Below are 72,089 nucleotides of genomic sequence, written 5' to 3'. Positions count from 1 at the left end.
TCCGATAGATAACAAGTCGAGAAAGGACGCGAATCTGCTGCGCCTCTTTCTTGAGGAGCGCGATTCATCTGCGCCTCTTCGTGAGGCCGCCGCATTCTTCGCTTCCTTTCTTCTTCGTTCGTCCTCTGTTGTTCGTCAAAGTTCTTTTATTTGTTTCGTTTGTTTGTTAATTCTTCATCATGATAGCATATAATTCACATGTATATTTATTATTCATCTTTAATATGTTTTAATCATCACAAATCCGACTTAAATCCCAAATAATCCAATATTTGCGGGTTTTCGTCATTAAATTCAATTCCGGGTTATAGGGATTCAATTCATCAATATTGGGTTTCTGGAATTCGTCTTTGATATAGTTTTCATCTGTCCTTTCACATATTCATCATTAATCCGTCATATCTAACTTAATTAATTGATTTAATTTGTTTAGTTTGTTAATATTTTTCACTCCTGTAATTAATCCATCTTATGTTAATTCGTTTAATTCCGTCTTATTCATGTTTTATCGTTTTCACGACCCATTCATATGTAAATAACCTACTCACTACTACAGATACAGGCTATAACAACGGTCAAAAACCGTTGTTATATAAAAAAGCGGACGTTGTTAAAGCGTCCGTTGTAGAAGGTTTTAACAACGGTTAGTTTTCTTAAGGAAACCGTTGTTAAAACTATTAACAACGGTTTTATGTATAAAAACCCGTTGTGGAAAGTGTGACTCAATTTTGGGGGGAAAGTTATAACAACGGGTTTTAATATACAAAACCGTTGTTATAACTAAAGACAACGGGTTGTTTTAAAATAACCGTTGTTGTTTGTTCTTAAAAAATAAAAAAAAAAAATTAAATATTACTAGATGCATGCATAATTACGGCCTGTTAGAATTCCGATGCATGCATTATTACTGACATCACTGTACATATGAACGGATAATATGGAATGAGAAGGGTTAGTAATAAGATTTGAAGCAGCATTATTGAGAGATATGATGATGATTATGGCACAACTTCCTAACATATATATTAATTAAAAAGCAACTCAACCCACACATTGCTTAGTATAAATACATTGCATATCTCAACTAACATTTCCATTATCTCAATATATTCATCTCCAAACCCTAACTGCTAAAACAAACTCTACTTAATCTTTCAAAACAAACTCAAAAAACTCCAACAAAATGAATGATTTCATCCTTAAGACTCTTACCATGATCGAGAACAACAACAACTTCATCCGCCGGTTCCTCCATATTGAGGAAAGTTTCAGAGCTACCTTGCGGATGCTCGATCCGCACAAGCACGCCAAAGAAGATGGCTTGACGGAGCGGCGCGATTGCGGCTATATGACGATATAGCAATCTGCTGAACGGAACCTCAAATAGCCAAGGAGGAGAGGACGGATACGATAGAAGCGAGAATAAGATCCTCTATGAAAATATAAGAATTGCATTTTTACATATGTAATTTTTTTTTAATTTATGTATTTATAAATATATATATATATATATATATATATATATATATATATATATATATATATATATATATATATATTAATTATGTTTATCTTACTTCTTCATCTTGCTTCTTCATTGTTTTACTAACTAATTATGCGAACAATACTTAAACAAATAACATAATGGTCGATACAAACACATACATGCAAAAGAAATAAATAGAAAAAGAAAATAATGACGATGAAACTAACGGTGACGGCGAGATTTACGATAAATACGAACGTAATAGACGATGAAATCAAAAGTGACGGCGAGAAGATAAAGCGACGATGAGAAAGAGAGAAAGAGAGAAAGAGAGAAAGAGAGAAAGAGAGTGTGTATGTGTTTTGTGTTTGTTTGTCTGCTGTGTTTGTGTTTGTGTTTGTGTATTAATAAGGGTTGTGTTTTGTGGTCACAGCAGACTTACTTGTTTGTGTGGTTTATAGTATGGAAGGTATTGACACGGTTATTAAACAACAACCGTTGTCAAATATGTTTTAACAACGGTTGTAAAAAACACCCGTTGTTAAATAAGTTTTAACAACGGGTTTCAAAAATAACCGTTGTTATTACTTTTCACTAACTTTGCGCCAATTTTGCGCCAAATTATTAACAACGGTTGTGCATGTGTGACCCGTTGTTAGAACTAATAACAACGGTTTTTATAACCATACCCGTTGTAATTTATTTTAGTAAAATTCGCGCCATACATTCTACAACGTCTATTGTGATTTTCGTGAATAATCGTTGTTAAAGGGGCGTTGTAGTTGCCTGGATTTGTAGTAGTGACTAATCACTTTCATCCGAGTAAATAAATTGATCAATCATTAAATTCACCAATTGATATTAACAACACGCAATTCCGGCTTCACGGCCGAATTCGGTCGAAACGCAGGCATTGCGTCTTTGTTATTCAAAAGACGCACTCTCTGCGCTATTCGGTTGAATTCTGTCCCTGAACTCCGTTTCTGCCTTGACTTAATTATTTAGTCTACGTATTAATTGACTATTATCCGTATTATCACCTTCTGATTTGCTCGTACTTCATTCCTTTATTCTTTTTCTCAAATTATCCGTTTTAAAGGTATTTTCGACATAAATCGCCTATTCCAATGTAATTATTGTAATTCTTTTATTGTAATTTTCTTTTGTTGTACTTATCATTATTTCTTTTATCATTTGTATGTTCTCACATGCAATTGAGCATTAAATCCTACTTCGACCTTAATTGTATGCTAAATTGATTGTTCACCGACTTAGTATTAATTTTCACATGTTAGGATTAAAACTTGGATGTTGCATTGCATGCATATAGCCGACGATATATCGAGTATAGACAACTTCCCTAATCATTAGTAGAGGCCGCTATCGAGGCGGGCGGGATTAGGTGTTCGATCAAAAGAGCTTCCTAATACGTACCCTCACCCCTTACTCCAGATATCTGTGAACACCCGTGTTCATTGGCATCCACGAGAGTCATTCTAGACATAGAATGCTAAGGGTAACGATTGCTTAGTGTTCATGTCTCTACTTTGTGTCTTGACATGACACGAGGTATTCGAACGGTTCCAATTTCCCATAAAAATTGGTGGCGACTCCATACAAAAATGCAATCGCTTGTTTCTCTTTCTCTCCCAAGCGCCCCCGTGGGCCCCCGCTGTCCACAGTTTGGCGACTCCGCTGGGGACATACACTTACGTGTAGCAAGGGTGAAACTTGAACAAAGTTAGGGAATAATTTGTACAAGACAATCGTCGGTTTTCATAACTCGGTCTTCCTAGACCGTTTTATTCGGCCTTCCTAGGCCCAACCCAACCCATTCGACCAATCGTCCCGTCTAAACGGTCCTAATTCTTATTTGGGCCTAAGGATGGATAGCGATTGACGTCATCCATACCATGATGCTTACTCTTGTTTGTATCAAGGGCCTTCACTACTTGAGGAAATGGACTAGGAATCGGCCTTACTCTTGTTTGGTACGAGCCTCTCCACAGACTTCGGGTTTGATGGTTCGGTATGGCAACCCACCCTTTAAACCAAAACCCTTTTAAATGCACTCAGCATCCCGTTATAATGCTTGTATAAATGTTTGTACCTTACGTGATCACCACTTCTAAACAAAACCATGACGATTTTTTCAAATCAAAACCCATTTTCAAACAAAATTTCGAAATAGGCTTTCAATTAGCGCAAAATCCGGTCAAAACTCTGTCCGTTTGTCGTGTCAAAATTCGGGCCACAAGCCCATTTCAAAACCTCACTTCGAGTCCACTCCTACAACTACACTATAGTTGACTAGGACACACATTTTCAAAAACCTTGTCTTCCTTCAAAGCTCACTCAACACAAGTGGCACACACCCACTTCACGAGTCAAAACATTTCTTCTTTTAGCAAGTGTGTTAGAATGGTCGATCGTGTTTTGATTCGTCGCCGATCTCTTGTCCAGTTTTCAAGATGCCTGGGTCCAGCGAAACAAACCTCCACCAACTTCAAGATGGTAATGATCGAATCCTAGCCGCGCTAGCCCAAATGCAAGTCACCCAAGACCAAGTCTACGACCGCCTTGAACTCATTGAAGGCCGTATCTATGCCGTAGAGGGAAGGTTGCCCCCTCATGAAAGTGAAGTAATAGGTGACTCTGATAATGAATCCAAGGATGAAAATCCTCTCATGGGGATGACTGTAGGTGAGAAAAGACTCCAATACTTAGAGGAGCAATTGATGTACCTTAAGGGGGATGACATTTATAGGGAGAACAATCGCAAGTATGAGGCCGTCAATTCCAAATTGCCAACTAACTTCAATATGACGGATATCCCTAAGTTCAAGGGACACGAGAACCCTTTGAACCACATCCGTGCCTTCAAGGATTACATGTCTATCAAAGGCATCAAACCCGAGATGTTCTTAAGGATCTTTCCTTCATCTCTTGACACTATCCCAAAGCAATGGTTCTACTCCTTAGATCACAAGAAGGTCGCTACTTGGGAAGACGCCGCAATCGAGTTCTCTAAACAATATGCGGATAATGCCGAGATCCAAGTCAACATGCGTACTCTAGAGGTTCTTACCCAAAATGACAAAGAAGGATTCACCGACTTCCTAAGTAGGTGGAGGAAGACTAGCACCCAACTAGTTGAACGCCCGAATGAGGCTACCCTTGTGGAAAAGTTTGTGGATAATCTCAAACCCATCTATGCCAATCATTTGAGATACCAAAACATCAAAACTTTCAAGGACTTAACCGTACTAGGGACAAGGATTGAAGATGACATCCGTAAAGGACTCTTGTCCAAAACGGTAGGTCGAGGATATCAAGGGTCCACAAGTCGTTCATACGGCTCTACTAGCAAGACCGATGAAGTTAACCTTCTCGAGCCATCCAAGAAAAACACCCCACCAAGGAAATTCACAAATCTTGGGGACACTTACTCCAACGCTCTAAAAAGGTTAATGAAGCAAGGTAAACTCCAACCCATCGGACCTACTCCCGAACCCGAAAAAAAATCCAAATTCTGGGACGAGAACTCGTACTGTGAATACCATAGGGGCAAGGGACACGACACAGAAAAATGCTACAAGTTGAAAAACGTGCTTCAAGACATGATTGAGGACGGTCGACTACCAATACCACCGGGAGGTAAGCCCAACAACACTGAGAATCCTCTTGGAGTTCTAGTGATCACAAGTGATGAATCTACCTTAGATTGCTCACACCTCATTTCTCCATGCGAAAATGAAATTTATGCAATCGAGAATGAAGGGCTCTACTCTACTATCTCCCCTACCATTTCCGACTTCATCACATGGGCAAGAAGTGTGGATAGACAAGTTTGGGAATTAGAAAACATAGTGACAACCCTACATGATCCCAACGCAACACCCGAAGAACATGTGTCACTAATCTTCTCTCAAGATGCTACTATGCAAGAAGTAATCACCGCGGTTGATAAACTAGTTGACCAAATCATACGACTAGAAGGTGATATCGTGAGAATGAGGGAACTAACTGCAATCAATGGAGTTTGGGCCGACGATGACGAGGACGAGTATCTCACTGAAAACTCCCTAGTCAAAGAAATAGTCCAAAATGGTGAAGACCAAGATGTGGACCACCTAACTCGTTCGGGTCGCCCATATCAAAGCACTACTCAAAATGGTCCAACCAACGTCATCACAGCAATTAACAACGAAGATGACTCCACTGATCATTTGCTCAAGCAATTACAGAAGACAAAGGCTGATCTTTCAGTCTGGCAATTAATAGCAAGCTCATTCCCACATCGCCAAGCCTTACTGCAAGCTTTGGCCAAACTAAATGTAGCACATAACTCCACTCCTGAAGATGTAGTCAACTTGGTCTTCCAAGAATCACCGAAGCTAAGTAATCCTATTACTTTCTCGGACAAAGATTTGCCACCTTTTGGCGCTAGTCACAACCTTGCTCTATACATCACTGTCATTTTTCTAAAGAAGAATGTGCCAATGACCTTGGTGGACGATGGTTCTGCAGTCAACGTCATACCCCTCAAAACGGCATACAAGCTAGGCATGAAAGAGTCGGATTGGACGCCTACCAATCAGGGTGTGCGTGCATATGACGGTACACGACGAAAGGTGGTAGGACTTGTTAACCTAACCATAGCCACAGGGCCAATCGAACGAAAGGTTAACTTCCAAATAGTGGACATCGAAGCTTCCTTCAACATACTTCTGGGAAGGCCGTGGATTCACGCTTCCAAAGCGGTAACATCCACTCTTCATCAAAAGATCAAGATCCCACTAAATGGCAAAGTAGTGACGATCACTTCGTCACCCATCAAGGCAATAATCGAAAAACAGTCAAACAATCAAGTCCTTGCGGATCCCGTGTACGAACTTGGGGGCTTCCAAATTGTAAGTGTCATAGAAAGCGAGTTGGCACCCTTATACTATAATCCCTACTCCAACTTGGTGGTCAACCACATACTCAAAACCCAGGGATACTTCCCTGGAATGCCTTTAAACCCTACTCGAAGAAACACCTTCGCACCATACAAGGAAGGCAACTCAAAGAGGATACCACTTGGATTAGGGTACAAACCCACAAAAGAGGAGGTTCTCGAAATGCTTGCCCAAGTCCAAAACCGTAAGCACGTAGGAGTCCAAATGCGACCCTATCTCCCTACTTTAAATGGGTACTTTGTTCAAGAAGGAAGTCTAGAACTCTTTCACGGATTTCCCGAACCTTGGCATTATCTCGAGAGGAAGCTAGCCGGAATCGAGATCTTTCACGATTGCTACTTTATCCCTCCAGAAACGGTTCCTACCGTCAAAATCCGTCAAGCACCTTGCTTAGACGAACAAGCTATTAGCCTATTGTTTGGAGAACATCGATTCGTTAGGGCCGCACAGGATGAGATCATTACCATGATACCTCAAGACGATCGCTTCAACCCCACCGCGTTAATCACAGAAACAAACGCAAGACAGCAGAAAGGATGGAGAAAATCAATCAAATGGACCAACAATCAAGGAAGACTCTTCAAGCTCACCACTGGAGAAGGAGAGATGTTCAAAGGAGATCCGAAGACGATGAGTTCGAGTCGGAGTCGGAGTCGAGTCGGAGTCTAGAGCGATCATTAGAGAGTCTACTCCTGTCGTCATCCCCACTCCCTTTGTTTCTCCTAGCTTAGCCTCGAGTAGTCACGGTAGTTTGGGAAATGCCCCAACCATCGTCCTTTGCCGCCACCGACCATGGATCAGTTGGCTTCTTTGTTTCAACTTTACTCAAATTTTAATATGAATAAATCGGGTTAACGCTTACTCTTTGTGTTATCTTGAGTGCAATTGCATTTACGATGATACGAGGATGACCAAGACCCGGACTCGATCGAAATACCTCCCTACGTAGCCAAAGAAATACTACGAAAAGGGGAAGGGGGACCAAGAATAGAGGACACCGAACCCATCAATGTAGGAACCAAACTAGAACCCCAAGAACTTAGGATAGGGACTACCTTGAGCTCTACCGAAAGGGCCGATTTCATAGACCTCCTAAATGAATTCAAAGACGTTTTCGCTTGGTCCTACAAAGACATGCCAGGGATCGACAGGGATATCGCCGAACATAGGATTCCGATTAAGCCAGGTTTCAAACCTGTAAAATAGAAGCTTCGACGAATGAGAACAGAATGGGCTCTAAAGATTAAGGAAGAAGTTGACAAACAATTCAAAGCCGGGTTCATCAAAGTTTCCGAGTATTCTGACTGGGTAGCTAACATAGTACCCGTACCCAAAAAGGATGGGAGAATCCGTGTTTGTGTTGACTTTAGGGACTTAAACAAAGCAAGTCCAAAAGATGACTTCCCTCTACCTCACATCGACATATTGGTGGACAATACTACAGACCACGCATTACTATCCTTCATGGATGGGTATGCGGGATATAATAAAATCAAGATGGCCATGGAAGATATGCATAAGACCGCCTTTGTCACCCAATGGGGAACCTATTGTTATACGGTAATGCCGTTTGGATTGATCAACGCCGGAGCTACATATCAACGCACCGCAACTACACTCCTACATGACATGATGCACAAAGAAGTTGAGGTATACGTAGATGACATGATTGTCAAATCCAAGGAAAGAGCGGGACATATTGCGAACCTTCGCAAGTTCTTCGCAAGGCTACGAAAGTACAACATGAGGCTCAATCCTCAGAAATGCACATTCGGGGTAACATCTGGCAAACTCCTGGGATACGTTGTTAGCCAACGAGGTATAGAAATAGATCCTTCCAAAATCAAAGCTCTGATCGAAATGCCACAACCTCAAACAGAAAAAGAAGTCAGAGGATTCCTGGGAAAAGTACAATATATAAGTCGATTCATATCGAAACTTACGATGATTTGTGAGCCTATCTTCAAGAAACTCAAGAAAACGGACCACGCCATGTGGGATGATGATTGTCAGAAGGCATTCGACCGGATCAAGGAGATATTGGCTAAACCACCAGTGCTCATGCCACCACAACAAGATCAACCTCTTGGTTTATATCTCACAGTAACCGAAACGGCCATGGGTGCCATGCTGGCTCAAACTGTAGGAAGTGAAGAAAAAGCTATCTACTATCTTAGTAAGAAGTTCTTGGAGTACGAGTGCAAATACTCACAACTCGAAAAGACATGCCTCGCTCTTGTGTGGGCAACGAAGAAGCTACGCCATTACATGCTTAGCTACTCCGTCAAAATATACTCCAAAATAGATCCAATCAAATACCTCTTCGAGAAACCCGTCCTCAACGGACGCCTAGCAAGATGGACCCTGATGCTCTCAGAATTCGACCTCAAATACGTGCCATTGAAAGTTATAAAAGGTCGCGCCGTCGCCGAATTTTTCGCATAAAATCCTATCAATGACACACAAACAATAGATACTTGGTCATTTCCAGACGAGGATATACTCCAAACTGATGTAGACTCCTGGGACCTGTACTTTGATGGAGCATCGAACTTAAGAGGATTCGGAATAGGAGTGTTGCTCATTTCTCCTGAAGGCGAGCATACGCCAATTGCTGTCAAACTCGACTTCGAGATGACAAACAATGCTGCAGAATACGAAGCTTGTCTCATTAGACTACAAGCGGCAGTGAGCTTAGGCATTAAAAACCTCCGAGTATATGGGGATTCATCACTGATCATCAACCAAGTTACGGGATCTTGGAAAATCCGAAGCGAAAGCCTCGCACCTTATCAGGCTAGAATAGACCAAGTCGCTCAATTCTTTGATCACGTAACCTACCTACACCTACCTCGGGAAGAAAATCAATTTGCAGACGCTCTTGCGAAACTTGCATCTCTGATAAATATGCCGGATCACATGATGGAAATGCCTTTGTGCATCGAACGACGGTCGGAGCCGGCTTATGTCCACCAAATCACCGATGAAGAAGAAATCGCGCAGGAACCCTGGTTCCAAGCAATCCTGAATTTTAAGCTTAATGGTACCTATCCACCGGATATGGAAAAGAGGGGACAACGTGCTATACGCCTACTAGCTTCCCAATACGTTCTCTTGCAAGGATAATTGTACAAAAGAACACCTCTTGGTGTAGTCCTACGTTGCCTTGATCATTCACAGGCACGAAAGGTGATGGAAGAAGTCCACGACGGAGAATGCGGTCCTCACATGAGTGGGCCTATGATGGCAAAGAAAATCACACGTCTAGGGTATTATTGGACCACAATGGAATCCGATTGCATCAAATACGTAAGACATTGCCACAATTGCCAAATCTTCGGGAATGTACAACATGTCCCTCCTTCATTACTCTATACAATGACATCTCCTTGGCCATTTTCTGCATGGGGAATTTTCATAATCGGGAAGATAACCCCAGCCGGAACAGAAGGTCACTGTTTCATTCTAGTAGCAATTGACTATTTTACCAAATGGGTAGAAGCAGCTTCCTACACTAGTCTTACAGCTAAAAATGTGGCAAAGTTCATACAAAACAACATCATCTGTCGATATGGTTGCCCACATGAAATCATTAGTGATAATGGATCGCACTTCCAAGATGACACCGAGCAATTGCTAGCCAAATACAAGATTAAGCATCACCACTCTTCGCCATATAGACCACAGACTAACGGCGCGGTAGAGGCGGCAAACAAGAATGTTGTCACGATTCTCAAGAAAATGATTGACAACTATAGAGATTGGCCAAGCAAGATATCCTTTGCTTTGTGGGGGTATCGTACATCTGTTAGGACGCCCACTGAGGCCACTCCTTTCTATTTGATATACGGCATGGAAGCTGTACAACCAGTCGAGCTAGAAATACCATCCTTGTGTATTTTACTAGAAAGTCAAATCCCGGAAGCCGATTGGAAGAAGGATAGATATGAAGAACTCATCCTCCTGGATGAACATAGGCTACGCGCCTTACATAATGTCCAAACATATCAAGCACGTATCAAACGAGCTTTCAACAAAAGGGTTAGGCCAAGAAACATCAAAGAGGGAGACTTAGTGCTCAAATCGGTTAGAGCTCTTTTACCTGTTGACCCACGAGGAAAATTCAAACATAATTGGGCCGGACCATTTCTAGTCAAATCCATACTCCCAGGGGGTGCAGTTAGAATCACAGACCTAGACGGGAATGAGTTTTCAAACCCAACAAACCTTGACCAACTAAAACGATACTATGCCTAGAATAGGAACGAAAACGCGCCTCGCGTAACCCCACATGTCGCTCTTGTGGCACTAAATAAACGGCCCCTGGCCAAGCTGAAATAAGCTAATGTCACTGTGCTCTTGCATTTTGACAAATCTGTCATCCTCGTATCATCAAATAAACTAAATTCGCACCTTCAGAGTAAGCAAAAGCTCATGCTTATTTTCTACGTTCATTACAAGCTCTTGCTTAGAACAATTATTCTTTTACATTTACTCGAACTACGCGCAAGGGTTTGATTTCACTTTTTTAAGTGAATACGTAGGCAATCCTTCACAGGATTCAACCCGTTATATCTAAAATGTAAATAGAAGGACATTTGCATTGCATTTGAAATTCGACAAGAATAATAAATAGAGAATCACAACGGTTTCATAACCATTCAACCTTTTTTTATTTCATTCATTTTCTGATAATAATAGTACGCTACATAATAAAAAGAATAGAATAGGCTAGGATTCTAAAAACCCCACCTTTTTTATTACAACAACAATAAATAATAATAATCAAATAATAAATAAAGACTCGGGCTATTCCTCCATCTTCCCCTTCCCCTTGTCATTTATCATATTTCTTGTCACGACCTCGAGCCGGACGCTCTTGCGCCACTTCAGGCCTAATCACCAACGGTCTTTCTCGAGGCCTAGCCTTTCCATTCTTGCCAATCACCATTTCCGCGACAGGAGTAGTCTTTGGTTTCTTTGAAGGACGAACAACTTGAAACCCGGCTTCTTCTTCTCTCTCTATCAGGTGCTTCTCTTTATCTTTCTCTCCCTCGCGCACCTTGTAGTCAACAGGCTCGCGTTTCCTCAGTCTCTCGCGCTCTTCCGAAGTAGTAGCCTTTCTCCATCTCAGATAAGAATCCGACACCCACAAGGCATTGGCAGAGAAATTCAAGAACCACATGTTTCTTTGGGCCCATTTAATGGCCCACTCTCTTCGACTCTCTGTAGTAAGCGCCATAGCATCTGCGGGACAGTATCAAGCCTCGGGATCGTCTGTTTCAGCCCAACTTGTCTCATCAGTCTTTCCGGGAAGATACATACCATAAACTCCAATCCAGGAATGTGCACGGACCTAGTGGGATCCAAAGAAGACACTCCAGTGACGGATTTGAGGTGCCACGACGGTACGACCCACCTAATCAACGGGCCATCGTCGCTCTTCAGCTTGTTCTTCCAGTAATCACAGACCCGAGTGAAGTCCACCATGTACAACCTCGTCCTCATTGCAATCGAGCGGGCATGATAGGAAAGCACATGAACTGGGGGCTCGATCAATCGGAGCCGTTCCATAAGCCAAACCTACCAAAAAGCAGGTATTAGACATAAAAAAAAAAAAAAAAAAAAAAAAAAAAAAAAAAAAAAAAAAAAAAAAAAAAAAAAAAAAACGTCTTTTACCTGCAGAAGGACGGGGCTTCCCAAATACGGTAGATCGCGTCCAAGCCCAAAATAATCTCCCCTAAGTATAAGCAAGCTGGGCTCCTGCGCAGCTCCATCTGCTCAACAAGGCCCAAAAGACGGGGATCACCTCTCAAGTCTTCATCAACATGCCCTTGGAAGACATACACATGCAACAAGCAAAAGCCAAATGCCCTCCGCCTAACAACGTGGGAAACGGTGGGGTCGGCTCTGTTGATGAATCGATCTATGAAGTCCAACATTCTCACGCTTTTCGAGGTAACTAGACGGTCCACCTCAAGTATAGTCAATCCAAGCAAGTCTCTAAATTTGCTCTTATACCCTTGCGAAGTAGAAGGAATGGCAGGCAAATGTTCGGGATCCCATCCACCAATAGCAGCAATTTCTTCAGGAAATGGGCAAATATCACCTCCAGGGAACGCAAAAACATAGTAATTCGGGTCCCAATAGTCAAGGCAAGCATCCAAGAACGGTTTAGCAACCTTGATGAGTTTTAAACTCAACAAAGACCCAAAATTATAAGCACCCATATCATGCTTCTCCATATTCGAAAATTCGTTGGTCCATTCCTTCAAGCGGATCTCCAAAGTATTCATGATGAAAAATTTCTTTTGACAATTTTATGTAAATAGACGAAGAAGAGACGGAAGAATTATGTGAATAAAAGCTCCACCCGCGCTTCTATTTATACTAATTTCTGCTTCCAAAAATCCGTCAGAACAGGATAGCTTGGGAACAGGCGCAGCACCTGCTGCGCCTTTTCAAAGGGACGCAGCTCATGCTGCGCCTCTTCCTCAGCTTTACTTTTGTGATTTCCGCGTTGGATCTTTCCTAATTCCATGACGAATAATTTCCTATTCCTACGGGTTATTATTTTGGTAAATACGGGAAGATTACCATGTTTCAGGTTTCCTAATTTCGCGGGCACGCATTTCGAGGCGACATCGACATTTTTGCCATTTTATCACACTTGTATATTTTCATTTTAAGAAGCAATTTTCATTTTAATTCATCACTTTAGAGAATAATTTTCGTTTTTAATATTTCTCATTTAATTCATTTCTTTTACCAAATCTCCACATTTCTATATTAATTTCAATTTCTTAATTTCATTTCTACATTTCTAACTTATAGATTTTTTTTTTCTTTTTTTAGGGGGTAACCCTCCCTACCGTCCGGTCATTTCCGGCAAAATTTTTGCATTTTCATTTTTGCATTCTTTTGAGTCACTCGTTTTGCGCTAATTAAGGTCATATGTATATATAAATGTATGCTTTGCGTGTTTTCTATGTAAATTTCGGCAGCATGACGGCGTAAACCGTCATCTACCAAACCTGTTCAAAACTAACCTGCAGATACACGCAACACAACCCAGCAGCAAAGGCACTCAGGCCGTCGTATATACATCAAACAAAGGAAATGTGCAACAAACTGGGGGCTCGAGCCCCAAACAAAGTCCAAAAATGTTCAAAATGATGGTCCAAATGTACAAATGTACAAAATACAGCCAACAAACAAAAAAAAAAAGCTACACAAAACTACTGTTGGGCGCCCTCCAACTCTGCAACTCTCGCCGCAAGAACGGCGATCTCGGCGTCCCGAACCTCGAGCTCCCTCAACAAGCGAGCTGTCTCCTTCCGAGACTGGGTCAACTCTCGCTCCAGCTCGCGGTCACCCTGTAAGCAATAAATTGGCCCATGTCAATCGATTCAAGCAAAATCGGAAAATCAAAAATCAAAAATGAAATAGGCGTAAGGTTCATACCTAACGACCTCGACCGCCAACAAGTGCCTCGACGGCAGTAGCTCGCAGCCGGTTGGCCACCCTCCACAACGCCACAAACCGAGACGGCGCAACCTGCATTTTCAAAAGAAATTCTCAACAATTGAACAAACTCAATCAAATGTGTTCTTACGCAAAAGTTATACAAGTTAGAGGCTCACCCTCCGAATCAGATGCTGCCAATCGTCCAGGCCAGCATCCGTCACAGCAACGTCAAAGTCACGCAGCTCGGAGATCGTTGTCCTCCCGGTCGCGTCAGTATACTCGAGGGTCTCAGGGTACTCTGGGGGCTCGATGCCCGCCGCCTCGACCTCCTACAAAGATAAATGGTTCTCACTAATCGATGATCTTTCATCATAAATCTCAAAATCAAACCAAGAGGAAAAATAAAAGGTGCTCACCACTACCGGCCAGTACGCCAACCTCCCGTAAAGGAACGCCGAGTAGTCCTCGTCAGGCAGAAGGAGGGCGTCACCACTGGCACCAGCTAAGTCCGCCTCCCTCTCAGCCTCAGAAGGCTCCCTAAACATCGTCCTGAGAGGATCGACGGGGAACCGTCAACACGTCCCGAAAACACTGACGAGCCAGCGCTCGCCCAAGTACCACACAGGACCCATCGACGCCCTCAACAGCAGTCGACTCGGGCTCCTAGGCCGAAGGACCTCAGCCACGAAAGGAGGCGCTCCCGTGTACTCCGCCCAAGGTCTGGGCACCCACTGTGACAAGATAAAAAGGATCATTCTTATGATCAATTAAAAGCAAATATAAGAAGCACGAGTGAATATAAGTGAGATACTCACGCAGTCCAGCTGAAGAGCGTTCACGTCCCGCCGATAGACGTTGTGAGAAGAACGCTTGCTCTTCGTCCGGCACATCACTCAATCCCTCACCACGGGATAGGCCTTCTCCAGCGGCTCCGCCCTCTTGGGCGCGAGGCTTGGGAAGTAGGAGTACACCCACGCCTGTAAAGCAGAATAATCAATGACGATCTTTCGTGATTTGATAAAGAAAGGGAATTTACTTTGGTCTAAAGGAAGGTTCATACCTCCAACAGTAGTCCAGGTCCGATAGCACCAGGAGAAGTCCCCTTCTCCATCAACTCCGGACGAACCATGGCCCTCATGAAGCGGATGAGGACCGCAAACCAATGATGACCCGGTCCCAACGCCCTAGGGAACTCGGTCGAAAAGGAAGGAAGAAGCTTCGTCGACTGACCTCTCGCCCTTGTCTCCGAGGTAAATCGAAGACAGAAACCACCAGAGCCACAAACGAGCCCTCTGCTCAGCTGTACAGGGAGGAGGAGCCGTCTCCCTCCCGTCAATCGTCACCAGCGCCGGGGTCTTTCCCGCAAAGTAGTCTCGAACGCAGAAACTGGGTATCAAACCCGGCATTGTAGTAGCCTTTGACGACAAGTTCCAGCCGATCAATCTCCTCGCCTCGGCCGAGTCCACCCTCATGGCAGTCTCTGGCCACTCCACCTCCTCGGTCCCGCACGGCAGACCAGAAATCATGCCGTAATCCTCCAGAGTGACTCCCATCTCACCGAAAGGCATGTGAAACGTGGAAGTCGTATCCCAGAATCGGCCCAAGAAAGCGCGGACTAGGCTAAGCTTAGCCCGCAGCTTCCTCTTCGCGATGTCCCTCCAGACCTGCACCAAAGGACCAAACGCTCCACGCTCGATCATGGCCCGCTCCTCCGCCGACAGCCGCTCGTAGTAGCTCCATCGTTGTCGTGTAACCCGAGAACGACCTGATGTTCCCGGCCTCCTATTGTGATTTGAAACAAAAGCTATCTTTAGTTTTGAATAAAATTTGAAAGGAATTTGAACAAATGAACGAAAGAGGATGAGTAATGAGTAGTGAATTCTTATTTACCAAACTCTTCACCGTCCTGTAGGACAGGTGACCCTCTGCAGCCCACAGCAGGTGCCTGCTCTCCCAAGTCTCAGCCCACACAGGAACTCCTCTAAGCTGACGACCTCCTCGTCCGTTGGCCCGTCTCGGGGCCTCCTCCTCCTCAACAGCCTCCTCCTCGTGGATCTCGTCCCCAGCAGCCATCACCGCGGCGGTGAAGGCCTGCTCCAAAGCCTCCTCGACAGTAGCAACGTCTATCTCCATGGGAGCTCTCCCAGAAGTAGAAGCCTCATCACCTGCAACATTAAAGCAAATTTAGGCCGCGTCACGTGACGACAAGCCTTTGTTAAGGGGTTTTCGAGCCTTCGGAAGCCCCGAAATCGCACTCTTCTTGCCATCCTTGGCCATATTCCCACCTAACCGATCACTCATGTGGTAATTTGGGTCAAGTCAAGCCTAATTTGAAGCCTAGTCTCGGGTTCGAGTCAAGATTTCGGCAGCATTTCGTTATAACGACGATTATGCCCTAGAAAAGTGTCCTGAAAAAGCTGTCACAAACCAAAATTCCGAGATGGTAGAAAGTTTACCCACTATTCAAGGATCCCAAATATCAAGTTTCATCACAAATGGGCAATCCTAAGGCTATTTTCGAAGCAATTTACGGTTTAGCTGTGAAACCGTCTCAAATTTCACTCAAAGGCTCAAAACTCAACAAAAATTCGAGACAAATACATGGTTATGTTCCTAATACTATCTACTATCCATTTCTAATGTCAATTTGACAAGGCAAATGCGTTTGGGGGAAAAGCCCCAAAATTTCGATCAAATGGGTCATAAACCCTAATTTTTTTCGGCTCAAAATTGGACAAATATGGATGATTAATGCAAGAATGAGACACATACCTCGATTAGTCATGATTAATGCAAGCTTTTGGATCAAACCTTGGCGGAAATGGTGAAGATTTGAGAGAGAAATTGTGTGAATTGTGTTTCGAACAAATGAACATAAACCTCCTGATTATCGCGTTTTTACGCAGAAAGAACACTTTGGGGAATAGACACAGCAGGCGCTGCGCCTCTTCCAAGAGACGCAGCTCTTGCTGCGCCTCTTCCCTGTGTTCCCTCCATACGAATTTTCAAAAATTCGTTATGAGTTCGTTATTTGTGGGCCCATCTTTGGTGCGCCTCTTCCTCGATGCTATTTTATTCTTTTGGTCCGTTTGACGATTTTCTTTCGTTCCGGCCTGCATTTCCAAGCCAGCAGCAGACTGTCGCGCGTTATTTATTCCTTCCAAGATCTTTTGCTTGTCGCAACGAGCATTTATTCCTTCACATAATTCGACACACCTTCATTATGTCTCCAGCGAGAGTAAGCGGATACACTTTACCTCTCATGACAAGAAGAATAATTCCTAATCATGTCTCCAGCGAGAGTAAGCGGACGTACTGTCCCTCTCAAGACGTGAGGATTAACATCTACCTAAGCAGATTTCCCCTCGGCGGTTCCGCTTTGTGTCCTGCTACTCGCAATTGTTTCTCGAAGACTACCCAAGCAGTTTTCTCTCAGCAGCTCCCGCCTGTGTCCTGCTACCCACAATATTTCGTGTTTCCCCGCGGAGTTCGACAAGGAGTCGTTCTCCAGAAGTTCCCAAACCAATAGAGTTCCTATACCCAAGCTTTAGTTACCCGTACGTCGAATTTATATTTGGCCTCCTTCCCGTTAATGCTTTCCTTTATGGCCCCATACCCTAACACAATCCTCATGTATCTTTTAGGTCTTAACCTTAGCTCCTATGCACCCCGGAAGCATCTCGAGAAGAAGTCTCAGGTATGATCTCTTCTTATGGCTGGCGAGCTTCCTTACGTAGTCTAATGGACTTTAAACGACCCTCCCGATAGTCGACGGACTCTAAAATGTTCCCGACGACAGTCCTTGGTTCGAGACCCCTTGAACCGCCTCGCGTCGCCATAGTCGTCGAGTTGTAATCTTGATTGACTGATGGCTATACTTTGACTTTCGCCTTGTCCAAGCCTCGGTCAAAGTGGGGGCTCTGTAGATACCTCATTTCTGCACCTCTCGCAAACCACCGGTGATGATTGGGCCGCATGTTTGGTACACGGAACGATTTGTGACGATTCGTAAGATTATCGTCAAGTGATTGCTCAAATATTAATGTCTACCTCTTAGTTGTCATCTACGTGCCGATACGGTCGTTTTGACATAATTAAGTACATTCGAGTCCGGGCCTAAAACCGTCTTCATTTTCGATAACCGTTAAAGCCCGAGTCGAATGTTCGGAATGTTCCGGATATTTCTATTCCATATTTCATAAATTTTATCTTTTGGCAAACAATTTCCCGTAATATTCACATAAGATATTAAGGAAAACCGAATTATTTCCGTCCTACCATAACTCAAACACGGAAATCTTTCTTCCGCGAGAGAAACCCCTTGGGAACAGACGCGGCGAGTCTTTGCGCCTCTTCCAAGAGACGCAGTGGGCTGCTGCGCCTTTCCCAGGCCCTTTTCTGCGTATTTTTCGTATCTTTTTCATATCTTTCCGAGATTCACTTCCAAAGACTCTCCGAAACCCTAATTCCTCCACGTGATTAGTATAAATAGGAGCTTTCGCTCCTCATATTTCTCACGCGAGTGTCCGCCCTTCTCTTCTCCCTTTGCATTCTAGACTTTGTGCTTACTTTTTGGCGTCTACGTGCTTGAACATTCGACCACGTAAGCTCGGATCCTTCTGAGTACCAGCCTCGTTTGCATGACCGACCAATTTGACCAACTCCACATCAATCAACTTAGTTAATCTAATCGTTTTCCTCTTACGAGGGCACTTTCTTTGCATTCGCGTCGAGCATCACTAATCGATATCTTAGTCCTTCTCGTTTCGTCAACATGTAAGTCTGAGGGTGTAATCTCTCTTTTATTTATTGTATTTATTTATTGTATCATCATCAAATGTAAGGTTTATGTCGAAAATACCATTAAAACCGATTTCTAAAACCATGCTTTAAAACCTCTTTTTTGGATTTCCGATAATAACAGTCGAGAAAAGGACGCAAAGCTGCTGCGCCTCTTCGAAGGAGCGCAGTTCCTACTGCGCCTCTTCGTGAGGTTGCCGCAGTTCCTGCTTCCTTTCTTCTTCGTTCGTCCTCTGTTGTTCGTCAAAGTTCTTTTATTTGTTTCGTTTGTTTGTTAATTCTTCATCATGATAGCATATAATTCACATGTATATTTATTATTCATCTTTAATATGTTTTAATCATCACAAATCCGACTTAAACCCCAAATAATCCAATATTTGCGGGTTTTCGTCATTAAATTCAATTCCGGGTTATAGGGATTCAATTCATCAATATTGGGTTTCTGGAATTCGTCTTTGATATAGTTTTCATCTGTCCTTTCACATATTCGTCATTAATCCGTCATATCTAACTTAATTAATTGATTTAATTTGTTTAGTTTGTTAATATTTTTCACTCCTGTAATTAATCCATCTTATGTTAATTCGTTTAATTCCGTCTTATTCATGTTTTATCGTTTTCACGACCCATTCATATGTAAATAACCTACTAATCACTTTCATCCGAGTAAATAAATTGATCAATCATTAAATTCACCAATTGATATTAACAACACGCAATTAAAACGCTTCACCCGGAATTGGTCGAAACAGAATGACGCGTCTGCTGCGCTATTCCAAAGGACGCAGCTGCTACTGCTTCCGGTTGAATTGGTCTCCCACGAACTCCGTTTCTGCCTTGACTTAATTATTTAGTCTACTTATTAATTGACTATTATCCGTATTATCACCTTCTGATTTGCTCGTACTTCATTCTTTTATTCTTTTTCTCAAATTATCCGTTTTAAAGGTATTTTCGACATAAATCGCCTATTCCAATGTAATTATTGTAATTCTTTTATTGTAATTTTCTTTTGTTGTACTTATCATTATTTCTTTTATCATTTGTATGTTCTCACATGCAATTGAGCATTAAATCCTACTTCGACCTTAATTGTATGCTAAATTGATTGTTCACCGACTTAGTATTAATTTTCACATGTTAGGATTAAAACTTGGATGTTGCATTGCATGCATATAGCCGACGATATATCGAGTATAGACAACTTCCCTAATCATTAGTAGAGGCCGCTATCGAGGCGGGCGGGATTAGGTGTTCGATCAAAAGAGCTTCCTAATACGTACCCTCACCCCTTACTCCAGATATCTGTGAACACCCGTGTTCATTGGCATCCACGAGAGTCATTCTAGACATAGAATGCTAAGGGTAACGATTGCTTAGTGTTCATGTCTCTACTTTGTGTCTTGACATGACACGAGGTATTCGAACGGTTCCAATTTCCCATAAAAATTGGTGGCGACTCCATACAAAAATGCAAACGCTTGTTTCTCTTTCTCTCCCAAGCGCCCCCGTGGGCCCCCGCTGTCCACAATAAGATCGGAACTTCTCAATAGAAAATACCACAGCCAACAACTCCTTCTCCGTGGTGGTGTAATTAGCCTGCGCTCACCTATTCCAATGTAATTATTGTAATTCTTTTATTGTAATTTTCTTTTGTTGTACTTATCATTATTTCTTTTATCATTTGTATGTTCTCACATGCAATTGAGCATTAAATCCTACTTCGACCTTAATTGTATGCTAAATTGATTGTTCACCGACTTAGTATTAATTTTCACATGTTAGGATTAAAACTTGGATGTTGCATTGCATGCATATAGCCGACGATATATCGAGTATAGACAACTTCCCTAATCATTAGTAGAGGCCGCTATCGAGGCGGGCGGGATTAGGTGTTCGATCAAAAGAGCTTCCTAATACGTACCCTCACCCCTTACTCCAGATATCTGTGAACACCCGTGTTCATTGGCATCCACGAGAGTCATTCTAGACATAGAATGCTAAGGGTAACGATTGCTTAGTGTTCATGTCTCTACTTTGTGTCTTGACATGACACGAGGTATTCGAACGGTTCCAATTTCCCATAAAAATTGGTGGCGACTCCATACAAAAATGCAAACGCTTGTTTCTCTTTCTCTCCCAAGCGCCCCCGTGGGCCCCCGCTGTCCACAATAAGATCGGAACTTCTCAATAGAAAATACCACAGCCAACAACTCCTTCTCCGTGGTGGTGTAATTAGCCTGCGCTGCATCAAGAGTCTTGCTCGCATAATAGATGGCATGTAGCTTACCATCATGTCTTTGCCCCAATACCGCTCCTACTGCATGATCACTCGCATCACACATTAGCTCGAATGGTAAGCTCCAATCCGGTGGCTGAATAATCGGGGCGCTAATTAAAGCTTTTTTCAACCTGTTAAAAGCTTCAAGACAAACATCAGTGAACAAAAATGGGGTATCTTTAGCTAAAAGCTCGGTCAAAGGACGAGCAATCTTAGAGAAATCTTTGATAAAGCGGCGATAAAATCCTGCATGTCCAAGAAAACTCCTTACCCCTTTCACATTGAGAGGAGGTGGTAGATTCTCAATCACCTCAATTTTTGCTTTATCTACCTCAATACCACGATTAGACACAATATGTCCTAAGACGACCCCCTCTTGTACCATAAAATGGCACTTCTCCCAATTTAGCACAAGATGAGCTTCTCGGCACCGATTCAATATTTTTTCAAGGTTTATCAAACAATCGTCAAAAGTAGCGCCAACCACCGAGAAGTCATCCATAAACACCTCCATAATTTGCTCCACATAATCAGAAAAAATAGCCATCATACATCTTTGAAAAGTGGCGGGAGCATTACATAATCCAAATGGCATCCGACGATAAGCATAAGTGCCAAATGGACATGTAAATGTCGTCTTCTCTTGATCACTTGGATGAATTGGGATTTTGAAAAATCCGGAATACCCATCCAAGTAACAAAAGTATGAGTGTTTTGCTAGTCTTTCAAGCATTTGGTCTATAAATGGAAGGGGGAAATGATCCTTCCTGGTGGCTTTATTCAATCGGCGATAGTCAATGCACATTCGCCACCCGGTAACAGTTCTTGTAGAAATTAGTTCATCCTTATCGTTTTTTACGACAGTCATCCCCCCTTTCTTTGGAACGACATGAACCGGGCTCACCCATTTACTATCAGAGATAGGATAGATTATTCCCGCATCAAGTAACTTTAAGACCTCCTTTCTGACAACCTCCTTCATATTAGGATTGAGGCGTCGTTGAGGCTCAATGGAGGATGCATTGTCGTCCTCGAGAAGGATTCTATGTGTACAAAAAGATGGACTGATTCCCTTAAGATCGTCAATTGCGTACCCAATAACACTTTTATATTTTCGAAGAACAATCAATAATTTAGAAATTTGGCTATCATTGAGTGCACTATTGACGATAACTGGGTAAGTTGAATTTTCTCCTAAAAACACATGTTTTAAAGAAGATGGAAGTGGTTTTAATTCTACCTCGGGAGGCTTAGAACTCTCCCCTAGCTTGACCGTTACCTGCAACGCCTCTACCGGAGGCTCAGTTAAATGAGATGGAAAGGAGTCAAGCATCCAAGCATAGGCTAACAACACTACATCCTTAGAATCAATGTTGGTGAGACAATCTTGTAGTTTATCAGACGATGTACACTCCAAAGAGGGCTCAGACAAGTACTCCTCTAAAACATCAACTCGGTAGCAACTATCACTCATAGAAGGACCGCCCATAGTTTTGCTAAGCTCAAATTCTACCTTGTCTTCACCAACTTGCAATAAGAGCTTACCACTCCTCACATCAATCATAGCTCCAGCAGTGGCTAAACATGGACGTCCTAAGATAATGGGTACTTGAGTGTCCTCAGGAATGTCCGTGACAAAGAAATCACATGGAATAACAAGTTTCCCAATAGCTCAGGGAACATCTTCAACGACCCCAAGTGGAAATTTGACTGACCGATCAGCCAATTGTAGTGAAACTCTAGTCGGCTTTAGATCCATCATTTGTAACCTCTTAAAAATCGACAGAGGCATAAGGCTAACACTAGCCCCCAAATCACACAAGGCACGTTGAATATAAATACCTCCAATAGAACAAGGGATTGAAAAACTGCCAGGATCGTCAAGCTTTTGAGGAAGCTTGTTAAGGAGTATGGCACTACACTCCTTAGACAAGTTAATAGTCGTGCTGGCTCCAAGTTTCTTTTTGTTAGAAAGCAGCTCCTTGAGAAACTTTCCATAAGATGGGATTTCAGAAATAGCCTCCAAAAAGGGAATATTAATGTGCATTCCTTTTAGGATATCTAGAAATTTTTCGTTCTTTTGCTCCAATTTTGCCTTGGCTAACCTTTGAGAAAAAGGTACAGGCGGCACATATACTCTAGGTGGAGTTAACGAAGCTTCCTTCTCATAAGCTTGCTTCTTTTCAACTACAATTTCCTCCATCGCCTTGCCCTCATCCTCGATCACAATAGCTTCATCTTCAACAAACATGCGCTTAGGATTAGTAGTCTCTTCAAGTACCTTCCCGTTCCTTAAGGTTAAAGCATTCATCTGACCTTTTGGATTAGCTTCGGTGTTTCCCGGGAACTGACCTTGAGATTTCACAAACTGACTTACTTGTTGGGCTATTTGAGCAAGTTGAGTTTCTACCATTTTATGTGAGGATTTGAGTTGAGAAATTGATGTAGAAAACTCTTCATTTTTTTGGTTTTGGTCCCCATATATTGAGATTGTTGGGACAGAACTTGCTCTAACATCACCTCCACATTGGATTTTTGAGGAGCTTGAGGTTGTTGAAATTGTTGTTGTTGTTGCTGAAATGGGGGACGAGATTGCATGGGGGAATGATGATAAGACGGTCTTGGTTGAAAACCAGGCGGTTGCTGAAAAGTCTGCTTAACTTGATGTTGGGGATTAAGAATATTCTTTGGTATTTCCATATGAGAGCTTAGGATTATGAGCCCATCCTGGATTGTAAGTATTAGAATAAGGGTCCCATTGTTGCTTCCCATTAAGAGCATTAACTTGCTCAAGCATAGAAGCATTCCCACACCCAGAAGAGTCATGCCCATTACCCCCACAAAGTTGACATATGGGCGATGAAGAACTAGAACCATTACTCAATTTAAGCTGAGCCACTTGTTGAGATAGATCATCAATTTTGGCTTGCATCACATTAACAAAGTCTTTTGTAGTCTTGCTCCCTCGAACATGACGGTCACTGCCCCAATGATAAGTGCTTATTGCTAGATCCTCTATGAGAGCCTTGGCCTTGTCCCAAGAAATCCTGTCTAACCGCCCTCCAGCAGCGGCATTAAGGCTCATTTGCAGCTCCGGTTTTAAGGAATTGTAGAAAGTAAGAATCAATACACAATATGGGATCCCGTGATGAGGACATTGCCGCTGAAGTTCCTTGTACATTTCCCAAGCTTCATAGAGTGACTCGTCTGCATGTTGGACGAATCCTGTAATGTCATTTCTAAATTTGGCAGTCTTCCCTGGTGGAAAGTATTTTTGGAGAAAAGCCGTAGAAAGCTTATCCCAAGTATCGAACGAGTCAGGATCACAATTATTCAACCATTCACGTGCACTCCCTCGAAGAGAATAAGGGAATAATCTCAACCGAATGGCATCATCAGAGACTCCATTAATCTTGATGTCAGCCTTATCAAGGAATATATTCAGGTGCTCGTTGGGGTTTTCAGTTGGTGATCCACTGAATTGATCGGTTTGAACAAACTGGATCAAATAAGTCTTCAACTCAAAATTGTTTGCATCAATTTTAGGCTTTGAGATACTTGAATTGAAATTCGGCTTTGGAGCACTTTCATCTCGCATAGAAGTCATGATAATTGGTGTATCAAATTCTATAAAAGACTCAATAGTGTCGAGTTCAGGCTCCTTTCTCTTCTTCTTTATTTGAGCGTTTCGTCTCCTAGCTGTAGCTTCAATCTCAGGGTCAAATAGCAATTCACCACCAGAATGTCGCGTGTGCATATAAAACTAACAACAAAACTAAAGAAGAAGAATTAGTAACAAATAAGCCGTACATGCGTACGCTAAAAAACGTAGTCTAAAATAATCTAAAATTAACTAATATCAAACCGTTCGATCCCCGGCAACGGCGCCAAAAACTTGTTCAATTATAAATTACCGCAAGTGAACGGTGTCTGTTGTAGCACTTACGGGTCGATCTCAGGGAAGTGAAGGTTGAGTACTAGTCGATTTATGATTTGATTTATCTACGTCAAAATAATATTTGTGTATGTACGAGGTATGACAGAATAAAAATAACATATAATAATTGGATAATAAAATTAATTCAATAATAAAAAGCTCTAGGACAACGGTATCACCATTAACATAGATTGATCAATATAGACTATTGGAAGGAACAACATATTTAATTGTGTACTTAGGTGAGACTAATTTTCAGGTTTTAATTCTGAAAACTAAAACCAATACTTGTTATTCTCTCTCGAGATATAAGAAGCCTTCCTATAGTGAAATAATCCTATTCTCATGGGTCTTATAACTCATATAGGAGCTTTAAGGATCAAAATTAAAATGTCTCAACTATAACTCTCACCATTCTCATAGGAGAGGTCTAATTTTGACTCGGGTTCTCTAAGTGGAAATTCAACTCTCATTGCAATCTACACTAAGTACTTATTAATTATATTTAAATTACAATATATATGCTAACTCGAAAGGACTAAACTCAACTCTCATTGTAGTATTAATCAAGAGCTACGTATATAGATTATGACTAATAAATTAATACTTTAATACAACCCTATCAAACCTAAGTACAACCATTAAATAATGTTTAGAAAATTATAACATTGACCAATCCATATTAAGGCTCCACTGAGCCCTAGACAAAAGACTACTCACGATCCATAATTATAACTAAAATAACAATTTTAATAATATAAGATAACATATTTAAATAAATAAATAAAACAAATATAAAAGAGATAAATAAGGGAGATTAATATAGTATTAACTATGGCAATGACAAGTTGATAACTTTGAGCTTGTCGTCAAATAATAGCATGAAAGTGTAAAAATATGAATAAGATAATTGATGTGAATAATGAGAGAATAAATAGAATTTAATATGAAACTAATTATTTTATTGCTTATTGTTGTGTTCTCCCCTCTCTCTCAAATGCAAATCACCTTCTTTATATAGGTGATCATGTGAGTTTCTAAATTAAATAATACACGTACGTTTACATCACTAATTAATGTAAATACATTACATGTAAAATTATTCCTACAGTTTATGCTATTAGTGCTTGAAGTTTCTTCAAAATATGAATGTTTCATGAATTAAATAATTAATTTGAGATGTTTCATGTTGTATTTATCAGAATAACTCTTCATCCATGTAAATGTTGGCATGCATTTTCCTCGTAAATCCTTCAATGTAACATCAACCAAATTGAATGTTTCACCACTTTATTTTCAATGCTTCAACTTTTGTAATTGTACTTCTTTATTTCATGATTTGTAAAATGGCGGCCTTGTCAATATTTTATTCAATTCTTGGCTTTTTATTTTATTTTGGGCTGCTATGTCCTTATTTTGTGGACTTGGAGGTTTTGAATCTGAGCTTGAAGTCTTTATTTATTTTTTCGTCTTTTATTCATCGCCTCGCTTAGCTGTTTAGCTAATATCAGCATCAAAATAGCTCCTTCCTAGAAATAATTATATAAATCGCAGTAAGATGTTCTAGGAAGTAATTTATTATTAAAATGAAATATAATGCTGAAAATATAAGTAAAATTATGGGAAATAAGTATATAAAATATAGTAAATTATGCGCTTAACAGCTATTGCTGCTATAAGGGATTGGCCACTATTCCAACTGGATATTAACAATGCATTTCTGCATGGTTTTCTTGATGAAGAGGTTTATATGAGGGTTTCAGAAGGTTATAATGTGCCTAACGATATGGTATGTAAGCTGAAAAGATCACTTTATGGGCTCAAGCAGGCCTCAAGACAATGGAACAAGGAATTGACCAAGTTTTTGCATCAATTAGGGTATTCTCAGTCAAAGCAAGATTATTCCTTGTTCACAAAATATGATGCAATCACTGATAAGTTTACAGTACTATTGGTTTATGTTGATGATATATTGCTCACTGGCACTTCTGTCAGTGAAATTAATAGTGTCAAGCAAGCATTAGATAAGGCTTTCTCAATCAAAGACTTGGGTGCAATGAGATATTTTCTGGGATTGGAAATCTCCAGAAACTCTACAGAAATATTAATCAACCAAAGAAAGTATATCCTAGATATATTGAAGGATCTGCAGATGGAGAATTGTACTTCAGTTACTTTTCCAATGCACAAAGGACTCAAATTATCAGCTAACAGTGGAGAATTACTGCCTGATCCTGAACAATACAGGAGACTGGTTGGACGACTTCTTTACCTGAATTTATCTAGGCCTGATTTATCTTACATTGTTCAACATCTGAGCCAGTTTGTAAGTGAGCCTAGGATACCTCATATGCAAGCAGCTATTCATGTTGTCAAGTACTTAAAGGGGATAGTCAATGCAGGGTTATTATATAGATCTCAGTCCAGCATGGCAGCATCAATGTCACTGCATTCAGTGATGCAGATTGGGGTCAATGCCAATACACTAGCAGGTCTCTGAGTGGTTACTGCATCTACATAGAGGATTCACTTATATCTTGGAAAACCAAGAAGCAACCCACCATCAGCAAAAGCTCTGCTGAATCAGAATATAAGAGCTTATCATTCACTACATCTGAATTGGTGTGGCTTGACAGGCTGCTAGAAGAACTCCTGGTAAATGTATCTAAGTCAATACCCCTTTATTGTGATAATAAGTCAGCAATACACATCTCAGAGAACCCCGTATTTCATGAAAGAACCAAACACCTAAGCATAGACTGCCACTATGTTCGTGAAAAACAGGATGAAGGTTTCTTGAAGACTGATTATCTCATAACTGGTTTGCAGATTGCTGATGTGATGACCAAGCCTTTGGAAGCTGATCAACATCAATATTTTACTCGCAAGCTAGGCTTAATCATTCAACCTCCCTAGCTTTAGGGGGGGTATATTAGACATATCAAATAAGAGTTAGTTATTTGTATATGTCAAGTTAGTTAGGAAAACCAATTATGGAAAGTTAGTTACAAGAGTTTGTTACAAGTCAGATTTTAGGAAATAATTAGGTAGGTTGATCCTATATAAATACCTAACTCTTGTAATACAATTGATACAATATTACATTCAATATCAAAATCTCTCTTACTCAATCTCTCTCATTACTTTCATAATAGTAACAAGATCATATCATTTAACATATTGCTTCAGAAGTGCTTCGATTTGGCTTGTTTAGTACTCTTGTAGTCCTGTAAGTTGTACCGCGGTGAATGATGCAGTTACACTGGTTTTCATGTTATGAACATGATTGGCTTATTGATGTTTTCATAAGTCAGACTTGTAATTTGAAAAGCCTAGTTACTGAATCTGCATTTGCAGACGACGAGCATGAGCGACATCTATGATTAGATCGAGGACAGAGACGAGGATGAGGAATCAGCCCTATTACACATTCTGATGGGGCATATTCTGCACCGCTGACCGAGTCAACATATTAGACAAGGTCAAAGATATCCACAGCAAGTCAACGACTTAGACAACCTAGCCGATGCAGCCCATCGGCCTGTCAACCTGGGTCCCGGCATGTCAACCTGCCAGCCGGGGCACATACCCGCGTACTCATATCCAGGACCCCTCGGCGGCGGGTCATCAGAGTCCGCCGGCCAGCCATAGGTCCCTCGGCCGAGGGGTAGATCAGTCTTTCCACCTGCTAGCCACTTGGCCACTTGGCCACTACGTGACAAAAGGTGAAGTCTATAAATACTCCTCAACCCTCATTGAGGAAGGGATCCAATCCAGAAATATACAACTTGACCTAAATACACTATTCATCTGGTATAATCTTCCTTATCTCTCTACAATATATTCCTAGCCAATTAGCATACAACTTATACCTCTAAGTTTACTGACTTGGGCGTCGGAGTGGGTACGCTTGGCACAAAGCCAAGCCCTCAGTTCGTTCATTGTTGCAGGAGAGGCCGAGAGGAACGATTAAGTCCAAGGGAGAATCCAACTCAAGACATCATTCTACAAGCCACGGGTGGTAACGATACTTGCTCTGGAATTACACCCGGAACAATTGGCGCCGTCTGTGGGGAAAAGACACTAGAAGCTAGTCACAGTCATTCCCAAACAAAAAAACAACAAAAACCCACCCAAAAAGCTAAGAAGATGTCAAAAGAACAAGAGGTGTTCGTAACCGACGAGCCCCTCCACCCAGATGATACCTTCAACAATTCTGGAGTCATACAGCCCCCTCACGGAGTAATCCAACCGGAGTTCGGGATGCCAATAACACCAGATGCGACGCTGCCCGCCAACCAAGTCACCCTCATGGGACATGTGGTCGATGTGGCATTGCTAAAGCAAATCCTGGACCTCATCGGTAGGACGTCGGCTCACACCGTCACACCGACAAGAGCGGCGGGACCCGTCCAGGAGACCAGGGCCCGAACGTGACTCCAAGAGACTTGAACGAGCACCGGAAGAGGTTGGCCCTGTTGAAACACCGGAGGAGCCCAGAATGCTAGTGATGGACATAAGTCCCGACCGCACTCGCGGGGACGGAGTCGCCGCAGCGACCACGAGGCCCACTCCGGAGGAATGAAAGAAGTCCGACCCATCGAGTCGGAGAAGAAGAAGCCCGACTCGCCGAGTCGGGAAGAAGTCCCTCCCGCTACGAGGAGAGGAGTCGGGCTAGGAATGCGAGGAGCCGATCGCCACGTGTCGTCCGTGTGATCGACACCCCTCGGCGCCTCGTCCTAGAAGTCCAAGTGCCAACTAAGCTCAAGTTGCCACCCATATCATACAAAGGGGAGGGTGATCCAGGTACCACGCCGAGGCTTTCGAGTCTCACATGTCGGTATGGGAGCAGCCCGATGAAGTATGGTGCCGAGTTTTCCCAACAACATTGCATGGGATGGCTCAAAGTTGGTACAAGGGGCTCCCCGACGGCTCGGTGTACTACTACGCCGACCTAAGGGACGCCTTTCTAGCCCAGTACTCTTGCAACAAGAGAAGGGCCGTGGAGACATCGGACCTCCTAACTATCAAACAGGAAGGGGGCGAGTCTCTACGAAGCTACATGAAGAGGTTCGACGGAAAGGTCCAGCAGATTCGGAGATTAATCCCGAATCGGCGGCCTTCACGATGAAAGGCCTCCCAAGGGGAGATTTGAAAAATGAGCTCATCAAGTGCGGAGGCCTGGGCTTGGAGGCCGCCAGGAAGAAGGCTGACCAAGCCATCAAAGTAGAAGACTATCACAAGACGTGGTTAGGCCCCAACGAGGCCGAGCACTCAGAAAAGAAGAGCCGCCAGGAGAACAACCCGCATGAGAGACGCCGTGACAACGACGGGTCACGGTCCGAAGAAAGACGCCGTGACCATAATAGGTCACGGCCTGACAAATCTGCCAGGAAACAGGACTCGGCGGGCGCCGGGTGGAGTTCGGGAACGTACCACCAAAGGCGGTATAACGATAAAACCCCTCTCGTCGTATCAGCCGCCGAAGTCTTCGCCCTGAGCAAAAGCGAGGGCCAGAAGTGGGAGAGACCCCCAAAACCAAAAAGTGACGGTGACACGAGCCAGTACTGCGAGTCTGCGAGTACCACGGCCACACCGGCCATCTAACCAACGACTGCCGGCATCTGAAGAATGCCATTGAAGAGCTGATCCGGAAGGGGAGCCTCGGCAAGTACGTTGCCAAAAGCCAAAAGACCGACGCCGGCGGTTCGATTCGAGAAGAAATCCGTCTTCGAACGGATAGGAGTGATCCACGTTGTCATCGGGGGCCACGAGAACGGAGGGTCCGCTCATGGGTACAAACGACACCTGAACGAGCTCTATCAGGCCATCAACTTTGTGCCCAACACAGCCACCCCCTCTTCCAACATCCCCGACATAACTATCGGAAGAAAGGACTACGAAGGAGTCATCGCTCCTCACAAATGACCCACTTGTAGTCAATTTGGACATATCCAACCACCTGGTCAAAAGGTGCCTGATTGACACAAAGCGCGTACACGAATATCATGTTCGGGAGTGCTTCCTCGGCCTCGGCACCAAGGTCAAGGACTTAAGCCCCCGCACCAACCCGCTATACGATTTCTGGGGCCGAACTGGTACCACTGGATCAATCGGACTCCGTAACGTTCGGCGAAAGGAATGCGGCCAAGAATGTCCTAGCCGAGTTCGTGGTCATCGACGGCTCATCCGCCTACAACGTTCTCATAGGCCGAGTCACTCTGAGCGAGGGCGACGCAGTGATGTCCATCCGGGCCCTAACATTGATGTACGTCTCGGACCTGGGGGAAGCGCATAAGCTCGTCTCCAAAGACGAGAATGACGAGGTGGTGAACGCCCGGATAGCCGCGCCGAGAGGATGCAACATGCAATCCCTTAAGGTGGCAAAGAAATCGGAGAAAGGGAAAGGTCTATCCTTACAACAGGAGAGCGACCTCATAGATGTAACTAGCGGCTAACTGGGGAGGCACGCCTTCAACGGGCCATTAGGACGCCGGAAATCTCGGGAATACTCCATGTAACGTCGGAGGTGTCCAAAACAACATGGGCACCCCGACGCATGTTTTTACCTAAATGAAAAATCATCCAAGTCTTCCATCGAAATGTACGCTCTTCCCATAGCCACTAGGAAGGAGCAGACGCCGGCTCACACCGTCATACCGACAAGAGCGGCGACCTTTATCGAGGAAGCAACAGACGCCACTCACACATCGGCATACCGACAAGAGCGCGGCGATCTATCGATGGCGGATGTCACCCACACTCATCATACCGACAAGAGCGGCATCTCTATCGCAGGCGGATGTCGGCTCACACTGTCACACCGACAAGAGCGGCGATCTCTATGAAGAAACAGCCGACTCACACCGTCATATCGACAAGAGCGGAGTCTCCTTCAAGAAACAGCACCGTCGCAGATCACTCCAAGTAGTAGACGCCACGGCAGTCACCCCCAGAGGTGTGACGCCGTCGCAGATCCTCCAAGTAGTAGACGCCACGGAGTCTCCTTCAAGAAACAGCACCGTCGCAGCCACTCCAAGTAGTAGACGCCACGGCAGTCACCCCCGAGGTGTGACGCCGTCGCGATCCTCCAAGTAGTAGACGCCACGGGAGTCTCCTTCAAGAAACAGGCACCGTCGCAGCCACTCCAAGTAGTAGACGCCACGGCGATCACCCCCGAGGTGTGACGCCGTCGCATCCTCAAGTAGTAGACGCCACGGGAGTCTCCTTCAAGAAACGGCACCGTCGCAGTCACTCCAAGTAGTAGACGCCACGGCGATCCACCCCGGGTGTGACGCCGTCGCGATCCTCCAAGTAGTAGACGCCACGGGAGTCTCCTTCAAGAAACAGCACCTTCGCAGCTCACTCCAAGTAGTAGACGCCACGGCGATCACCCCCAGAGGTGTGACGCCGTCGCATCCTCTCAAGTAGTAGACGCCACGGGAGTCTCCTTCAAGAAACAGCACCGTCGCGATCACTCCAAGTAGTAGACGCCACGGCGAGTCACCCCCAGGTGTGACGCCGTCGCAATCACTCCAAGTAGTAGACGCCACGGGAGTCTCCTTCAAGAAACAAGCACCGTCGCAGTCACTCCAAGTAGTAGACGCCACGGCAGCCACCCCCAGTGGTGTGACGCCGTCGCAGTCACTCCAAGTAGTAGACGCCACGGGAGTCTCCTTCAAGAAACAGGCACCGTCGCAGTCACTCCAAGTAGTAGACGCCACGGGAGTCTCCTTCAAGAAATAGGCACCGTCGCAGTCACTCCAAGTAGTAGACGCCACGGCAGACGACGGCTCACACTGACATACCGACAAGAGCGGCATGCACCCTAAGGAAGCAGACACTGCGACGGTTATAACCAGCGCGGTTAATACTCGCTGAAACGATCAAGATGCCTTGGAAGCGTTAACACAATTGAGACACGCACTCTAGACTGCCTCGGCCAAGCCGAGGCGGGAACATAAAAGATACTCAATTAATAACGGAAGGAGACAACCCGGACAAAGACGAAGACGCTAAAAGGACGGTTGAAGCTCGAATACTAGCACAAGAAAAGGAAGTGAAGTAAAAACTAGCTCTCATTAAAAAGGATCAAACTGATTACAAGGAATGCGGTCAACGGCCGTCCCTATAAGGGTAAGCCGAAAGACAACCTACTCAAGCTATACAAAATACAAAAAGGGGCAAAGGGCTACAGATATCATCCATACGTCTGCTGCTGCTCGCCATCAGCAGCGATAGCGGCATCTCCTTCAGCAGGCAACCCAGCGGCTATTCTAGCAGCCTCGGCGCCTCGATTGCCCTTGCCCGCTTGGCTTCCTCCGAGGCCTCTTTAGCCTTCTCGGCCGGCTAGCCTTCTCCTCCTCCGCCTTCGCCCTCACCGCCTCTTCAGCCTTCTCCGCCACGGCCTTCTCCTTGGCTTCGAACTTGTCATCAAGCAGCTTGTCGTATCTGTCCCACGGAAAGGAACCATCGAGAGGGAAGAGCTCCTCAATCACTTCCCTAGCAGCTCCTTCGGCTAAATCCCGGAATTCAGCACACATGTTAGGGAGCATGACGGTTTGGAGCATCTCAATGTCCTTATCCTTTTGCCTAATAACGGCATCTTTGATCCAAACCACCTCCGCCTGGGCCTTAAACAGGTCCCTGGATTCATTCCTCTGCTGGAGGTAGAGGTCGGCGCGCCCCTGAACGAGTGTACACTTCTCCAGCAGCTTAGCAGATTCAGCTGCCGCAGCCTCGGCCTTGGCTCTCTCGGAAGGACCTCTTTCTCAACGTCCTGCCTGAGTTTTCTTTCAGCCAAAAGCGCCCTCTCGGCCTCTCCCCTAAGCCTCTGCTCATTGAGAAGATCCTGCTTGGCCTTCGCGGCCACCTTCTTAGTGGCATTTAGCTCCAAGGTGGATTGAGCCACGACCTTCTCTGCTCTACGATACGAGCACCGTAAGACTTTCCACCTCGCCACTCCTTGATCGACTCCGTGCCTTCATCTATGAGCTGGGAGAAGGAAACCTTCAGGGATGAAGGGACAGTGGCGACATTTTTATCACCGGCTGTAGCGGGGAAGGAAACCTTCGGGATGAAGGGACAAGTGGTGACATTTTGATCACCTGCCCGGTGGGGAGGGAAACCTTCTGGGATGAAGAGTTCACGGTGACGTGTTGATCACCAGCCCGCACAGAGCTCCCCTCCACTTGCTGCCCAACAGGAGCGGCGGACGACTGGGGCCGATCTACAAAATTTAAAGCAAGCATAAGTATCGACATACGCAGACATGCCATGCGAAGAGCCTATCACGCGCGCCTAAGGAACCGCTAAATCGAAGCCACGAAAGAACAATACCGTGCTTGGCCTTCTTGGCCGAAACGCGCGTCTCCTCGTCGGCCAGCGAGAATCAACGGTCGCGGTATAGGCCGTCTGTTTTCTTTTACGGACAAGGGGCGAGCCCTCCTCCTCGTCGGAGTCATCCCCGTTGGAGATACAAATGACCTCCACCGTCTCCTTCGAACAAGGGGATGGAAGGCGGAGCCAGTGTCGACGCCACCACCGCCGAGGACTTCGTTTTGCGCGTATGACGCGGCACGTTACTAACAACCTTCGCCTGGGTCTCCACCGCACTCAAGCTTTTCAGCCGCTGCTCTATGAGATCAGTCGGCGACCTCCTGCGGTCATTGGGGAGAGCTTTGGGATGTAAGTTAGCAACGGTTTTATCTTTGTTCGATCCCATTCTCCGGAGGATATCCTCGCAGTCCGTCCAAAATGGCTGCGAAGGAAACGAAGCAAGAGTTAAGTAGAAGAAATAAATCAAAGTTTAAAGACACAACGAGAACGGTGATGGGCCTCACACCGACCCCACTCACCCTGCGCTAGGGCCGGTATGAGGCCGACATGGCAAAGCGGCTCATCCTGAAGAATGATCTCAAGTTGGAGGAATCCATCTTTTCGGCAGCCCACCCTTGTCTACCTCAAAAAGCCGCATTGCCAACCTCTCGTCCTCCGAGAGAAGAACCTGCCAAAGATCCATTTTGAGTTTCTTCCGGAGACCCATCCGTCATGCTCCGCCTTAGTCTCACACCGCAAGTTAACTTGATGCTTTGAAAGGAGCGAGGGAAGCGGATAGTCGTTCGGCACCTTAACGTACACCCACCGACCACCCCCTTACGCAAGAGGAAAGTTTGTCGGATGACATAACCCTTCTCCGTGTGCACGCTGAACCACCGTGCGCGGCCGGAGAATGACGGCTGGAGGTAGTGAAGTCGGCGAAATAAGTTCACCGTTGGGGCCTCCCCCTTGAAGAGACAAAGCCAGACAAACCCGATTATGGTCCTCATGGCCAACGGGTGCAATTGGGCAACGACAACGTTCATGGCCTTAAGGATGGCCACAACATACCCATTCAGCGGAAACCGGAGCCCAAACTCCAAATGTCGCATATATACGCGGTGTGGCCCGGTGGAGGGCAACAGACGACGACCCTCCTCCGGGATAACGATTTCGTAGCCCTCACCGAAGAAGAAATGTTTCTCGAAAAATATCTCACCGGAACAAAGGGCTAACTTATGGGTCCAAGTACAGTCAAGACGGACTTTACAAGCGAGGCCGTGATCCATAACGTACTTCCTCACGTTATTAGGACGAGCCTCCTCAGCATCGTCACCAAAATCTTCTGCATCATCATCAACATCAGAATCATCCTCCCATTCCTCCAGAATTCGAGGATCGACTTTGGGAGAAAGGGACCTACGGCCCGGCTTACTAGGCCCGGCATCAGCAGAAGACATGTTTACAATGAACTTACAAAATTAAAAATTGGAAAGTTTTTGTTTACCTTGAAGAAAACGCTCGCCGGAGTAACAACTCTGGAAATTAGAAGACAAAGAAACCCTTGGAAGTTAGAGAGAAAAATTTTGGAGAATGAAATTGGTGGCCAATTTTTCGGAGCAATTGCCCTATTTATAGGGAAAAGCCCATGAAGCAGGACCAATCAAAAAATGACCCATGAAGCGTCAACCAATCGGATGCGGACACGTGTCGGACATGCAACCACGGGATGTCAATCGTTGCAACAGTTGTGTCAATCAATGCAACAGTGACCAAACGTCTTCAACACGCCTATTCAAATCTCTCCGCCTATTCACCTTCCTCAACAAATTCCCATGCACCTATTCTCCGCCGGCCACATGATCAACCAAGCTAGACACCGCCGGTCGGGGCAATCAAAAATAACCGGCAGTATCAACCTCGGTCTCGGCCAGCGTCCTTTTCTTTTCCACATCGGATGCCCAATACACATCCATGTGGAGGGGGGATATGGTACGGCCTAAGAAAGACTAGGCGGGGCAGAAGAAGCCGCCGCGGAAGAAGCCGATGCAGGAAATTTTTCACAAATCACTTGCGCAGAATATACGCTCAGACGTACATCGAAGCCCATACCACGGCATAGACTACGCTGGGGGCAAATTGATGGGGCATATTCTGCACCGCTGACCGAGTCAACATATTAGACAAGGTCAAAGATATCCACAGCAAGTCAACGACTTAGACAACCTAGCCGATGCAGCCCATCGGCCTGTCAACCTGGGTCCCGGCATGTCAACCTGCCAGCCGGGGCACATACCCGCGTACTCATATCCAGGACCCCTCGGCGGCGGGTCATCAGAGTCCGCCGGCCAGCCATAGGTCCCTCGGCCGAGGGGTAGATCAGTCTTTCCACCTGCTAGCCACTTGGCCACTTGGCCACTACGTGACAAAAGGTGAAGTCTATAAATACTCCTCAACCCTCATTGAGGAAGGGATCCAATCCAGAAATATACAACTTGACCTAAATACACTATTCATCTGGTATAATCTTCCTTATCTCTCTACAATATATTCCTAGCCAATTAGCATACAACTTATACCTCTAAGTTTACTGACTTGGGCGTCGGAGTGGGTACGCTTGGCACAAAGCCAAGCCCTCAGTTCGTTCATTGTTGCAGGAGAGGCCGAGAGGAACGATTAAGTCCAAGGGAGAATCCAACTCAAGACATCATTCTACAAGCCACGGGTGGTAACGATACTTGCTCTGGAATTACACCCGGAACACATTCAAATAACGACATTTTTTTTATACGTCAAACTAAAGAAGGTATATTTATGTCGCAACAAAAATATGTCACAGATATTTTGAAGAAATTGAAAATGGATGCAGCCACAACTATTAGAACGCCGGTAGCTGAGAGAACTGAAATGAAGAAAGAAGGATCTGGAGAATTTGTGAATCCAACTTATTTCAAAAGTGTTGTAGGAAGTCTCCGATATTTGACTTCAACGAGACATGACATTGTTTATGGAGTTGGTTTAATAACTCGGTACATGGAGAAGCCAAGACAATCTCATTTGCAAGCAGCAAAGAGAATTCTTCGGTATGTGAATAGTACTCGAGATCATGGGATCTTGTACACCAACTCGAGTACATTAAAATTGGTCGGATACACCGATAGTGATTGGGCAGGTGATCTTGACACTCGTAAAAGCACATCAAGTTATGTTTTCTATCTTGGAGATGGAGTTATTTCTTGGTCATCCAAGAAACAATAAGTTGTTGCTTTATCAACTGCACAAGCAGAATACATGGCTGTTACAAGTGGAGCATGTCATGCAGTTTGGTTACGTAGAATGTTGGAGGAGCTCAAGCAAGCTCAGAAGAGTCCAACAACGATATTTTGTGACAATAAATCAGTCATTGCATTATCTAAGAATCCAGTGTTTCATGGACGAAGTAAGCACATTGATATCAAATATCACTATATATAAGAGAGCTTGTGAAAGGGGGAGAAATTGAGCTCGAATTTTGCCGTTCTGAAGAACAAGTTGCTGATATAATGACAAAACCATTGAAGGCTGAATTATTCGAGAAGTTCAAAGATATGCTTGGCATGGTGAAATTTGATAACTAAAATAAAACTATTTCAAGTTTGAGGGGGAGTGAAGAAAAACAAACTTGAAAAACAAAAAATTTATATTTAGGAAAAACAAACTTGAAAAACAAAAAAGTTATATTTAGAAAAAGTAAATATATGATTTGCATTTATAATATTAACGGTGATAGAAATGCTGAAGATAATCATCACAAATATTTTAGTAAACTTAGAAGGATTGTAAACTATATAAATGCATTGTAAATACTTTGATCAATATCAAGAAGCGAATATATTTTTCTTGTGCATTATATTTATCTCTTCTCTATATTATATTTGGTGTTGGAATTCGCAAGTTCCTACTCCTACAATTTCTCAATTGTTTTGGCATAGGTGTTTTGTGAGTCATGAGTGACTGAGTTTGTCCACCTAAATACGAGTATTTACTCGATTATTTGGCATATATTTAGCTCGGAAACACGTTTGGGCTTTTTTGGTATAATTCTAATATTTTATTAATTATATGGTAAATATATTTTATATATTTAAAAGTGAGAAACTGAAAAGAATAATTGACAAATTGACTTTGAGATCGAGTTTGAGCTTCAATATTTAGGCTCGACGAGCTCAAGCCAAACTCTCAACTCAAAATTTTGAGGCGATCTCGAGCTCATAACAGCTCGGTTACACCCCTAATCATAAATATGTAACACCCTGTCCTAAACCCTGGGTCAGGAGCGGTCTCTCATGGTAGCTCGTTAGGCTCTCTACATGGCCAACAGATCAACACGGATCCTTTCTAGCGCATTTTGTCCTCACGCATCTCGGGAACCTTCTCAGGAAGTCACTCATCCTAAGACAAAATGCGCATGAGTGAGGACAAAATATGCTGGAAAGGACCCGTGTTGATCTATAGGCTATGTACAGAGCCTGGCGAGCTATCATGAGTGACCGCTCCCGACCCAGGGTTTAGGACGGGGTGTTACAAAGTAAATACGAATTCTATGTTATGTTTGGAAACTAAGAATTAAAATTGACTTTCGTGATTGAAACATTTCAAGCATTTGGGGAGCCTTATAATTTGGAATTGAAATTGGGATCAGTTTCATTTTTTTATATCAACCATAACCTAGTTAAAACAACTTGGGATCTCAAATCCTTACCCAATAATAGTCATTTCGATTTCATCACTAACCGGCTTTGTTCCGTGAAACAAATATCGCCCCAATATTTACTTTTCAGTTTGTTTCCTAGTCGCAAATATTTTCCGGTCATAATATTTTATTTACAATTCTATGGTTACTCAAAACATCATTGGGAATTGAAATCAAGAAATTAATTTCAGTTGATCTCCAAGCGCGTTTATGAAATTGGTTTGGAATTGAATTAAAACATTTGAATTTTTCAATCGAAATTAAGAAAATTAAATTAAATTCACGTTTCCAAACACTACGTTAGTTCTTTTAAATGTGAGAGTTTAATTCAGTTCATTTTAAATTCTATAATTTGATTTAGGTAGTGTTCGTAAACGCAGAGTTGGTTTTATTTTCATGATTTCAATTGAAGAAATTCAAATGTTTAAATTTAATTTCAAATTCAATAATGTCATAACTCGTTTGGGGATCACTTGAAATTCATTTTCGAATTTCAATTTCCTACTGGTGTTTAGAAAATAATGAAATTGGAATTGGAATTTAGCAAGACAGGTCTATGATTCGCTTAAAAAATATTGTGATGGAATATATTTGCGACTACAAAGAAAATGAAAAAAAAAATATTAGGATCAAATTTCTATCACAAAATAGTCTATTAGAAGATAATACTGAAAAGAACTGACCCTAAAAGTGATAACAAAACGAGCCGAGCACGAGCTTGACCTTGGTCGGCGTGTGCTTATGAAGCAAAACTCAAGCTTTAGCCGATCTCGATCTCACCCGAACTTGAGATAATGGAGCTCATTATCAAGCTTACGAAGTTACGAGTTTAAATCCGAGTTGGAGCCGGCTCGAACTCAACTCGAGCCGATATATAATTGTCGAGTTTATGTTTTTCTCTCCAATATTATAGGAATTGAACTTTATATATATAAATATATTGGGCAAATAAAATAAGAACATTTATCATGATGATACAAATATAATTATAATAAAATACATTTATAAAATAAGACCAATATATTATCTAATCACACAAGTTTGAGTTGTTTGCGAGCTTTTTCTACCTATGACAATGTTAACTTGACTTGACTCGTTAGATTCTCGAGCCGAACTCACACAAGTCGAGCTTAGATCGAGCCGAACTCGAGTTGTCTCGTCTAATTATCGTTACTACTTTAAATGATTACTATTGGGTAGAGAATTGAAAGCCTAAGTTTTAACTAGGTTGGAATTAGTGCAAGATTTAGTCTAATTCCAATATTAATTTATAAGGTTTCCAGACAATTAGAATGTTCCAATTACGAAATTTAATTTAATTCTAATTCGTTGAACCCAACATAACATTGGTTCGATTCAAGTAGTTTCATTTTAAAATCTCTCCGATTTTCTCCATTTTGTGGATATTTTGAAAATCTCTGATTTTCTTTTTTCCACTTTCACAGTTTCACCTACAAGGATGTTATAGGTTGATCCGAGATTAACCTAGTTTCCTTTCCTTATAGAAAAGAAATGTAGTTGCATTTTAAAATAACAAAACCTTATTACATACTTTCTATGTGTCGGTCATTCGTTTTGGCACAAGACCAAAGAAATGACAAAAAGGAGGAAAAATAATGATAAAGTAAAGTGCTATTTCAGATGTCCACTTGCCTACTTTAAAACTTACCAAAAATAAAAATAGATAATAATTTAGTAATACACCTTAAAATGTAAAAAAAATAACAATTGACTGGAACGAAAGAGTCAGTCTATTACTATGTCAGCACATCCTAGGTAAAAATAAAAACATCACAGATGCAACTTCGTCACTACTTATTATGTAAGAAGCCTAACAAAAGTACCCATCAACTATAACAACTATAATTCAACATTTTAAAAGAGAAATCTCTAAAAAAAAATTATAAAATTATAAAATCGTTTCATATAAAAATTAGCTGGTCATATATATTAATGTATATATACCTAATAGTATACTCATATTAGCCCAATTTTCATAAACACGTCACCCCTAAAATCAATGTCTCAAAATAAATTGGACGAACGGATAGTCTATTAGAAAAGCGGCAATTTTCAAATAGGTAGTTAGTTAAACCTTCAAACGGTTTACAAAATGCTCCACAATTAGTGCGCCAACAAAATATTTCATAAACTAACAAATATTTGAATTAGGAAAAATGTGGCGGGATGGTAAGATTGGAGTAATTATTTTCCCGCCACTTAGACCGTTATGTTACTATGACCAATTTACCGTACACACCGTGTATTACGTGAACTGAAAATGGATATTAATAAGGTGACACTTTCATATACGCTACCCGATAATATAAACTGTACTCTTTTCATTTTACTCAAACTTATTAGTAGTATTACACTATTACTGTACCGAGTAGATTTTTCGCGATCTTTCAAATACTGTTTAATTACCTTATTAGTATTATTACACTATTACTATACCGAGTAGATTTTTCGCGATCTAAATGTTTTGAGTATCGTTGTATTTATTATTAATTTTTTAATATTTAAGGTCAAAGTTTTACCTCAAAAAGTTAAATAGAAAGAATATAGTGAAATATATAAAGTACTAATGGACACTCCATCTGTCTCGAAGTTTTGGTCATTTATTTACCTATTTTACTTATGTGTTTCATTTATTTGTTTACCTTTCTGTATTTGAAATAATTTTAATAGGTATTTGATCATCCAAATAACTCATTGCTCACTTGTCACTCAATAACAACACCCACAAACGATCTTCTCATCTCTCATAAAGTCTAATCTCATGTAGTGATGGCAATCGGGTCACTCGGGTCGGGTTATATTGGGTTCGGGATGTGTCGAGTCAGTGATGGCTTCGGGTTGGTTAAAGTTCATATCGGGTCATCTTCAGGTTGGGTCATCTGTGGGTAGCAATTCGGGCCGAATCATTAGCTGGTCAGTACCGGGTCAGGTTATCAGCATAGAGTATATTTTATCTTATATATTTACTTTTTTTGTTGGATAATTTTATATTTAAACAATGTGTAGGTGTATTAATTGTAATTTTAAGTGAAAATAATTAAGATAAATGTCAAATTGGTCTTATTACATAATTATTAAGCTAGTTCATTATCGGGTCATTCATCAAGTTGAGTCAGTATCAGGTCACGAGTCGGTCGAGTCGGTTTAAGTCGAGTATGGTTATCATTTATCAGTTATCGGTTCAGGTTGGGTTAGGGTCGGGTCTTGATTAGTTCACCCAATTTTCGGGTTTTATCGGGTTGGATTTCGGGCAGGTCGAGTCGGGTTCCTTAGATCAGGAGGCATACGTTTCAGACTTGTGAGTATAAGTTGGGTTGGAGTGAATCCGGATATTTGGGATGTAAGTTTAGTGAAGTGGAAACAAGAGAAGTAGGGGTGTTACTTCTTATGGAAAAGTCGTGCAGTGTTCAAATTTCTTCATTTAGAATCTATTATTCAGACAGACGGTGAAATCAATGGAGATATGACTCACATAATTAAAGCGAGGTGATTGAAATGAAAATGTCAACCAACGACGCCTCATATACTAAATGGATATTTTCCATAGTCTCTCGAACTTTGGCAGATTACACATGGTACCCCTCATTTTAAGTTCTACATATGGTACCCTGTGTTTATCTTCTTTTTTTTTCCCCAGAATGCCATTTACCAAACTTCCGTCATCACTCCGTTAGTCTTGTGACTAATGACCCTTTATTTTTGTTATTTAATACACTAATAATACATAAAATCCTTATTTTATACAATTAACTAACATTAATATCTAAATCCCAAACCCCTCGTTATCATCACCCATAATCATCATCTTCTTCAAAATCACCCCAAAAAGCCTCCACTTTCACCCACCACCATCATCATCTTCGATCACCACTGCCCACACCAACAACAACCATTACCAAACGCCAACAATAACAACATTATCAACTCACACAACAACAACAACAACAACAACAACAACAACCACAAAAAAAAAATTCGATCTGAAAAAAACTTCACCCAAAAAAAGTAAAAAGGCGACGACATCGCCAGCCGCTCTTTCTCCACCAGCCTCACCATCAACCACTTGACTCTTCCAACCACCAATAATCGTTAGATTTGTATTTTTTTAATAATAGAATGTCGGTCGTCGTCGGTGATGGGTGCCTGTCGACGGTAGGTGGAAGAAGAAGAGATAAGAGGAAGAAGAAATGCGAAAAGGAGGAGGAGGTTGTGTGGTAGTGCGGTGGATGTCGATTTTGGTGGTGACAACATGGTGGTCACGGTGCTGTCATGTGGAAGGAGTGCGGAATGAGAGATGAGGGAAATAAGAGAATGGCTGTTGTGGTGGGTTGTGGGCTGGTTTGGCAACGTCGGCAAGGTGGTGGTGGTGTGGTGGTGGTGGTGGTGTGGTGGTGGCGTCGGCATGATGGTGTCATGGTGGTCGGTGAGGGCGGGGTAGGTGGCGGTAGTTAAGAAGATGCTGATGGTGACTGGTATGGTGGTGGGTGAAAGACAAGTCTTTTAGGGTGATTTTAAAGAATAAGGTGATGATGGATGATTTAGGTATTTAGATACTAAAGTTAGTTTATTGTGTAAAATAAGGATTTACGGAGTATGTATTAGTGGTGTATTAAATAATAAAAATAAAGGGTCATTAGTCGGAGGACTAACGGAGTGATGACGGAAGTTTGGTCAAGGGCATTTTGGGAAAGAAAAAGGTAAATACAGGAGTACCATATGTAGAAACTTAAAATGAGGGGTACCATGTGTAATCTGCCAAAGTTCGAAGGTACCATGGAAAATATTTGTATACTAAATGGTAATTTTTATTGCGCAACACTATTATACGATTTCGAGAATTAACTCATAAAACATTGTCACGTTCAAAAGATGATTGTGGAGGAGATGTGTATGTTAAAGCGGATGTGTGGATGTCTATGGTACGATCGACTTATGAAAAGGGTGATTAAGGAGAAGGTGAGAGTGGCGCCAGTAAAGGATGTGATGAAGGTGAATCGGGTAGGATGATTTGCTCATTTGAGAAGGAAACATGGTAATGCACGAGTCGGAAGGATCAAGTCTCAGTTAAAAGTGATTGAAAATGACATGAGCTTCCTTAGGATTAACGGGTGTATGGTGACAGTGAGAACACTATGAAGGAAAATCATACATGTGGATTATGACGTTTGATTTTTTACTTTAGTTATTTAGTATCTGCACTTAGATGATCAATTATTAGACGACAAGCGGACCAAATTGAGTGTGCAGGATCAATTGTCCATCAAAGGCATTCTTTAAATCCCCTATATACTAAAAAAATAACACAACTTTAAACTTTTCGGCTCAAGTTTCCCGCCTATGTATTCACCTTCTAATAAGTGGCCCGACTCTCAATAATTGATGTCACTCTCATCCTCTTTTTATCTACATACCATAAATAAAATAAATTATTTTCTTAAAGTTCTATTTTTACTAATAAATGTTATTTCAAAAGATCGGAATGGATTGAAATGGAATGAGATACCATGAGGGGATTGATTCAGAACCCCATACCCATCCTCTATTTACTAAATGAATAGGTGAACTCCAAAATTTTCCCTCCAAAAAGCATCTTTATAAATAAGGAAACTATTGATAATTTAATTGTATTCACTAAATAAGGTAATTAATAATTATAATGTATTTCATTATATAATTTTTTTCCATTAAATATTAACTTTTTCATCAAATTTTATAATTTTCACTAAACACTAAACTATAGTATTTTAATTAAAATATAAATAATATAAAGCTATAAACTATTAAATCTTTTATTGATACTATTATTTGAGAATAACTTGACTCATGCTATGTATAAACAAAACTATAAATCGTTTTGATTACTTTCATGACAAAAACAAATGAAAGAATTAATAAATTGGAATCATTAGTTTTGTGGTATAAAAAATAGTTTTTATAAAATACATTTCAGCACGTTACTCAATTCTCTGACTAATTTTCAGTTTTATTTTTTTTTTCTCGAAAAAATATACAATAACTAGAAAATGAACAATTAATTAGATACCTCATACCACTATTATTTTGCAGTTCAATTTTACTCTGTTTTTTTGAATAATTTACAGTTTATTTTTTTTTCTCATATCAAAATATAATGACATGAAATATGAAAAATTAATGAATTATTAATCTGGCATTATTAAGTAATATAAAAGTAAAAACTCTATAAATACCGCGCATTCATTGAGCGGGAGCTAAACTAGTTATTTATTGTTTGTTTCACTGTATGGAGGGGGAATGGAGTTAGAAACTTGAGTGGGAAGGTGAGTATGAGATTCCAAGGGGTTGGGGTGGATAGAATCTATCAGGATTCTAACTCAATTCCAAAATGCCTCAACCAAACACTAGAATCACTCAAATCCATTTTATTCCATTCCAATTCCCCCAACCAAACACCCCCTAAAAGATTAAGGATTGCTCAACTTTTTCCCGCTAAGTTGATTTACAACAAAAGTGGGCCCTTCTTGAAAATAATCTTTTAGAGGCCGTTTGGTTTAAAAGGTCGGAATGGATTGGAATGGAATGAGATACCATAAGGGGATGGATTTAGAACTCCACACCTATTATTTATTGTTTGGTTCAATCTAAAATTATATGGAAGAGGAATGGAGTTAGAAGCCTAAATGTGAGGGTGGGTATGAGATTCCAAGGGGTTGGGGTGAAATTAAAATCCTGATGGATTATAACTCCATTCCAAAATGCCACAACCAAACACTAGAATCACTCAAATCCATTCCATTCTATTCCAACATCCCCAACCAAACACCCCCTTAATTGATTCACACAATTAGTTGATTGACACATAATTCCGTCAAATGGTGAATAAAATCTTTCACACACAATTGATTTACACAAAGTGGGTCATACTAAATAAAATAAAAAAGATAACATACGGACTCATATGTTAAAAAGAAAACAATAACTTTATTGCGATATATACTATAAAAACAAGTATAACCTATAATATACTACGCAATTATATACTATACAAAATTATCTCTCTAAATATTGATTGATGAACATTTATATAAATAAATAACCTAAAAAATACCATGCTTTATTTAGCACGGGATCTTCACTAGTAGGTATATTAAGTTCTAAACTAAATTGTTAAATAATATTAATTTGATTCTAATAATCATAGATTTTATCATTAAATTACAAATGAAGTTAGTAAATTAATCTTAATAAATTCTAATATTGTCATCTAACAAAACCGTGCATCGGGAACTTACACTAGTAGAAAATAAACAATTAACTGAAACGCTCAAAAAGAAAAAAAGAAAAAAAAATAACTAGAACAGAGAAAGTAACTATTCTAATAACCGGGATATATGAACTACCGGTCCGGATTCTCTCCATTTTCTCAAAAGAAACCGACCTTCATTTCTATAAACGGTCTGGATCAAAGATTATGATGATCCAATGGTTGTAACCCTTTCATAAAAATAAATTTTTAATAAATAAAAGGAAAAAAAATATATTAAAATATAAGTGTATTAGAGAGGAAATGAAGAGAAAGTAATGAAAAGTATCCAAATCGACAAATTATTAAATTAATACTCCGTAGTAGATCAATAATAATATCGTACCAAATCACCTAAAATCATGAATACATTTCCTAGTCAATCCAGAAAATACGCAAAAGCTACTTTATTTACTGCACAAAATGACCACTCCTTGAGTTAATTACAATAATAAAGAAGTGTAAATAAATCATATCATATTCATATCCCCAATTTTTAAAAACCAATTAATTTTTTTTTTTAAAAGAGAAAAATTTAGGGCTAGGAATTTCACTCCTCTCATCTCTTCGTTCATCTCACCTTTCTCTCTCTTCTCTTTTCCCCCCCAATTTTTCTCTCTTTGATTCCCTTTAATGGCGGTTTTCCAAATCTAGGGTTTACTCTTCCAAGGTATTATCAAAATTTTCAATTTATTGTGTGTTATATAATCATAGGTATATGTTTTTTTATTTTATTTTGTTGTTATATTGATTTATCGCGATATTGTTGTTATTATTTAGGGTTGTAGTAATTGATTGATTCTAATATAGTGTGATTATTATTTTATGTCAGGATCTGTTGGATCCGTACTGTGAGTGGTGAGGTTTTGATTGGATTGATTTGCGTGGTAAACCCTAATGTTGTGATTTTTAGGGTGGATTTGTTGATTTTGTGTGTGTTGAAGTTTGGGTGAGTTTTTGTGTGGTTTGGAGGGGAGAGGTTAGGTTTGTTTTTGATTGGATGGAGACCCCGGTGGTTAAATCGAGGGGTCGACCGAGGAAGAGGAGAAGGGAGGAGGATTCTCCGACTGAGGTGGTTGAGATTGGTATTGTTGGTGGGAGTATTGAGGATGGTAAAGAGGATGGGGAGAAGATGGGAAATTCTCGTAAAAGGGGTCGTCCGCCTAAGAAAAGGGCGGTGGAAATGAGGGGAGAGGCGATGATTGGGAGGTATGTGTTGAAGAAGTTTGATGGGAGTGGTACGTTTCTTGGGAAGATTGTTTCTTATGATAGTGGGTTGTATAGGGTTGATTATGAGGATGGGGATTGTGAGGATTTGGATAGTGGAGAGTTGCGTGAGTTTGTGATTGGTGATGAACGGCAGAGGTTTGTAGGTGAGTTGTTGGAAAGGAGGAATAAATTGGATAATTCGATTGAGAAACGAAGTGTCATGAAGTTGAAAGAGGAGCCTGGCAAGGATGCTAGGTTGAAAGGCAAACAAGAGGTGGGTGTGAATTTGAAAGAGGAGGCGACGAATTTGGATTCTATAGAGGTGGTTTGTGCATTACAAAAGGTGGACGAACAGAATGCTGGGAATGTGCTGAATGATTCGAGGAAGACTGAGGTGAGTGAGTTTCCTGGTGAGGATGTTAGTGGCAGTGATATTGATGACAATGATGAAGGTGATAAAGACGAAGATTATTGTTTTGAGGATGATGATGATGATTCATCTGATGATTCTTGTGAGTATGGCTTGGGCTGGGAAACGAGAGCGGATACGGAGATCCCTGCCATACTTCCACCAGAACTGCCTCCATCTTCTGGGACCATTGGTGTTCCTGAGGAATACGTCTCACATCTCTTTTCAGTACATGGTTTTCTACGTACATTCAGTGTTCATTTGTTCTTGAGTCCCTTTACACTAGATGATCTTGTGGGTTGTCTCAAATGTTCTACCCCAAACACATTATTGGATGCTATTCACGTTGCTCTTTTGAGGGTTTTGAGACGGCATCTTGAAAGTCTTGTGTCTGAAGGATCTCAGCTTGCATCAAAGTGTATGAGGTAAAATAATCCGACTCCTTGTGTTTATTTATACCATTACCTCTATGCTCTCAATTTGAGAATTTCGAAGAAATCGTGGAGCTTGCTTGATCCTGTCTTTATTTTGGGTGCTATTTTTTTAATATTCATTCCAGTTTCTGTTTATTTTGATTTACTTTTACAGAGCCATTGACTGGAGCTTGCTTGATAATTTGACGTGGCCAGTTTACTTGGTCCATTATTTGATTGCAATGGGGCATTTAAATGGATCAGAGTGGAAGGGATTTTACATTGATGCTTTAGAGAAGGAATACTGTACCTTATCTATTGAGACCAAACTGACAGTTCTGCAAATTTTGTGTGATGATGTTCTTGATGCCGAAGAGATAAGGTCAGAGATAGACACACGGGAAGAGTCCGAAGTTGGTGTTGATTCTGATGTGAGTTTTTCAAATCCTTTTGATAAAGTGACCAGACATGCATATCCTAGAAATTCAAAGACTTCTGTTGGGAAAGATAGAGACAATTCAAGTTCAGTTACAGAAAACAGTGTCTTTTTCGGTTCAAAGACTGTGAAAAGTGAGGATCATAACTTAGATACTGATGATGTTGGTGAGGATGGTAATAGGGATGAATGCCGGCTTTGTGGAATGGAGGGAATGCTGATTTGCTGTGATGGTTGTCCATCTGCTTATCACTCCAGATGCATAGGTGTCAACAAATTATCGATACCCGATGGAGAATGGTTTTGTCCTGAATGTACAATCGGCAGAATTGGTCCACCGATTAACAGTGGAACATCACTGAGAGGGGCTGAAGTATTTGGGGTGGATTCTTATGCTCAATTGTTTTTGGGTACTTGCAGCCACTTATTGGTGTAAGTTTAAGCTTCCCTTCGCTTGTTTTTTTTCTTTATTTTTTCAATTTTTCTTAACATGACCAATTATATATGTATATAATCTTAGCAAAAAAAATTAGAAAACGGAAGGTAGCTTGTTGGTGAATATATCATGTTCAGTAGTTTGGTTCAACATACGCAAGTACACTTGATAGGAGCTAGCTTGTCTGAGATGGACGATGAGAGGACACAAGCATAATGGAAAGCATAGCATAAAAGAGGCCATTGATGTTATGCTGCATTTTGGAAGGAAACTTGTGAAAGAAATGAATTCTAGTTAAAGCATGTCAAGAGTACAGGGACTATTATAGGGTGCGAAATATATCTATGGCACCTTTCCGTTTCTAATCGAGTGAAAGACTCAGTCTTTGGCTTTGGAATATGTTGAACCCAAGCGAATCGTCAGTAATTGGCGAATTGCATACGCTTGTATTGTGAAGCATTGGTGGTGGATGAAATTCTTGTCACGATTTCATTATGGGTCATTTAATAAATAACCGCTCTATGTTTGAGATTAAGGGCTTGCCTGGAATCCATGGAATAATTTGGGGGGTAAATTTTAATTGGGTGATAATTACGATGAAAGTTAATTACTTGGGTAATGAGTTCATTGATGATAGGTTTGGCATAAGGATAATGATTAGAGTAAACATCCCTTAATCATTACCTGGGGGGAGGGTGGGTAATGTATTACCCTTTCATGAGGGTAATAGATTCGGGAGGTGAATAATTACTCACATGCCAAACATGGAAAATGCACCTTACCTATTACTCCCATATTCATTCCCTACCTTTTACCCTCAATCCAAGCAAGTCCTAAAGAGTAAAGTTTCCACATATGACACTGCCTTGCCATAGGTAGGAGCTTTTTAGGTACTTGGGGTAATGTTATCTATCTGTCTAATTGCGAAATATTTTGTCATGATCTGTATTGCTGTGTGGATTAACTGAATCCCAATTTATTTTGAATGACTTCAATTTCAGGCTAAAGGTCTCTCTCAAGGCATCTTCTTTTGTGAGATACTACAATCGTAATGATGTTCCAACAGTTCTTTCAGTGCTTTGCTCATCTCCTTACCATTCAATTTCTTACTTAGGGATCTGTCAGGCTATATCGAAGTACTTTGAACTACCACAGCCTGTGGTATCACCTCTTATGATTAATCAAAGTATGGTTGTGGATAATAAAGATGATTATAGGCTGTTATCGTTTCAACCTCATCTTTCTGCCGAGAATAGGAATGAGGAGGCTCCCTATAATTATGCTACTGGTGTTGGTGAAAGCTCTATACATGATGCCTCTGGATTAGGCAATGGGAATCTTAAATCTGGTTCTGATAGTATTTCGCTGGGTGAAGCATTGCAAAATGACCCCAAAAGCATGCTGTACTCTAGTGTTTCTTCAATGAGACAAAATGCAACCAATGTGACCAGCGTGCTTTCCGAGCTGGCTGAGCTTTGTCGATCAACACAAGTAGGGCTGGCTGATCAATCAACTACTGCGGAAATTGCTGTGTGCACCTCTGGGTACGCCACCGGCACAAGCCATAAAAATGGTGTATGTTTTCCAGAAAGCTACCATTTGCAAGTGGGAGAAGCAAGTGTCAGAACTGTTGGCAAAACATTCCAGAAAAAGGATACTTGCTTATACATGGGATCTATATTCAAACCACTTGCTTACGTCAATAATTATGTTCACGGGGCCTTTGCAGCATCTGCTGTTGCAAATTTTGCTGGTCTATCATCTGATGAAAATCAAGCTTCTGAGATACATGCATCAGATCCTAGGAAGGCCATGGCTGCTAATGTTTCGTTACAAGCAAAAGCTTTCTCATCTGCAGCTGTCCGTTTCTTTTGGCCTAGTACTGTAAAGAAACTCGTTGAAATTCCGAGGGAGCGCTGTAGTTGGTGTTTTCACTGCAAAGCCCCTGTTACCAGCAAGAAAGCTTGCTTACTAAATCAAGCTGCACTGAATGCTACTAGAGCAGAAATGAAGTTTATTTCTGGCTTGCGGCTGGAGAAAATAGTAGACGGTGGTCTTTATGGCATAGCAGCATATACATTATTCATGGAAGAAAGTTTTCGTGGTTTGACAGTTGGACCATTTCGGAGTTTAAGCTATCGAGAACAGTGGCGTAAAAAAGTAGAGCAGGCTTCTGCTTGCTGTGAGATAAAGTCTCTATTGCTTGAAGTAAGTTGCTGTTTTTTTGACAGAAATTTCTTCTTTTGTTCCCCTATTAAAGATATAAAGGCCTAATGCTCTAAACTTCAACTCAGATCTGATTCATGTTACTTCTTGACTTGCCTTTTCTTTTAAATCTTTTTGGACACATGTACACTGTAGGTAGCAGTTGGTCTTTCATTCATTTAAATCCTTGGTTTATCATATACTGCATCTATGTCTGTTTCCTCAGAAAATGGCTTTTTTTTTGTAAATACATGAAGGGGGCTTATGTTTGAATTCCGGACCTCTCACATTCGAAGCGAGAATCATACCGCTGGACAGTACACTCATAAACTTGCTGAAGCTGTTAAAATCCAATGTCATGTTCTTAGATCTTAAAGTTGTGATTGTGGAGTCGTCAAGGATGTTCTTATTTACCATCTTTTTCACTGTGTGGGTGCTATATGAGTAGCTTGATATCTGAAGTTGTATGCACATGTATCATTCATCATCAACCTTGCCTTCTGTTTATAATTGCGCAGCTTGAGAGAAATCTCTGCTCAATTGCTGTCTCATCAGAATGGACTAAACTTGTAGACACATGGATGGATGAATCTCCAGTACCTCAGAGTGCTGCTGCATCTGGGCCTGTTCAGAAGCGTGGTCCTGGGAAACGTAAGAAAAATAATACGATACCTGAGGCTGCAGATGATGATCCTAATGATTCTAAAGAATTGTGCTGGTGGCGGGGAGGGAAGTTGGCAAAGTTTGTATTCCAGAAAGGAATATTTCCTAGTCGAGTTATTAGGAAGGCAGCTCGTCAAGGTGCCATATCTTCTCTAAATTGCTCTCCATCATCCATTTTTTGGTGTTAACAGAATCTGCTCTAGAAGGCTTCAGTCTTAACTAAGTCATACTCTCTCTTTGCATAATTGTCAACAATGTATAATTAAATGTGATCTTCTAGGAGTTAGTGTGTTTAAATGTGGTCTTTTCCTATTGGGTCGGGAGTTTCATAATTGTCAGCAATGGCGCTGTGCCTCTGAGCACCTTATTAGGGCTAATGTTTGTCACCCTCTTTGCACCCCTAAATTAGAAGTCAAAACACTGGTTGAAGAAGCTTTCATTCTTATTTGATCTGGATAATGGGATCTTGTGTGATTTGTCAGCCAATGTTTTATACTTCTTTGATTTTACGGAGGTTTGATTCTTGATAGGCCTAAGTGTAGAATCCTATGTCTGCTAGATCTGTTTAGGAGTATGACCATGTTTGACATAACTGCTTTTATAGAAGTCGGCTAATGCCACCCATGCTTTTAAGCTTTTCTGGAGCCTGCACTCTGCAGGAAGTAACCAACTCTTCAAAGGTTGGATGTTGGACGGAGCCCTTCAATAACCTATACATACTGCAACTTATGGCCATCAATAGACCTGAAACAGGCTACTCAATTTTAGATTTTAAATTATTTACAGTAGCTAGCTAAATTATTTCTGTGTGTTGCAGAGATGTTTTTTTTGGGCTTAATAATTTTTAGCTTCTCTTTTATAATTAGGTTCATAGACGTCAACGACTGGAAGGCCGGATTTGTAAATATTTGGCCTTGAACTCGAGTTAGAAAATTTAGACAGTACCAGTCTATGATTGAACTGGACTACAAGCTTATAAATATTCATCCGGGCGTATCGGTTACTATTCTTTTTTCGCAATGACGTCAATCTGAAAGGATTAGGTAATAAGATCATATTTTTCTAACCGACAGAGAGGGGGAAGGGTATCGGTGACTATTCTTTTTTCGCAATGACATCAATCTGAAAGGATTAGGTAATAAGATCATATTTTTCTAACCGACAGAGAAATTCATAAGTTTGAGGACTGACTGATGAAAGTAAATTGTTCGTGCTTGCTTTAGACCAAGCAGTTCGGTACAAACCAAAATTATGTTTAATCGTAGTTAATGATAGTTTTCTTTTGTGAACTACATAATTTCTGAAGAACTTGTGTTGTTTTAATTTCACTTTTCGTCCTGCTCTCGTTTTATCTGATTCTTTTTTCCTGAGAATGGAACGTACAAGAGGAAAAGAACAAACTTTATGTTGTAAAAGCATCACGATTAAGATGATTTTTGAACCACTATAGTCAATCGTTTTTCTGGGTTTTTGTAGGTGGTTCTAAGAGGCTTCTCGGCATCTATTATGCCGATGGTTCAGATGTACCCAAGAGAAGCAGACAATTCATATGGAGAGCAGCTGTTGAGATGGCTAAGAATGCTTCACAGCTAGCACTTCAGGTTATATGTCTGATATGCTTTTAACACTTGTTTGCTCACTTGGGTTTGTTTGCTGCTTTATGAGCTCAACTGGAATGACCTTTTCCATCAGGTGAGATACCTGGACCAGCATATAAAATGGAGCGATGTTGTTCGCCCCGAGCAAAATGCAGTCGATGGAAAAGGTCCGGAAACAGAGGCATTTGCTTTTAGGAATGCTCGGATATGCGATAAGAGGATTACGGAAAACAAGATTCTATATGGAATAGTTTTTGGAAGTCAGAAGCACCTCTCTTCCCGTCTTATGAAGAGCATTATTGAGAAAGAAGAATGTGAAGATGGAAACTTGAAGTATTGGTTTCTCGAAGCACGCGTTCCCTTGTATTTGGTCAAAGAATATGAGGAAAAGGCAGAAACGACTGATCTCTCACCTCCTGTAAAACCTGATCGCTTTACTAAACGTCAGAGGAGGCAATTGAAAGCTTCTCGTAAAGACATATTTGTCTATCTTTCACTCAAGAGGGATGGTTTGCATGTGTGCCCCTGTGCATCTTGTCACACGGATGCTTTACTCGAGTAATTTTCTTCCCTATTCTTCTATAATCTCATGTTTCTCTATTGATATTTTGTAAATCCATCTTCAGTATCAACTTTATATATTGACTTCTCTTTTCTTCTTTTTGGTGATGCGATTTTCAGACTGGCTGTTACGTGCAATACATGTGAAGGTAAGCTCATTTATAACTCTTCTCAACTTATGTGAAGTCCAGTTGACAGCATGACACAATCTGACAGCCGGTAGCATAATTTAATATCTCGGCCTATATGTCTCGTATCACCCGAGATGTATCGGTATAGGAGCCTGTGGATATGAGATATCCCGAGATGTATTGGGTGAACTAAATATAGAAAATATCGGCCGAAATGACCGATTTATATTGTGTACCGACCAACTTGGTGTCTTGGTCTGATACGGCCCACAAAGAACCTGAGATGACCCAGTTAGAAAACTTTGTAATGAAAAACACTAAAAAAATCGTATAATATTGGTGAAATTTTATTATTCTAATTTCTAAATAAATACTCCCTCCATCCCGAATCCCGATAATTTGTACCTCTGGTTTTGGCACAAAGACCATGTAGAGGGAGGGGATCATTTCTAGATATAGTTGTTGAATGACAAGTGGATCAAGATGAGGTGGATGATCAAATAACTTCTGAAATTCATTCCTTAATTCGAAAGGTAGACAAATGAGTGAGACAACCAAAATTGGAATAGGTAAACAAATGACCCGGAGGAAGGGAGTATAACCTTAACTTTTTATGACATAGCAATTGATGATAAAATATCTACGAAAGCTTATCTGATGCAACCTACCTTTAGATGATTATTTCCAGTTGATATTTTACTTTGTCTTATCTTGTGCAACCTACTTTCCTTTCCCTAGTTTTACACTTTTACCCCGTCTTTCCTTTTACCTTTTGTGGGTCACATGTACCGTGTATTTGTGACTAGTTGACCTCTCAAGGACGACATATATTGTGCCTGATTTATGCAACGACCCGGCTAAGCGGCTGTTTTATTTCTGTTTTTCGTTCAGGGTATTGTCACAAGACTTGCATGTTGAGTTCAACAGAACTCATGGACGAGGATATCGAATTTAGAGCCATTTGCAAGCAGTGCTCACAACGTAAACTTCTCTGCCAATCCAACAATAGTGTTGAATCTCCTATCAGTCCATTAGCCATGCAGGGGCAAGAATTTCAGAATTCTGCCGTAGTTCCTAAAAGTGGAAAGTTAAAATCTAGTGGTCAACATCAGAATTCTACAACAGCTGTCAAAAGTTTGAAGTCAAAAAACTGTACCCAACAATTTTCATCTGTCGGAACTTCTAATAAGCGATCTAAATCTGGGAGCAAATCAAGTAAGGGCAAATCAAGTAAGAGCAAAACAAGTAAGAGCGAGAGAAAAGCATCCTTGTGCCACGGTCTAATATGGAAGAAGAAGTCTTCTAATGATGATGGATCTGATTTTCGACTTAGAAATATCATCTTTAGGGGCTCTTCAGAAGGTTTGACGTTGCAACCAAAATGTCACTTATGCCAGAAGACTTATAGTCCTAATTTGATGTACATCCGCTGTGAGGCGATATGTGAAAGTAAGTTTATGAATAATCTTCAGTTCTATTTATAGAGTTTTCTGTGTCCTCGAATACTGTCCCCATTTAACTTTGTTGGTCAAACATTGTCAACTTTAACCAATATTTTCTCACATTATACAACAGCTTCGGCTTTTTAATAATGATAATGTGAAAGTTGTTATTTTGATACAAGCCATACAACGAACATGCCATAACTTTACATTATATATCCACATATATTTGGAGAATTTAGTGGTCGTAGACTCGTGGTTGACCTTTGTTGACCACCAATGTGAAAATCGGGTCAATAAGATTAAGATGGAGGTTGTCGATTGGTATCATGTGATAATTGGTTCACATATATATGCTTTCTACTTGTGCAGATTGGTACCATGCTGATGCTGTTAAACTAGATGAGTCCAAGCTTCCTGAATTGTTTGGTTTTAAATGTTGCAAATGTCGTAGAATTAAATCCCCTACATGCCCTTACGAGGATCCTAAGAAGACCGAGGTCAGAAAACTACTTATTAGGGGTCCAAAGGAGGAGACAGTGGATGCGAACTCTCTCTCTGAAGCGACATCAGACCAGGCTGATTCCTTGGCTTCAACTCCACTGTCGCTGATTGAGATAGATGAAGAAGAAGATGATATGTTTACAGAGGCAGATGATCCCCTTCTTATGTCTGTTTCAAAAATCGATCAGATGCCCGATCCGAATTCAGAACCGGGTTTTGACCAGAACAGTTTTGTGCCAGGCCCTCAAAAGCTTCCAGTCAGAAGGCAGATGCAGAGTGAAAAAGACGATGATGGGCTTACTTGGACTGATTTCTCTTCGGTTCAATTACCTACATCCGATGAGACCAAGAATTTTGCTGACCCGAAAGTTGAGTGGGATATATGCAATGGAGGCGTCCAAGCTGGACCCTCACTAAACTGTGATGGCTTCAACTACGAGAGTGACTATGAACCACAAACCTACTTCTCTTTTACAGAATTGTTGGAAAATGACGGTGATAATCCGGTAGAAGGAGTAGATGCATCAAGTGGGGGTTGGAACGATATCCCTGGTGAATATTCCTTAAATGGGTTTATGGAGCATTGCAATGTAAGTTCCTTTGATTCGCTTCTCGAGGCAAAAGCACCCATAGAGCCCTCAGCAGAGCTTCGGTGTGAGGTGTGCCAAGTAGCAACTCCAGCTCCTGATCTTGCCTGCCACATGTGTGGAATACAGATTCACAGGCATTGTTCACCGTGGGACGACGTGTTTCCTGGAGGCTTGTGGAGTTGTGGCCAGTGTCGTGAATGGAGCTAACTATCTTGTTCTTATGTCGTCTATGTGCTGATTGTATAGGACTTTTAGTGGGAGCCTTAGCCCGTTAGGCTATAGCCGGTGGCTGCTTACTGGGGTTAATATTGTGGTCTGTTGTGAGATGTTCATTATTTGGCTCTTTTTAAACCACATGTTGCTTACCTGATTAGTGATTAGCAGTAGTACAGTTTTAGCTTTAGATTTTTTTGGCCGCCCTTGTTGAAAGATGTTTTTTTTCCCTTTTTGGTGTTTCTGTAACAGGGGAATGAAGGGAACGATGTAATTGAAAGAAAAAAGTAATTTTATTGGCCTGTGGGAAAGAACTAACACAAAATTCGATTTGATTCTTCGTCGCATGGGTTGTCACTTATTAGAGAATTTTCATTTAAAGAGACTGAGTTTTTTTTCCCCTGATTGGCTGATTGCGCCCGTTTTTTTTTGCAATTGGCTGCTTGAAAATTAGGGAGTACATAGTATAATTCGCGTGTAAAGAACTGATCCCGGTTTTCATCAGTCAGAGAATTGATGTTTCAGTTGATGGCCGTGATGAAGGCAATGTGGTGTTTGAAAACTTCCCCTACAATTAGATCCGGCAAATAGATCGGGTCGTGTTGTGTTCGTGTCCTTGTCAACTTTAAACGGGTTACAACTACTCCAACCCTAACCCGACCCAGTTATATAAATGGGTCACTTGTCTTAACCCTAACCCAACCCATTAAATTTTTCTATAACCCAACCCGACCTGTTAAACCCATTTATCTTTTATAAGGTCATTTTTAACCCACTTAACCCGTTTAACCCAATAAACTAATAAAATAAACTAAATTTTATAGCCTTATTATCCCAAAAATGATGAATGAAAATGCTTATTTTAAGTTGTTTGGTTGGGTTATTTATTTAACCCAAATATATTATCACACTTTTAAATAAACGGTTATTCGTGTCGGATTCGTGTCAAAAGAGCTCAACCCTAACCCGACCCATTTAAGTTTTGTGTCTTGTCCGTGTCAACCCAACTACTTAAATGGGTTACAACGTCTTAACCCTAACCCGCTAACTTCGTGTCGGGTTTTCGGATCGTGTCGATGATTGCCACCTCTACCTGCAATGAGATCTCTGTGTCAGCTTATTGAGTGGCTTGTACTCAGCTAAAAAAGGTCGAGGAATTTACTGAATTTCAATTACACAAAACTTGTTAAAAAAAAGAGCTTACAATTTATCAGTAATTAGATTAAAATTTGACAATGCAAAGATATATCTCGCTAACCTTTAATACCTAGGGTCAATCTACCGTGTACTCTATTGACATGCTTTTGATATCGGGCGTAAGTACTTTCATAACTTTCTTACTGCAGAAAAAAAAAGCCTCTCTTTTACGCTTAAAGGTTATAGATTTGGACTCGTAATATGATTCTAAGCTTCGTTATTGCGAATTTGTGATATACTCCCTCAATTTCAATTACCTGTTTACCTTTTTTTTTAATTCCTTGAAAGGCGTATAACAAATTTACAATCGATTAATCGATCGTAAACAAAATGATTGAGACTAATGTAGTATATTTGAAAAAATAAAATATAAATAATTGAAGGAAGGAATCAGGAAAAAAAATATAATGGGGTACTATAGCATATAACTTGCGATAGCATTCATCTAAAGTTGAGCGATTTCCCTACATAATGATATGAGATAAAATAATTTTCTACATATGGTTATTTTAAAAATAATACCCACTCGTTCCGTTTCTCCGTTCTCTTGTCCTGTCATCGAAGGACTTGCTGGCCAATCAAGGGTGTTTTCCCCTCTCCCTCGCCACTTTCCCTGCCTTTGTATGTACCCGTTTCTCTTATGGGTCGTCGGTCTAGTCGTCGGGCTTAGCTCTTCTTGGTGTCCTTTTTGTTTGTGGTGGCAGTTTTGGGATGATTCGGTGTTTCCCCCTTCCCCTCGCCCCTCTCCCCTCCGATCGTTCCCTTTTCCTGTTTCAGTTTGTCTGGCTGGGGTGTTTGTCTAGGGTTGATTTTGTAGCATGTAGCCGATGGTCCTGGGGGGTTTGTTGTGGAATTTGGAGTCTCAATGTCTTTTCGGAGTTGGTGGTTGCCGTGATGTTCGTGGATGGCGTGTATGGTCCGTTTGCTCTTTTGGTAGGAGTAAAGCCGTGGCTGCTAGGACTTTTGTCTTTCTGTGAAGGCGTGTTCGTAGGGTGGAATCGAGTTCTTTGGTTGTGTCGTTGGTTGGTCGGATGCGGTGGTTTCACCTCTGACAAATGTGTATTTTCATCTTTTTGTGTTTTTTGTTAATTCAAATAATAAGTTCCGATTGGTTTGGGGTATCCTATCCCCTTATCCCCGGGTTAATTAGGATGAAGGTTACTTTGCATCGGGTCTGTGTTGAGCCCAACTCACTGCGATTTTCAGAGTTGGTGTTGGTAAGGGGAATGTTCAAGTGGCTCCCCCCTTTGTTATCTACCTTTTTACTCGCTTTTCCTGGCTACGAGGTTCTGGTTAGCGAGGGTTGTGTTCCAAAGTATAGGAGTTTGCTCTCCTGTGGAAACAATTTTTTGTGGTATGCTTTCCTCCTTTTCTTTCTACGTCCTTGGAGCGTAAGTGCACTTTGTTCTCTCTCGTTGGGTCAAGGAGCTCGTTAGTTTCCAGATGAGGTGTATCACAACCAAGGAGATGAATCTCCGAGACGCTCTCTTGGGTCTCTTTGTAGGTTTTTCTCTAAAGCTGTATCAATTAAGATGAGTAAAAAAGAGTTTGTGGAGGCTCGTTGGTTTCTGAAAAAGATTTTCACAGTCAAGGAGATGAATCTCCGAGACCCTTTCCTGGGTCTTGTTGCGGGTATTTTTCCGAAGCTACATCAATCAAGACAAGTGAAGATGCGTGTTTTCCTTTGGCAAGCGCTGCTCATTCTTTAGAGATTGGGGTAGATATTGATTATAAAGAGCGTGTTCAGACTTTCGTCGTACGTCATCAACACGATGTTGTTAACCGATGCAATTATTACCTTGTTTTAGTTTATGTTATTAGTACTCTGGTGTTTTATGTTGTAGTTTATAGGTATGATTTAGTGAGCCGTACCAATATAGTGTAAAACTCTTTCTTCACAACTGTCCAAAAAAAAAAAAAAAGTAATACCCACCATATTGTTTACTCGGTTTGGACAATCTAAAGCAAAAGGGTTGGAAACAAAAACAAAATTTTATTCCTTACATAATGTAATGTAAAAAATTATTCCTTACAAGTTACAAATAGCTCATTTAATTACTTATTTATTTTTAAATTTTAGTACATTATAATTATTTTTTATTATTCACATATATTGTTACTCCATATTTACACTAATTTACATTACAATTGTGATAATTTTTTTCTTAAATTTTTTCTTTCAAATTTGTATATAATATATATTATTTAAATATGGAGTACATTGTTTTATAGTTTTATCTAGTGATTGTATTATTTAAAAGTGTACTGAATCTAGAAATAGGGACTCACTGCAAAAATATACTCGTAGAAGATATAAGAAAACCGCCAAAACTTTGATGATATGAAATACATTAATTCAAATTTTCAGGGTTCTGGAACAAAAAATTTCGTGAATCAAAAGGATAGTTTCTCAGGCCATACAAAGGTGCCTCACAAATTTTGAGGTGCACCCGAGGATATTGGAGACTGACGGCATGCGATAAATCAATTTGGCTCGATAATCGGATACCCGTTAAAAATAGTTTAATACTTGTTACTTGCGGCTAAAATCAAATGTGGTAACTTCTGTAACGACGACGGACACGTGGTCGAAAAACCGGGAGAAAAAGAAACACAACTCGGCACTCCCTTCCGAACGGCTTAAATTGAAGTGTGTAATACACGGTTTTCGGAGTGTCAGTGTCCCGGAACAAAAGTGTCCGTAAATCATAAGAATGATTTCTCGGGTCATACTAATGGTCCTCACAAATTTTGAGGAACAACCGAGGACATTTGAGGCTGACGGTGTGCGATAAACCAATTCGGGTAGATAATCGGATACTTGATAAAAATGGTTTAATACTTGTCATTTGCGGTTGAAAACGACTAGGGTAACTCTTAAAATGACCATGGACACATGGTGGAAAAACCGGGATAAAAGAAAACACAACCCGATACCGCCTCCTGACCCGGACAAAATGAAGTATATAATAGACGGTTTTCGGGTAAATTATAAGGACGCTTTCTTAGGTAAGATTTCGTAGTGTCACAAATGAGGAGCAGCAGAGAACATTTGAGACTCACTTTATCCGATAAATCAATGCGGGTCGATAATCGTTAAAAATAGTTTAATACTTATTATTTGCGGCTGAAATCAAATAAGGTAACTTCTTAAACGACTCCGGACACGTGGTAGAAAGTCAGGGAGAAAAAGAAACACAACCTGATATTGCGTTCCGAACTACTCAAATTGAATTATCTAATACACGGTTTTCGGGATTTCCGAGTCCCGAAACAAAAATGTCCGTAAATCAAAAGGATTGTTTTTCGAGTCATACAAAGGGGCATCACAAACTTTAAGGAGCAACATGGGACATTTGAGGTTGACGGTGTGCGATAAACCAATGTTGGTCTATAACCGGATACTCATTAAAAATTGTTTAATACATTTTATATGCGGCTGAAATTGAATAGGCTAATTCCTGAAATGACCTCGGACACGTGGTAGAAAAACCTGGAGAAAAAGAAACACAACCCGGTATTGCCTCCCGAACGGCTTTTATTGAAGTGTAAAATACACGTTTTCGGGATTACAAAGTCCCGGGAAAAAAATGTGCGTAAATTATAAGGACGCTTCTCGGGTGAGACAAAGCGGCATTACGAATTTCGAGGACCAACAGAGGATATTTGAGGCCGACGGTGCAATAAACCAATTTGGGTTGATAATCGGATACTCGTTAAAAATAGTTTAATACTTGTTATTTGCGGCTGAAATCGACAAGGGTAACTCCCGAAGCGACCCTGGTCACGTGGCAGAAAAACTGGGAGAAAACGAAACACAACCCGATATTTGCTTCCGAACGGCTCAAATTGTAGTGTAATACACGGTTTTCGGGATTTCAGAGTTCCAGAACAAAAAATTTCGTGAATTATAAGGATAGTTTCTCAGGTCATACAATGGGGCCTCACAAATTTTGAGGTGTAACCGAAGACATTTGAGGCTGACGGTGTGCAATAACTAAATGTGGGTTGATAATCGGATACTCCTTAAAATTGGTTTAATACTTGTTACTGCGGCTGAAATTGAATATGGTAATTTCTGTAACGACCCCGGACACGTGGTAGAAAAACCGGAAGATAAAGAACACAAACGGTACTCCCTTCTGATCGGCTTAAATTGATGTGTGTAATACACGGTTTTCGAGATTTAAGTGTCCCAGAACATAAATGTCCGTAAATCATAAGAACGATTTCTCGGGTCATACAAATGGGGCTCACAAATTTTCAGGAGCAACCGAGGACATTTGAAGTTGACGGTGAGCGATAAACCAATTCGAGTCGATAATCGGATACTTGCTAAAAATGGGTTAATACTTGTTATTTGCAGCTGAAATCGACTAGGGTCACTTTTAAAATGACCCTGAACACATGGTGGAAAAACCGGGAGAAAAGGAAACACAACCCGGTACCGCCCCCTGACCGAGACAAAATGAAGTATATAATAGTAGACGTTTTTTATTTTTATTTTTGAGTCCCAGGAAAAAATGTCTGTAAATTATAAGGTCGCTTTCTTAGGTAAGACTTAGCGGTGTCACAAATTTTAAGGAGCAATACAGAACATTTGAGACTCACATTATGCGATAAACTAATGTAGGTCGATAATCGGATAATCGTTAAAAATAGTTTAATACTTATTATTTGCGGCTGAAATCGAATATGGTAACTTCTGAAACGACTCCCGACACATGGTAGAAAGACAAGGAGAAAAAGAAACACAACCCGATATTACGTTCCGAACTTCTCAAATTGAAGTGTCTAATACTCCCTCCATTCAACTCCACTTTGCATGTTTCTCTTTTGCACACTATTCACAAGCGGACATTCAACTTCAATTTTCTCTCGATACATAAGTTAAAATATATTCATGTGGGATCTTATTTGATTCGTCTTTAAACGTACATTAAAAATATCTAACTTTTATAATTTCTGCAAATACGTAGCTAATAATATTTACCACGTAAAAGTTGCGTTGGCAAACGTGATAAAGCAAACATGTAAAGTGGAGTTGAATGGAGGGAGTACACGGTTTTCAGGATTTCCAAGTCCCGAAAAAAAAGTTTCCGTAAATCAAGAGGATGGTGTTCCGGGTGTAATTCCAGAGCAGTTATTTGTTACCACCTGTGCTTGTAGAATGACGTCTTTGATTGAATCCTCCTTTCGGTCTCCTGAAACAATGAACAAACTGAGGGCTCGGCTTTGTACCGAGCGAACTCACTCCGACGCTCAAGTCAGTAAACTTAAAGGATTAAGTTATATGTTACTTGGCGAAGAATGTATTGTAGAGAGATAAGGAAGATATTACCAGATTATGAGAGGTTTAGGTTATTTTTCGGATCCTTTCCTCAATGAGGGTTGAGGAGTATTTATAGACTTTCACCTTTTGTCACGTAGTGGCCAAGTGGCCAAGTGGCTAGCAGGTGGAAAGACTGATCTACCCTCGGCCGAGGGACCCATGGCAGGCCGGCGGGCCCTGTTGACTCGCCGCCGAGGGGTCTTGGATATGAGTTCGCGGATATGTGCCCCGGCTGGCTAGTTGTCTCAGCCGAGGCCCAAGTGATAGGCCGACGGGCTGCGTCGGTTAGGCTGTCTAAGTCGTTGACTTGCTTGTGGATATCTTTGACCTTGCTCAATATGTTGACTCGGTCAGCGGGTGCAGAATATGCCCCATCAATTTGCCCCCAGCGTAGTCTATGCCGTGGTATGGGCTCCGATGTGTGTTGAGCGTATATTCTGCGTAAGTAAAAAATTTTCTGCCCCGGCTTCTTCTACCTCGGCTCGGCTCTGCTTAGGCCGTACCATATCCCCCCTCCACATGGATGTGTAAAGGGCATCCGATGCGGAAAAGAAAGTGACGCTGGCCGAGACCTGGGTTGAGAGTACCGGTTGTTTTTGATTGCCCCCGGACGGTGCTACCTAGCTTGGTTGATCATGTGGCCGGCGGAGAACAGATACTTAGGAATTTGTTGAGGAAGATGAATAGGCAAAGAGATATGAAGGGGCGTGTTGAAGACGCTTGGTCACTGTTGCGTTGATTGACGTTCAACTGTTGCAACGATTGACATTCCGTGGTTGCATGTCTGACACGTGTCTGTTCGCTGATTGGCTGACGTTTCATGGGCTGTGCCTTGATTGGTCCTTCTTCATGGGCTTTCCTTTATAAATAGGGCAGTTAGTCCCTGAAATTGGCCACCAATTTCATTTTCTCTAAAATTTTCTTCTCTCTAAACTTTCGAGGGCTTCTTTCTCTTCTAATCTTCAGAGTCGTTACTTCGGCTAGTGCTTTTCTTCAAGGTAAACAAACAAACTTTTCTCAATCTCTTATTTTGTTAAGTAATTGTTGCTACCATGTCTGCTGCTGACGCTGGGCCTAGTACTTCTGCGCCGGGGGGCTCCTCGTCGCGTCCTGATGAGGAGGGGGTATTGGCTGCCATCCCGATAAGGTCCGGGGGCCCTAGGTCTCCTTCTCCTGAAGTCGATCCAAAAGCTCTAGAGGCCAGATTGAGAGGATGATGATTATTTTGATGATGATGGTGATGATGAGGAAAGGGCTCATCCTAATGAGGGGAGGTCCTATGTCTTGGATCACGGCGACGCCTGTAAGATCGGACCTGACCGTGCTTGGACCAACAAGTTCGCCAGTTGTTCCGGGGAAACTTTTTTCGAGGGCCATTTTTCCTTCGGTGAGGGGTACAAAATTGTTATTCCTGAGGAGGGTCAGGCGGCCTGTTGCCCTTCCAAGGGCCATATAGGTGTATACATCAGACACTTGGAGTATGGGCTCCGGTTTCCTTTGAACGAATACGTTATGGCCATAATCAAAGCCATGAACGTCGCCGTGGCCCAACTACATCCGTGGGCCATGAGGACTATAGTTGGGTTCGTGTGGCTCTTTCTCTTCAAGGGGGAGGCCCCTACGGTTAACTTATTCCGTCGGATTCATCACCTTAAACCGTCAGCCGCTGGTCGAGTGGGGTGGTACAGCGTGCAGACGGAGCCGGGTTACGTCTCCGTTGATAAGCTTTCTTCCTGCAAGGACTGGAAGGAGCGGTGGGTGTATGTCGAGGTACCGGCGGATTATCCGCTGCCCCGGTCCTTCCAACACCGTGTCAATTTACGGTGTGAGAGCGATGGGGAGCGTGAGAAATGGGTCTCCCGGAAACGCCTTAAAATGGACGCCGCCAAGGTCTATCTTAGTGCGGATGAGAAACAGGCGATGACGCTGTTTGAGGCTGAGAAGAATGGGACGCCGAAGGGATGGATGCCTCCGACGCAGATCATTCTTCAGGATGAGCTGCTCTGCCATGTCGGCCTCATACCGGCCCTAGCACAGGGTGAGTGGGGTCGGTGTGAGGCCCATCTCTGCTTTTAATGTTTCTGTTTCTTGAACTTTGATTTATTTCTTCTACTTAACTTTTACTTCGTTTCCCTTGCAGACCATTTTGGCCCGGATCTGTCTGAGGATATCCTTGAGAGAATAGGGCTTGATAAGGACAAGAACGTTGTCAATTTGCACCCTACGGCCCAGACTCGTGATCGCAGACCGGCTCCCACCGACCTCATGGATCAGCAGCTGAAGGCACTGGATCCGGCGGTGGCTCAAGCACGGGTTCTCGGAGGCGTGCCGAAGAGAAAACCAAAGGCAGCGTCTAGGTCGGCGACGGTGTCAATCCCAACTCCCTCTTCAACCCCAGCGGTCCAGAAGGAGCATGTGGAGGTCGTCGATATCACCGAGGAGGTGGTGACCGTTGCGAAGGGCCCTCCTCCTCCAATGAAGAGAAAAGAGCCACTGCCGGCTTCTACCGTTGCCGGGGAAAAGAATGATTCACCCGGTCCTTCATTTAAGAAGGTCCAGACTGATACGGATCTAACCTGTGGTTCAGACTTAGCTGGTTCGTTATGCATTCCCGATGACAGACTCTCTGACGTGTCAATGAATGTTGACATGGATGCGCTGTGTGAATTTTTTGTAGATCCGCCGTCGGCAGCCGTCGTTCTTACTGAACGGCAATTAGAGAAGCAGCCTGAGAAGGCGGGTGATAGAAATGTCACCGTTGACTCCTTACTCCAGAAGGTTCCCCCCGCCGAGCTTGTGGCAGAGGGTACGAGAATATACAAGAGGCTGGCGAAGTGGACTCAGCTAGCCGGCTCCCACATTATGGAGCAAGAAAAGGCCATGGCCCAGGCTGGGCTATTGATCGAACGGCTTAAGCTTGATCTTTCCACTGTGAAGGGGGAAGCCGGGAAGGCTAAGCTGGACCTCCTTGCTGAACGAAAGCGTGGGGAGGAAACTGAGAAGCTGCTCTTGGCCGAGGGGGCCAAGGTTGAGGCTGATGATGCTGCCGTTGCCAAGCTTCTGGAGGAGCGGGACAGGTATAAGGGCGGTTATGACGCCGTGGTTGCCAAGAGGGAAGAATGGAAGGATCTGTACTTGGCTCAGTCGGAGGCACATAGGGGCACAAGGGCTATCCTTGCCCAAAGGGAGAAAGATATTGAGATGCTTCAAACTGAGATCATCCCCAACATGTGCGCCCAATTCCGGGACCAGGCCGAGGAAGCGACCAGGGAGGCAATCAAGAAGCTCGTTCCTGAAGGCTCCTTCCCGTGGAAAGAATTTGACCAGCTTCTGGATGAGATGGCCGATGCTGCGGAAAAAGCGGCCGAGAAGGCGGAGGCGCGAAGGCGGCTCGAGATAGGCCGAGGCCAAGGCGGCCTACGATGCAAAGGTGAAGGAGGCCAGAGAGGAGGCTGAAAGGGCAAAGGCACTTGAAACTGTCGAGCCTTCTTCTGGGTCGGCCACCAAAGATGATGCTGCTGCTGCCGATGGAGGGCAGCAACAGGCATAGGGAGACGGGCGGTCGTCACCAGACTCACCTGGCATCTCGGACAGCTTCAGCTGTTCGGGGGCCAATTATTAAGCCTTTCCTCCCTGCCATCTTTTGGCGCTTCAAATGATATGTCTGTAACCTTTTGCTTTTCTTTTCCTTGTTTTTTGTAAAACTTTGGTAGGTTGTGTTTTGGCTTATCCCTATGGGGACGGCCGTCGTCTGTATTTTCTTTACCTGTAATCATTCTTAATAAAACTTGTTTATCTTTTTGGGCCCTCGGCTTTGGCCGGGGCTTTGATCACAAATCTTCACTTGTCTTCTTGCGTTATTAATTGAGTGCCTTTTCGTTTTTACCTTCGGCCTGGCCGAGGTAGTTAGAATGCATTTCTCAACTGTGTTTAACGTCTTTTTAAACATGTTGGCATGTTGGTCGCTTCCTCTTTCACTCTCGGTCTGGCCGAGGCGTCCGATTTGCGCTTCCCAACCGCCGCTGTGAACATGTTAGCGTATCGACCGTTGTGTCCCCTGCCAGGCCTTCGGTTGGCCGAGGCGGCTAGAGGTTACGGTGCGACAGCGTTCGTATCTGTAGACATATTGATCGCTTCCTCTGCCAGGCCTTCGGTTGGCCGAGGCGGCTAGATTTGCGTCTCAACTGTACTTATACGTTCCTATGGCATGTTGGTCGCTTTCGCGAGTATCAACTGCGCTGGTAGTGACTGTCGTGGCGTCTACTTCTTGGGGTGACTGCCCGGCTTGGGCCGTGGCGTCTACCTCGATATGACTACGGAGGGGATAAACACTTTGATGGAAAAATTGGGTGATTCTTCATTAGATATAAACATGCGTTGGGGTGCCAACAATTGTTTTGGACACCTCCGCCGCTACACAAAGTATTTCCTGAGATTGTCAGTGTTCCAATGGCTCATCAAAGGCACACCCTCCATGTCGGTCAGCCGGTATGTACCCGGCCTCATTTCTTCAACCACTTTGTAGGGACCCTCCCAGTTAGCCATCAATTTACCATGAATGTTTCCTTTGTTGGTGGCGGCCGACTTTCTTAGGACTAGATCTCCTACTTTTAAGTCCCTTTTGTGGACTCTTCGGTTGTAGGCTCTTCTCATTCGGTTTTGGTATACTTTTGCCAAGTTGAGGCGTCTTTGTATCTCGGCTTTCTTCGACCAGATCTAGGGAGGTTCTCGGACCTTCCTCATTTTCAACCAGGTTAAAGGTGGCCGTTAAATGTGGGCACCGTTGCTTCAATTAGCGGGACGCTTTAACCCGTAGACTAAGTGGAATGGATCGTACCCGTTGCTTCTTTCTCCGTGGTTCGAAGAGACCACAGGACGCCGGGTAGTTCATCGGCCCATCTTCCCTTTAGGTCTTCAACTGTCTTTTTCAAACCGTTGAGGATTGTTTTATTGGTCGCCTCCGCTTTGTCCGTTGCTTCGTGGGTGGCGAGACGGAGGAGTATGCAAATTTGATACCAAGTTCTTCCAACCAGCTCATTAGTGTGTCACTCCAAAACTCTCGGCCGTGGTCAAATACCATGACTTGGGGTAACCCAAAACGAGTTATGACATTTTCCCAGTTACCTTTCTTACGGTACTACGTCGTCTTTATTTGTCTTGCTACGACTTCAACCCATTTGGTGAAGTAGTCCACGGCGACAATCAAGTACTTTCTTCCTCCGGATGCCGTTGGAAACGGCCCTAGTAGATCCATCCCCCACTGTGCAAAAGGAAGGGGACTAAGTACCGGCTGCAGGTCTCGGGAAGGTGCATGTATCACCGGAGCATGCATTTGACAGTTGTTGCACTTTTTGGTTTTGGCTCTGGAATCCGCAAGCATGGTGGGCCAGAAGTAGCCGGCTCGGAGAGCTTTGTGGGCTAGTGTTCTTGCCCCCATGTGATGGCCGCAGATGCCCTCGTGAATTTCTGTCAGAATTAGCTCCGCGTCGGCTGGGCCGACACATTTCAGGAGTGGCCTTATCACGGACCTCCTGTACAATTCCCCTTCAAATACCAAGTACCTTGCTGCGATCCTCTTTATCTTCTGCGAGAGACTGCGGTCCTCCGGTAATTTATTTGTCAATTTGTATTTCATTATCGAAGTCATCCACGTCGTCTCGGTCTCTATGTTACCCACCATGCCGACGGCCCGCAATGCTCTTGGCATTCCCGATGTCCACCAAAGACGTTGGTGACATTCTTGTTGGTTGAACGGCAAGCTTTGAGAGAGCGTCGGCTCGATTGTTCTCGACACAGGAATGCATTGTATCTGAAAAGATTTCAATTTTGAAGTGTCAGCTTTTACCCTTTCCGGGTATCTTACCATCCCGTCGTCTCGAGTCTCGTACTCTCCTCAGATTTGATTAGCCACTAAAAGTGAATCTGTTTTCAAAATGATGTGCTCTGCCCCGGCAGCCCTAGATAGCTCGACTCCGGTTATCACCGCCTCGTATTCGGATTCGTTGTTTGAGGCCGAGAAGGTAAATTTCAAGGCATATTCAAACTCGTCCCCGTTTGGGCTGATGATAAGGATGCCGGCTCCTGAGCTGTTCGCCGTGGAGGACCCGTCGGTGTATACTTCCCACACCCCGGGGTGTGATTCTTCTTGGTAAGTGCACTCGGCAAGGAAGTCTGCAAGTGCCTGTCCCTTTATCGAGGGCCTCGGCTTGTATTGAATACCGAAGCCGGACAGCTCTACTGCCCATTTGATGAGCCTGCCGGATTGCTCGAATTTTTCCAATGCTTTCTCCAATGGTTGGTCGGTTAAGACCGTCACAGGATGTGCGTCGAAGTAGGGTTTCAGTTTCCTTGCGGCGACGACGACAGCAAAGGCTGCTTTTTCAATCAACGGGTAATTTCTCTCGGCGGGCAACAACGTATGGCTGACAAAGTAGATTGGGTGTTGCTTTTTTGTCTTCTTCCTCGATGATCACGGCAGATCGACCGGGCCGAGGTAATTCTATGTACTGAGATATAGCGTCTCCCCGATGTCGGCACAGACGGGGTTGGGAGAGTCTCGAAGATGAGCTTTCGGTTGCTTGAAAGTCAGTGCTCTGTTCCTCCCCCCAGCTGAAGTCCTTATTCCCCTTCAACACTTTGAAGAATGGGGTGCTCTTGTCGGCTGACCGAGAGATGAAACGGGCTAGAGCCGCCATCCTCCCGGTCAGCATCATAACCTCTTTTCGATTCCTCGGCTCCGGCAGGTCCAGGATTGCTTGGACTTTGTCTGGGTTGGCATCAATTCCCCTGGCGCTGACAAGTACGCCGAGGAACTTACCTGCACGGACACCGAAGTTGCATTTCATTGGGTTGAGCTTCATCTTGTATTTCCTTAGTGAACAAAATGTCTCGTGTAAATCGGCTAAGTGCTCGCTATCAGACTTGCTTTTTACAATAGCATCGTCGACGTAAGCCTCAATGTTTCGCCCTTTTTGATTTTGGAACACTTTGTCCACCAGTCTTGTGTAAGTTGCACCGGCGTTCTTCAAACCAAACGGCATCATTTTATACATGTATGTGCCGTTAGCAGTGATGAATGCGCATTTAGGCATGTCTTCCTCGGCCATGAATACCTGATGATACCCTGAGAAGGCGTCCAGCAGGCTCAGCATAGTGTAGCCTGCCTTCGCGTCGATTAAACTATCTATTCGAGGCAAGGGATAACAATCTTTGGGGCACGCTTTATTAAGATTGGTAAAATCTACACACATCCTCCACGCCCCCGATGACTTCCTCACCATTACAACATTAGCTAACCACTCAGGATAAGTACAAGGCATGATAAAGCCCGCCGCTAATAATTTATCTACCTCGGCCTTAATGGCCTCATCCTTCTCGGCCGAGGAGTTCCTCATCCTTTGCTTGACAGGGCGAGCGGTGGAGAGCACGTTCAGTTTGTGAACAATTACCTCCCGGCTCACGCCTGGCATCTCGGCCGCTGAGTAGGCGAAGACGTCTTTGTTTTTCTTCAGCAGGTCTAGGAGAGCGGCCCTAAATTTTGGCTCCAGGTTAACACCGATAGTTACGGTGCGCCCTGGGTCAATTTCCACCTCTTCAGTCTCGGCCCCCTCGACCATGCCGACAGTTGCATCCATGTGGTCGCCCTCCTGTTGTAAGGATGGGCTCTTCCCCTTCTCGGACTTCTTTGTCACTTTGAGGGATTGCATGTTGCACCCTCTGGCAGATATCTGGACGTTGACCACCTCATCCTTTTCGTCCTTTGAGACGAGCTTATGCGCTTCCCCCCGGTCCGAGACATACATCAGTGTCAGGGCCCGGATGGACATCACTGCGTCGGTCTCGCTCAGAGTGACTCGGCCTATGAGAACGTTGTAGGCGGACGAGCCGTCAATGACCACGAACTCAGCTAGGACATTTTTAGCCGCATTCCCCTCGCCGAACATCACTGGCAGTCTGATTGACCCCAGGGGTACCAGGCCGGCCCCGGAAAAGCTGTATAGTGGATTGGTGCAGGGGCTCAAGTCCTCGACTTTCAGACCGAGGTTGAGAAAGCACTCCCTGAACATGATGTTCGTGTAGGCGCCTGTGTCAATCAGGCACCTCTTGACCAGGTGGTTGGCTATGTCCAAGTGGACTACAAGTGGGTCGCTGTGAGGGGCGATGACTCCCTCGTAGTCCTTCTTCCCAATAGTCATATCGGGGATGTGGGAAGCGGGGACCGCTATTTTGGGTACAAAGTTGATGGCCTGATACAGCTCGTTCAGGTGCCGTTTGTGCCCATGAGCGGACCCACCGTTCTCGTTGCCCCCGATGACAACATGGATTACTCCTATCCGTTCAAAGACGGATTTCTTATTTGAGCCGCGGCATCGGTTTTTGGCCTTTGGCAACATATTTGCCGAGGCTCCCCTTCCGGATCGCTCTTCAATGGCATTCTTCGATGCCGAGCTTGTCGATTAAGT

At 42.4% G+C, this 72,089-nt stretch overlaps 2 protein-coding genes and 1 non-coding gene across 3 annotated transcripts; all 3 read left to right on the top strand.

The window, feature by feature from the left end:
• Positions 1 to 24,138: 24,138 nt before the first annotated feature.
• LOC141615950 (small nucleolar RNA R71) lies at positions 24,139 to 24,245 on the top strand. Its single transcript, XR_012530334.1, has one exon. It is a non-coding gene; the product is annotated as a small nucleolar RNA R71 (small nucleolar RNA).
• A 12,867-nt stretch (positions 24,246 to 37,112) lies between these two features.
• On the top strand, positions 37,113 to 37,511 carry LOC141612907 (secreted RxLR effector protein 161-like). The gene has a single exon (XM_074431653.1). The coding sequence runs from the start codon at positions 37,113 to 37,115 to the stop codon at positions 37,509 to 37,511; it is 399 nt and encodes a 132-aa protein (XP_074287754.1).
• A 9,253-nt stretch (positions 37,512 to 46,764) lies between these two features.
• On the top strand, positions 46,765 to 57,291 carry LOC141610982 (DDT domain-containing protein PTM-like). Its single transcript, XM_074429332.1, has 10 exons — positions 46,765 to 46,958; positions 47,121 to 48,331; positions 48,495 to 49,187; positions 50,193 to 51,399; positions 51,915 to 52,197; positions 53,536 to 53,660; positions 53,752 to 54,215; positions 54,339 to 54,367; positions 55,241 to 55,798; positions 56,164 to 57,291. The coding sequence occupies exons 2-10, from the start codon at positions 47,289 to 47,291 to the stop codon at positions 57,090 to 57,092; spliced, it is 5,331 nt and encodes a 1,776-aa protein (XP_074285433.1). The 5' UTR covers positions 46,765 to 46,958; positions 47,121 to 47,288; the 3' UTR covers positions 57,093 to 57,291.
• Positions 57,292 to 72,089: the final 14,798 nt, after the last annotated feature.

Source organism: Silene latifolia, chromosome 11 (assembly GCF_048544455.1).
Source record: "Silene latifolia isolate original U9 population chromosome 11, ASM4854445v1, whole genome shotgun sequence".
NCBI lineage: Eukaryota > Viridiplantae > Streptophyta > Magnoliopsida > Caryophyllales > Caryophyllaceae > Silene > Silene latifolia.
The sequence above is the reverse complement of the archived record's forward strand: the minus strand, read 5'-3'. Positions and strand labels throughout refer to the sequence as shown.

Bases quoted from the DNA above. Each gene is read 5' to 3' on its own strand.
- LOC141612907 (XM_074431653.1), top strand. From the start codon at position 37,113: ATGGATGCAGCCACAACTATTAGAACGCCGGTAGCTGAGAGAACTGAA.
- LOC141610982 (XM_074429332.1), top strand. From the start codon at position 47,289: ATGGAGACCCCGGTGGTTAAATCGAGGGGTCGACCGAGGAAGAGGAGA. The intron at 48,332-48,494 runs GTAAAATAATCC...TTACTTTTACAG, and splicing joins CTTGCATCAAAGTGTATGAG to AGCCATTGACTGGAGCTTGC. The intron at 54,216-54,338 runs GTAATTTTCTTC...TGCGATTTTCAG, and splicing joins CACACGGATGCTTTACTCGA to ACTGGCTGTTACGTGCAATA.